Source organism: Miscanthus floridulus, chromosome 5, assembly GCF_019320115.1.
Source record: "Miscanthus floridulus cultivar M001 chromosome 5, ASM1932011v1, whole genome shotgun sequence".
Classification (NCBI taxonomy): Eukaryota; Viridiplantae; Streptophyta; class Magnoliopsida; order Poales; family Poaceae; genus Miscanthus; species Miscanthus floridulus.
This window is the reverse complement of record NC_089584.1, coordinates 125,793,689-125,865,777: the sequence shown is the minus strand read 5'-3', so window position 1 is coordinate 125,865,777 and position 72,089 is coordinate 125,793,689. Positions and strand designations below refer to the sequence as shown.

Below are 72,089 nucleotides of genomic sequence, written 5' to 3'. Positions count from 1 at the left end.
GAAAGGAAATACATCATATATATCACACACATAGCACTCATCACAAAGATTTCTTAAGTCCACAAGCCACTAATATAAATAAAGATCATGTCTCATGAGATAATGAAAGGAAATACATCATATATATCACACACATAGCACTCATCACAAAGATTTCTCAAGTCCACAAGCCACTAATATAAATAAAGATCATGTCTCATGAGATACATAGATAAAGCTCAAAGTCTCAACTCTCAACTCTCACAAGATATAATCTATCTCAAACTCAAGATACATCAATGAATCTCAAAAACTATAGCTGCAGTACATATCTCCAGGTACAAAGATAAGCAAATGAAACAAACATCCTAAAGCTTTAATCAGTCTCTCTCCCCCTTTGTCATCTATCACCACAAAGGTCCAACAATGACATACTAAGCACAAAGGGGCTGCAAGCTGTCTTTGAAAGCTATGATCACTCATCACCATCTTCATCTTCGCCATCATCCTCATCATCTAAGCGTAGAGCACTAGGTGGGCGAGAAGAGCTCTGTCCTAGGGCACCAAGACCTCCGTAGAACCCATGACCACCAAAGCCATAGTCACTGGTAGAATACCTAGGGCCACTACCAAAGAGATCTTGCTAGAACACAGAACCCATCTCCTCTCCGGCACTAGGATGTGGCTGTAGCTATGCCTACTCCTGAGGCTGCTGCAGAGCCTGCTGACACTGAAAGAACTTAGCAAACTGCCTATCGTACCTGGCCTGCTGCTGCTCCTCAGTCTCTGGCTCACTAGCAGCTGAGGCTATATCGTCTGATAGTGGAGATCTAGGAGGCTCAAGCTCAAGCCTAGTAGCTATCTGCTTTAGAGTCCTGGTGTCCTTCCTCCTAGCCTCTCTCTCCTTCCTCTACCTAGACTGAATGTCCCGCTGCCTAACCTAAATTTCCCTACACATCCCAAAGATGGAACTGATAGGCGAGGGAGGACTGCCACGACATGAAGAAGAACATGAGTGAGAACAATGTGGTGGAGGGGAAGCTCCCTTGCTGGTGCACCACCTGTAGGTGCATCTGCCTCTACTGCTGTTGCTGCTCCCCCTGGTCCTGCTAGAGGTACCCCAATTTTAGGCAAGTTTGCAACAATCTTCAGGGCCTTGTGAATCTTGTCATAGTCAAATGTATGCCCTGTCACCTGCTCAATCATATACATGATATACGGAGCAAATCCATAGCCCTTGAGGGGCCTCTCTCCGACACTCCTGATCTCGCACCATATGAAGTCAAAGATGCTGAAAGGTCGTGCATCGGGTGCCATCCTATGGGGTAGGTTCCTAGAGTAATCTGCAATGTTTCCCTTATCTCCACCCTTGCAATCAATGGTCTTTCTGAACATCTTGTCCAGGTATCTATAAGTAGGGTGAAGACCTAGAACCTTCCCCACTACTCCTCTCTCACCCCCTGGTGGGTACATGTAGGCCAGCTGCTCTGGAGGGAGTACCTGCTTTGTATGGATTCTGTCTCTCTAAAGATCCTCCTCTAAAAAACCAAGCAGGGCGACGAAAGCATCATAGTCAACACTGTACCACTGTTCCTCAAGCATCCAGTGCATGCGCTTCTCATCCTCCTCAACATACAGGGTGACGTAGAACTAAGCTACCACCTCTATGTTCTAGTCATGCTGGAACTCCATGATCTCATATAAATCTATGTAATAGACAAACTATCTAAATGTGCAACTACGATTTTACTAGTGTATTGCTATCTCTACCGCAAAAGGAGTAATACAATCAATGTAAATGCAAAAGCTAAAGAGTAAGGTAGAGATATGCAAACTCCTGTCGACGACTCTGGTATTTTTACCAAGATATCGAGAAGCGCGCAGGCTTCTCCCTAGTCCTCGTTGGAGCCCCTCACAAGGAATCCCTCGCAAGGGCCAAACTCCCGGTCGGGTAACTCCGTGGATAGCCTCGGGCCTTCCCCACGCGCAAGTGGGTCTCTGACGTGCCTTTCGGCAAGCCTCTCTAGGATGCTCCTCGCCGTCTTCACTATCAAGCTTCTGGCCGAAACGCCGCGAGCCTTGTTCCCTCCGGTACACGGTGGCGGCCACACCACAAACTCAGTTGGTGTGATCTCGCAAGACTACAAGCCCCTCCGATGTACAACAATGGTGCGCGCAAGCACCGAGTGGTAAGAGGTATGCAAACCTCACTAAATACTAGGCCTAAACCTAGAGGCAAGCGCATAAGCGGTGGTCTAATCAACCTAAGCACTTCACAAAGCACCTACGCTAATCACCTAATGAATCACTAAGCACTATGCAAGTGAAGATCACTAAAATAGTGTATCAACATCCTTGATATGTTTCCTCAGCTCCACTCACCTCAAATGGCCGGTTGGGGGGTTTATTTATAAGCCCCACTGAGAAAGTAGCCGTTGGGGATGAAATCCCACTTTTCTGCTACTGACCGGACGCTGAGGTCGTCCTGATCGGACACGTCCGGTTGTCCCGACCGTTGGAGCCGCGATCCACTGATCGAACATTGCCAGCGTCCGGTCACATGCCACCGGATGCGTCCGGTCGCATTTTCGTCGCTCTAGAACCTCTCTGTACTCGACCGGACTCTGCTGTCCTACGTCCGATCGATCTGTCGCCAGCGTCCGGTCCAGCGTCCGGTCACTGCTGTCGCCGAGCCTCTTGATTGGGCGTCCGGTCACTGTGCTACCAGCGTCCGGTCACTATTGTGAGCTCGTTTCTTCGCGATCTTGCGTATGGCTTGGTTCCTATCTTCATGCTTGGACTTTGCTTGATATCTTGGGTCTTCTCTTGTGCTTTCTAAGGTCTTGCTTATGGTGTTGATCATTGGATCATCACGTCGCCTTTGTCCAAGCCATGTCTTGCACCCTATTGAACTACAAAACAATCACTTGCAAGTCCATTAGTCCAATTTGATTGTATTGGTCATCAAACACCAAAATTCAAAGTAAATGGGCCTAGGGTCCATTTTTCTTACAACGGGTTACTATGTCTAGAACTGGAAATTTGCATAAAACACTTTTAGATATACAGTTCCATTTTTTAGTAACCTAGCAAAAGCCTAGAATGAGGATAACTGAGTCAAGAAATTGCACATAATTTTAAAACAAGGATATAAGTTTCAGGGTTCTCTAATTTGAAATGACGATTTATATATTTTTACAGTAGCGCAAAACTCATACATCATATCATGCTATATATTAATATATAAAAGCAACAAAGAAAGAAAAATAAATCAATCTTTCTCTAGGGGCAGCCAAAATGACCACCGTATCTGAGAAAAAAAATCAAGATAAGTCTCTAAAATCATTTTTGTAGTAGTGATGATTGTCTACATATTTGTAGGGGCGACTTGTGTGCATGTTTGTAGGGGTGAGTTGCTTGCCTGTATGTGAGTATCTATGTTCTTTATTGTGTGTTTTTTTGAAACTTTTTTTACTTTGATTTGATACAATTCTTTAACTTAATAGATAATTTGCAAAAATAATATGCATGGTTTTCTTTTTGGAATGAGATGTTTCAATTTCTCATATTACTATTAATAAATAGGCCATTAATTTCTAAATATGTGAGTGTTAATTTGTTGCTCTTTTGAATGTTTAGTGGTAGCACTGTAGCATGTGTGCTAAAAACTTTGCTATATAAACAGTAAATGTTTTATCCACCCACTCAAATCTTCTAATAATAAGGCCTTTTTGTATAGCTCTAACTAAAAAATGGATTTTTTTGGAGCTAGTACGTATATGTAGCTCTAAAAAATATTGAGTTTGAAGCTGGGGTACGTCAATAGTATTTAGATGAATAATTTTGTGTATAATTGAGAGTATAAATATAAATATTTAGATTACTTTAATTTTGTTTACAAACTACAAATCCATCATGGGTCTAAAATCTGTAATTGTGCCAAACAGACTCTAAATCCACATGATAGTGCATGGTAGGTTGAGTAAGGAACATGCCGATATTTCCAAAAACCCATGGTGCTCATTTTTTGTTGGATTGAACAAGGAAACATTCTAGTGCACTTTTTCAACTAAAAAAATAGTCAAATGTTCATATAGATGGTACACTTTTTTTCTTCAAGAATATACTCTAGTGCTTAAGCCAATCAAATGTTCATATATATTAGCAGAGATAGAAACAATAGGGTAAGGAAGGGTAGAGTGGGGAAGGTTAAAATACTAACTTTTTAGATGGGCATATACACATCCATGTCGACACGCATATAAATTTCTATGAGATACTGGCTAACGAGTCTATATCTCCTATAAATCAAACCCACTAACTTTTGAATCTCTGTATTAAGCTATCCATGTCACCCCCTATGGCTACTAAATTCCACGTCATCCTTCACTAAGCCTAATTAATATTTTCAATCTATCAACGTAGGTATATCCACGTCGTACTTTTTTGCTTGGCCGTCACATCTACTATAATTCGATCTAATATTCCATTAGTTTTTTTTATTACATTCTTTCATTAGTTTGCCTGGTTTTAACAACCTATCTTATACATGCAACAACTTTATTTTAAAAAACTACCATTGTAACACGCAGAGTATTCTTCTCTCTCTCTCATATGTAGGGTGAGACTAGAATAATTTATTCTATTATCACCTCAACCTGCTAAAATGTTTACATACTTACGACACATGTGTTACAATAACTCATGATGATATTTGCCATAACGAAGTACCATTGCAACACATGGGGTATTCTTCTCTTTCTTTCTCTCTCTCACACTGGTATAGAACGTGGTATCAATCCCGGTTAGAAAAGGCCTTTAGTCCCGGTTTTTCAATTGGGATTAGGAACCCGGGACTAAAAGCTGTAACACACATAGTGTTACGAGCTTGCTTAACACTGAGATTTAGGTCCGAGAGGGATTAGCCAAATAAGTTTTCGAGTTTTAAAAATTTATAACGCACGTGAAATGATAAGTGAATCCTATGTAACTCACTTTTGTGGACTCAAATAAATATCCAAGTTAACTTATTTGGTGCGTAAAAGTGCTAATAGAAAATCCTAACGAGAAAAATAGGATAAGTCGTTTTAATTGTTTGGCACGAAAAATAATTTATATAAACGAAAATACAATATAACTTGTGTGTAGTACTTAAGTAAAGATGATAAGCAAGTGGTGTAGTTGAAGATACAACTTTAATTTGTGAAAACAAATGTTGTTAACTAGTGTTTTTGAGAGCTCAAAAATTGAATCTGAAACTAAAAATCAGCATCTTCGTTGAATCGACAAGAATTTGAACTTATGTTTAAAATGCCATTTTTGACGAATTATATTCAGTAAAATAGTAAAATAGTGCTTAAGTATTTTGTTCCTATGGTTTAGTGTAAAGTATGGGCTATCACACGTAGTAATTTTTTATTGAAGTTAATAAGGTATATACCTCTTAAAAATTGTGGCAACAAGTGTTCATGGATGTTAAGTCCAATTGAACCCTTGTCTTTTCTAAGTCAGAAAGAGTGTGGACAATGTCATTTGGCATTTAATTTCTAACTAAAATGTTTTAACGCTAGCTTTATATTTTTGCATTGTTGGTTGCTTCTAAATAAGCTCTTTGGCATGGGGTAGGTCGTAGTTGTGTTGGGTGTCGTGTTGCTCCCTGAAAAATTCCCCAAACTTCATTGGAACACACTGTAACCATGTTGTCGGTGCTCTGTTCGTGAACCGACACTCCAGCGATGAGCCCATGTTGGCATCCTTTTATCTCCCTCTATGGTTGCTCTATGGTCGTGACGATTGCTTTGCTAGATGGCTAGCAGTGTTGGCTATGGGTCAGCGAAATTGGTTGAGTTTCAATCGAGGTAACCAGCCGTCTTTGCTTTGCTTTAAAATGCGTGCACAGCACCGAGCGCAGCCGCTTGGCCTAAGTCCGCGGTCACCGCACGCACAGACGTTGTGGGCGTCGGTCTCACGCCGTGGCCAGATCACGGCCGTGGGCCAGCTCGTGTGCACGGATGGTGCCAGGCAGCGCCTCACCCTAGCGTTGGCCGGCCCTGGCTGGCCACGGTCTAGCTCCCGCTGTGCCGTGCGCTTGGCCGAACCGAGGCTACGGCTACCATCACTCGGTCGACTTGGTGTCCACCCCACCCTTCTATTCACCTACCGCGTTGTGTCCTTGGCGTATGCCACTGCCGCCATGTCTGGTCGTTGGCCTCAGTCACAATGGCGATGGGATGCCTCCCTACCTCACTTACCCTCACTAGCCGACGCGGGGGAGCCCTGCTCGGGTCTGGCCATGCCATTTCGAGCGCTTCGTGCCCAGCCTCGAGGTCTCATTGTCCGTACGCATAGGCTCGTACTGCTGCCACCATTGAGCAAAGCCACCCATCTTAACTTGCTTGGGTTCGCTCGTGTGCCCTCTCTATGACCGCATGGTGTGCTGAGCCACCGCTCCTCCTTTCCTCCTAGCGCTAGTGGCTTCGCCGTACAATTCCTCGCTCTAGCGGGTAGCTTAGGAAGTAGGCTAGCCGTCTCTTTCCCCTTAAGCTCGGTCATGCCCTATCGACCGGCAATTTGGCCTTTTGCTCGTCGCCACCGCAGGTTGCCGCCGACGTGGAGAAGTCGCCCTACTTTGTCTCCGGTCTCTGAATCGCTGCCTATTGTTGCGCGTTGGCCTATAGGTGAGCATCGGTCCTCTAGATGGGTCGAGGGAGTCCCTAGTTGGCCGGCGTAGCAGCCCAGTGCCAGTCAATGCTGCGTCGGCGAGCGCGGAGGCATCAGGGACCTCCCCGATGCGAAGACAGGTTAATACGAGGGCTTTCTTGCATAGACGATGATTGTAGAAATAGTGCGCATAGTCATCATGTTAATAGAGGATAGCGCAGGGGTGTTTCTGCAAAAGCACCAGCGCGCGCGGGTTTATCCGCCGTGGGCCAACCTCGCGTGGGACGCACCGCGGGCCACCACGCACTCGCACACGCTGCGTCGCGTGGGCCGCGCGTGTGGGCTGCTTGGGAGAATTCATTTTTCTTTTTCATAAGGAATTAGAAATAGTTTTCTAATTTAATTTCTGAGCTGATCTTTGGCAATTAATATAAAATCATGTAGGTGTCCAAAAATTGTGAAACAAATTTTGTTAGGTTCATAAAATTGTGCATTTAGTTCATATCCATACATGTTGATACCAGGAGCTATTAAATCGTTTGAAAGTGCTTCATATTATTAAAATGAATCATTGTAGGAATTTTCATGATAAATTGGTGATAGCTTTAGTTCTAAAAATTTTATGGTAGCTTCATTATATTATTATGTGCTCATAGTAAATTTTATAGCCTTAGAATAGACTAACATTAGGGTAGTTAAATGCTCTTTGTTTCAATATACATTAAATCATTAGTAGAAATAAAGATATATCCTTCATTTGTAAAGCTAGCTGTTTATTAGTTGAACTCAACACTTTGCTTGATAAAGATGATAGTTAGCTTAGTACCTTAGTCATTAGAGCTAGCTTAGTAGCTTAGTATGTGTATTCTTAGTCTAAGAGTTGCTGTTGCCTAAATGCTAAGTGTTGTATCATCATCGCATGCATATAGAGAATGAGTTGGCGGAGATCGTGACCACTAGCGATCATGAGTTCAAGGAGATAGTCGAGGAGTACGAGGAGGAGATTCTCGTGCAGGAGGAGGTCCTAGAGCCGCCACTGACTGACTCAGCTGACACTGCACCTACCTAAGGCAAGCCCTGGTGCATAACCCTTATTTTTTATAATCATTGAATATATATATGTGATGTGCATTTATGTTACAGGAATTTTTATGAAAACCATGTGCATAGATATATCTGTCCTATGAGTCTTACTAGTGCATGTTCGAGTAGATGCTATGCTTAGGTCATTGGTAGCGTGAGTAACCTGTCGTTGCTCACAATAGTGGATTATTATTACTCTCGTAATAAAATAATGAAAGAAAAAATGGAGACAGGGTAGGGATATGGTATGGGTATTGGTGGGTGTAACAGGTTGTGTCTCGTGGCCAATAGGGCTTAGCTTGGTTACACTGTTTTTCCTGTTCATGTCGATTAAGGACCGTCCGTTGCTGTGGATGGTAGTCAGGTCATAGACTTATTATCCTGAGCACATACTTTCTTATGAGAGCGGGAAGGCTTATTATGCTCTTGTTGTGGTTCTGGCTCTTTCCGGATCGACTGATTGGAGGCGGGGAAAGGTGGAGGTCTAAGCACCATGCGGAGAACAGGTCTCAAGTGTAGGGGCTTAGAGTCCAAGTTTGGACGGGGACCTAGACCCCTTGATAGGAGTGAAATGGGTTGGTCTTGTTTGTGCCTGGGGTACAAACGGGCCATGTGTTTTGGGGTACCCAACTGGGATACATTAATTTGCGAATCGTTGTTTCTGTGAGACGGTACGACTTGGCTATGGTCTAGCACCGTAGTAAGAACTGGAACTTGAAATATGATAAAATGGTTCTGATTGCTTACCATCTGCTTGAAAGTAGCATAGGTGCTTATATAGAATGGTTAGTTAATGAACTAATGATGACTGCTATAAAATTGAATATAAGGACGCACGTTTAGTAATGCTTCCGTGGATGCAATAACCCATAAGCCAAATAAGTCTTGAATATCCTTGGAGTCTTTTAATTTTTTCCTATCAGGTAAGTCTTGCTGAGTACAATCGAGTACTCAGGGTTTTATTCCCCCTTGTTGCAGGTGATTGGAGGATACATAGAGCTGACTTTTGTATGTGGAACTCCTAGTGGGCTCAGAGAGGATTCCTTTCACGCTACGACCATAGTGTTTATTTATAACCCTCACTAAAGTTTTTTATAAAAAAAGATGTAAAATATGCTAGTAGCTCTTGTATATAAATGTCCAATATGTTAATGCTCCACCATGTCATTAAATTAATCATTGCTTCCTCTGTAACTCTGATAATATTGTTATATTCCGCTGTTATAATCAATTGAGGTAATATTCTACTACTATAATAAAGTGACGTAAGAAATGACTTAAGAATGTTATAAGCTTTATTCTCTTATTTATGATCCTGATAAAAAATATGGATTTTTGAGTTCTCCCTTAGGGTGTGCTCGACGGAACTACGTAGTTTAGCGTCCTCTCTTGAGTACTTAGTGTCTAATGGAAGACAAGTACTTCTAGAAGGCATTAGATTAGGCGATTCTACCACAAAAGCCTATCCCTTTAGTCCAGTTGACTTGAACCGAGACTAACTAAAAGCCTATCCCTTTAGTCTCGGTTGACTTGAACCGAGACTAAAGGCCCTCTGAGGCTAAAAAAAATAATGCCTCTCACCCCTATGCCTCATGGGATTCGAATCAAAGACCTCATGCATTGCCTCACGTGTACCTTTCCTTCTGAAAGCTCTAGTTTGATTTTAGTTAATTGATGAAACCCTAAGTGCTAACCTAGTTTATCAAGTGATCATGAGATAGGTAGCACATTCCAAGTAATGAAGCAAATGAAGACCATGACATGATGATGGTGATGCCATGGTGATGATCAAGTGCTTTGACTTGAAAAGAATAAAGAGAAAAACAAAAGGCTCAAGGCAAAGGTATAAATGATAGGAGCCATTTTATTTTGGTGATCGAGACACTTATGAGTGTGATCACATTTAGGATCGATAGCCGTACTATTAAGAGTGGTGAAACTCATATCAAAATACGGTTATCAAAGTGCCACTAGATGCTCTAACTCATTGCATATGCATTTAGGATCTAGTGGAGTGTTAACACCCTTGAAAACATTTGTGAAAATATGCTAACACATGTGCTTGGTGGTTGGCACATTTGAGCAAGGGTAAGAAACTTCACCGGCGGAGTGTTCGCCCGTAGAGTGTGGATAGTCCGACGGTGCCACTAGCGTCCTATACAGAAAAGACGAAGGTCACTGTAAGTGATCGGACGCTGGTCTCGGTAGGACCGGCGCGTTCGGTCAGTAGAAGCAGTGAAGACGCTGGCATCGGTCTCTGACCGGACGCTAGGTCACTTAGTGATCGGTCGCTGGAGGGGTGCGTCTGGTCCTGCTGACGTGGCAGCACACAGAGGAGACGCCAAGTGACCAGACGCTGGGTGTGTTCGGTCGAGCATGACTGGACACGTCCGGTCGAGAAAAATCGTTTCTAGATGCTTACTGGAAACGACCGGACGCTGAGGTCCAGCATCCGGTCACTTCACAGCAGCGCGCCCGGTCATCACTTGACCGTTGGGATCAGGTGCTCAGTATTGGAAGATAGGGGACATGTGGCATGCATCGCACGACCGGAGCGTCCGGCCACCCCGTGTTGTGCCCAGTGAAGGGGGTACAATGACTCTATTTCATGGGGGCTTTTATTTAAGCCCCATGGCCGGCTCAAGCTCACCCACTTGGCCATTTGCATTGACATATCAACCTTGTGAGCTTAGCCAAAGGCCTCCCACTCATCTCCATTATCGATTCATCATCTTTATGAGATTGGGAGATAATCCAAGTGCATTGCTTGAGTGTTTGCATCTAGAGGCACTTGCTGTTCGTGTTTCGCTGCGGGATTCGCTTGTTACTCTTGGTGGTTGCCGCCACTTAGACGGCTTGGAGCAGCGAGGATCATCGAGTGGAGGTTGGTGATTGTCTCTGGCTCCGATCGTGGTGATTGTGATGGGTTCTTGACTTTCCCCGACGGAGAGTCAAAAGGTATTCTAGTGAATTGCTCGTGGCTTGTGTGATCCTCATCTTGTGTTGGTTGTGCGGCATCCTATTGAGGGTTTGGCGTGTGATACCAATTAGCGCGTGAACCTCCAAGTGAGTGAATCACCACAACGAGGACTAGCTTGCCGGTAAGCAAGTGAACCTCGATAAAAAATCATTGTGTCATCATTTGATTTTGAGGTGATTGGTCTTTATTGTTATTCATTCTTGTGATTGATTGGCTCTTTCCTCGACATAGCGGTATAACCATCTTGCTCACTCTCTTTATATTACCGTGAACTAGTTGTCAAGCTCTTTAGTGTAGCTAGTTGTGAGAGCTTGTTAGTTTGGTTAGTGTGACTCATTAGTTAGCTTTTGAGAGCACACTAACTTAGTGTAGTGTCATAGCTATTGTGTGGATAGAAATTATATAAACTAGAATTGTGGTAGATGACTTGCTATTTTAGTAGGCTAGCACAACACTTGATTCGCCTCATAATTGTCTAACCGGTTTATTAAGTGTTGTTATAGAATTTTTTAATAGGTTATTCACCCTCCTCTAGCTATTAGGACCTTACACCATCCCACCTACACAACACATGTGACCTTAGATGGGATGCTTTCCCTTTGAACTAACCCATCAAATGACCTTTAGCCTGGGTTGGTAACACCAACCGAAACTAAAATGACCTTTAGTCCGGATTGGAGTTACCAATCGAGACTAAAAATCAAGGCTTTTTAGTCTGGGTTAGTAATACCAATCGGGATTAATGCAGACCCTTTAGTCCGGGTTGGAGTTACCAACCAGGACTAAAGGTCCTTTGCAGCCTAGGAAACTTGGACCCGGGACTATTGCTCACATTAGTCCTGAGTCCAAGATTAGCCGAGGCTAATGTCCTGAACCAAAAGTCAGTTCTCTACTAGTGTCATATATAGGGTAAGACTAATATGTGGTTGACCATAGAATAACTTATTCTTTTACCACCTCAACTATGAAGTTTGTACTCATTTATGAGAAAATGAATACATACTCACGATATACGTGTTACAATAACTCATGATGATATTTGCCATAATGTATAATAAAATCACTTAAGAGACGTTGCAGTAATCTTCCAAGCTAGTATAATCGTTATGATAAACTCAAAATATATGACCATAGAATAAGTTATTTATGACCGGCCATGAACTCAAAATGATCATAGAATAAGTTATTTTATGACTGGCTATGAAGTACTCCATACCACAAACACATGTATATGTATAGGAAGGATCTTACCTGATGGAGACCGAGGCACACACGGTCGTGATAAATAAGAAGAAATCTTGTATGTATGTAAGAGTATATAAGAAGGCTCTTATATATTTATCATTTACCAACCAATCTCATTATTATGTTGATGATATATAACGTCTGATTAAAGAATGAAGTAAGGGTATATGGAGAATATAAAAGACACTTATACCCTTATTTTATTTTTAATCAAACGTTATCATCAGTGTGGTTAATGAAGATTAGTTGATAATGACAACATTTATGATACTATCTAATGCAAAACTATCTCTTGTCCCCTAAATTTCTTGTATTTATATAAATTTTTTAATGTTACGTCTTCGCATGCACTACGTATAATACGTGCTGTAGGTACATGCAGATTCTTTGGGCACTGGGAGGGGGCCACCCAGGTGAATGGGTCTTGTAGGCGTAGCTCCCATCAGCCTCACCCGCGGGTCACCCCTCCCTCCGCTCACAACACCTCACCAGTGACATTCATCCCCCTTCCTCCCCGTTCCCGGTTCCCCGTCGCTCTCCGACTCCGCTCCCCCGCTCCCCTCTCTTTCCGACGTCACATCTCGATCCACCCCGTCGCGGCCCCCAGATCTCTCTCTGCCTTAGCGCACCCCGCGCCCCGGTGCGCGTCCACTCATCGCGATCGCCTGCTCGATTGATAGCTCAATGAGCTGCTAGTTTAGCTCGCAGTTGCGCTTTCTCCTCCTTGTTCACTCAGTCAGTCGCGCGCCAGCTCTTCCCCACTTGCATGGATCCCTCCGGGCCTGGCCCGTCGTCGGTCATGGGGGCAGCAGGCGGCGAGGCACCGGCCGTGGCGCCGCAGCGTCCGGCGCAGCAGCTGAGTAGGTACGAGTCGCAGAAGCGGAGGGACTGGAACACGTTCCTACAGTACCTGCGGAACCACCGGCCGCCGCTGACGCTGGCGCGGTGCAGCGGCGCGCACGTGATCGAGTTCCTCAGGTACCTGGACCAGTTCGGCAAGACCAAGGTGCACGCCGCCGTGTGCGCCTACTACGGCCAGCCGGCCCCGCCGGGGCCCTGCCCGTGCCCGCTGCGCCAGGCGTGGGGCTCCCTCGACGCGCTCATCGGCCGCCTGCGCGCGGCGTACGAGGAGAGCGGCGGCACGCCCGAGTCCAACCCCTTCGCCGCGCGCGCCGTGCGGATCTACCTCCGCGAGGTGCGCGACTCGCAGGCCAAGGCGCGCGGCATCCCCTACGAGAAGAAGAAGCGCAAGCGCGCGCAGCAGGCCGCCGCGGAGTCTTCGACGAGTTCGTCCGCTGCTGCCGGCGGGAGCGGGAGCGGCAGGGCTGCTGCAGCAGCTGCTGCTGCGTCCACCGCTCAGGCCGGAGGGAGTAGCGCTGCACCGAGCACTACTTGAGAGTACAGTACAGTAGACCTGCAGATCTTGTTTAATTATCGTCTCCGCATCGCTAGATTTGAGCTTCATCGTTCTACTTTTGCTCCACATATGCTTCTTGCTTCTTTCTTTCTGTCGGCGGTTTCATCCTTTTTTGTAGCTTGTTTTCGGATCTTTCTTCTTCCTGATCTATTAGCTAGGTCAGTAGTATATATATATGGCTATAATTTGGAGTAGCCGAAGGGGGAAATGGGCTGATTGATCGGTATGTACATATATATATTATCCTTGGTAAGCAAGGACGATTTGAGGCCATGTTAATGGCTTCCTAGCTTGCTAATAATAACATTTCAGCTCAAACAAAATCTTCCAAGCATATATGGTTCCTCGCATCGCATCGTATGATATATACTTGGTTCTAGTTTTTAACAGCACAGTTTGCATTCTGGATCTATATGCTATGATGCACTCGTGGAACTCAAACCACATTCATCGTAGTATGCTGCTGTCTATCATTTCGCAAGCATTTCTTGTGTGTTCGTTTTCTCTTGCGAATTTTGCCGCACGGGATCGATGAGTGTGGCTCATCATGCGATTCATTTCTGTTGGATGAACTGAACTGTTCAAATGGGGAGGCATACAGTCACTCGAAGCCGGCATTGATGGCGGTGCTCCCTCCCTCCAGGCACACATGGCGCACGCCTCTGACGGCCGCTACAGTTCCCGGCTGCCCTCAGTCTGTTCGCTTGTGTAAAAGGATCGTAAATTTTTTTTTTGTTAGAATAGTATTTTTCTTTCGTATAATTAAGTCAACAATAATAATCTATGATTATATACGTATGGATAACAGCCGAACAGGATGTCTATCTCCGTGACCCAGTCGTCCGGCCTATCCTCCCTGACGACCTGAGTAGTGAAGTACCTGGTCACCAGCTCACATTATACCATGTATGTATAGGAGGGAGGGGGCGTGCGTGTGTTGTCAGCTAGTACCTCTCTTGTGGTTTGTAAGACTGTCTCCAATGATGAGATACGGACGCAAAACTACGTCGTGCACAGTGTTTTGACTCAAAAAATCAGCCTCCAACGGAAGACGTAAACACGCTACTTATTTTGCATACCAGGCCAACGAGTAGGCAAATAAGGGTCTTCTCTCTCCACCGACGCAAATCGCTGGCGCTGCTGCTCCGGCCGACGCGAGTCGCCGGTGGCTGTCTCCCACCGTGGAGGGGTCCGGCGGCTGGCACCAGCGTCGGCTGCCGGCGAAGCTGGACCGGACGAGCAGGCTCAGGCACACGGCGAACCCCGAGATCCCGTCCCCGCTGGCGCTGGCGCCAGCGCCGCCATGCCGGCGCCGGTGCTGCTGTTGTCTGGCCGGCGACGGCGAGGGGAACCACCAGCTGCTGCTGGTGCCTCCGGGGGACTCAGGCTCCTCGTCCCCACTGCTGCTGCTGCTCCCACAGCCCTCGTCGGTGGCCTGGGTGCGCTCGGCGGCGAGCGCGAGGAGGCGGTCGCGGAGGCAGGGCACGGGGTCGAGGATGGGAGCGACCGAGGCCGGGTGCCCAAGGCGGCGGGCTCGCCTGAGATTGGGATGGGGGCGAGCTCCATGGAGGATTACGTCCGCTGTTGGAAACTAAAAGTTTTGGGTCACACGTCTTTGTGCTATTCGTGACCCAAACCAGCTATGCGACCGGCGACGGGAAGGGAGGGGTGCGAGGGAATAGTCGGTCGGCTAGGCATGCACCATGCGGGAGGGGTTTGAGTGCTTGACCTTTAAATAAAAAGGACGCGGACGCGGGGGAGGAGGAGAAGATCTCTGCGCTGGTCCCGGACGGCGGATGGGACTGTAGACTGCGGATGCAGCACGGAGGGGAGATCAGTCACCAGACGGAGCCACGGAGGTCCATGGCACGGCATGCAGGCGCTCTGAAACTATGGCCACACGTGCACTCCGCCCACTCACTCACTGTCACACTGACTGCCGCCATCTCTTTCTCACGCGCCGCTTGATCCGCCGTGCACTGCGTCCTCTCTGGTCTCTGCCGGCTCTCCCAGTCCCAGAGATCGACGCACGCATCTGCCCGTTGCCAGTGCGCGTGGTCCTTTTGCGGATTTGCATGCCAATTGCGAAGCCTCCTCTCAAAACTCAATCTCTCTCTCTCTCTCTGTCTGGTAACCTCGCTAGCTCTACATAATAATTGAACGGTAGGTCGATCAGTCATTTATCTCTCTCCTTTAATTTGTCTAATTACACATTTTTTTAAAATATTTTTCTCAAGTTTTAGTTTAGTACCCACTTCCAGAGATAAGGATAAATATATAATAACTCTATAGAGCCTAATTTATGATCCAGTACAGTCTCAGCTGTTGCCCAATTGGTCCAGTTTAGTTCCCTTCCAAAATGCTAAAATTTTCAAGATTTCCTATCACATCGAATCTTTGGACGCATGCATTAAGCATTAAATATAAATAAAAAATAAAACTAATTACACAGTTTAGACGAAATTCACGAGACGAATCTTTTAAGCATAATTAGACTATGATTGGACACTAATTACCAAATAACAACGAAAAGCGCTACAGTGTCATTTTGCAAAAATTTTCACCATCTAAACAGGCCCTTGATCTGATGAGCATTTCTTGTTTTCCATATGACCTCCCTGACCGAGTGCTTGTATTGCTTTCAGATCTATACATATAAGAGATCGAAGACGAAGATGAACAGTGGTTAGTGGTCTCTCTCTTAGGTCTCGTTTAGTTGGCGAAATTTTTTGGGAAATGGTACTGTAATACTTTCGTTGTTATTTGGTAATTAATGTCCAATCATAGTCTAATTAGGCTTAAAAGATTCGTCTCGTGAATTTCGTCTAAACTGTGTAATTAGTTTTATTTTTTATTTTATATTTAATGCTTCATGCATACGTCCAAAGATTCGATGTGACGGAGAATCTTGAAAAATTTTGCAAAATTTTGGGAACTAAACAGGCACTTGGCCAGGCTATCTCCAACAACACCCAAAATACAAGACACATTCATCCTTTGGGTAGCGCTAGAGGCAAAAGGTTCACTACATATTCGACATCTTCTTCAACAACCAGATCTAAAAGAGAATCCTTTCTGCGGATGGGTTTCCAAGAGATAGGATGCTCATATTTGGATTTGTGTGTATAAGTACTCTGTTGAAAGCTGATTTTAGATCTCTTACTACTCATTTTAAGTTTGGGTGCCTACATGAATTTATTGTTGGAGACTATCTTCGGCTTTATTTCTCCCTCACTTTGTCAACGAAGGGCTCTCTCGATCTGTGTGGGTCAAGCAAACGCTTAGCCATGTCCACACTTTGGCCTGCAGCCTGGGAGGGGAGGAATCAGGAAAAGCCGACGAGCCGCTGCTCACCCTCGCGTGCCCTGTACGTATGGGATCCCTCCATGTTCCTGTGTGTCCAGCCCCAGCGGCATCACCCGGTGCGCGGGCCTCTCCGCGCTCGTGCCGCCACTGTATCGCGCTGTGTGGGTATGCATACCGTACCAGGCCGCAACTTGGCTGCCTGCCCGCCTGCCTGCTGCTTGCCAGCGTCTCTTTTTTTTTTCTCCTTTTCTCTTTCCGCGTCGGTGCCATGCGTCGCCGTTGCTCCGCCGCGCGCGTCCCGGCCCCACCGTGCAATTGCACTGTGCAGGCGGCCACACCACCGGCGAGGCGCAGCGACCTCCTCCGATCCTACTCGATCTTCCTGGGTCCTGCAGCTGGTCGATCACAGGCGGCCCGTGCCGTGTTCTTGCCGGACGGAATTGCTGCCTTGGAATATCATATATATATTATTATTGTCAGGTCTTGTCTGAAATTATTTGCATATAGACGGCTACTAGTATGCCTGCTATATATATAGCCTCCCCTGGCTTGCACCATACGGAGTATTGTGCAAGACAAAGGCTTAACTACTGCTAGTAGTGCAGGAATCTTGAATTTCTTGCAATTTTCTGTGCCTGTCTAGTACTACAGTACCACATGCAATCATGTAGCACAGTAGCAGGTTCCCATTGTCATCAGCTCGTCAGTGTTTGGTATCATCGATCGATCTTCCAGCTACTAGTCTAATCTAAAAAAAATGGGGAACAGGTGTGCTTCATTAATATATGTTAACCTTTTTGTTTCAAAAAATATATGCTAACCTTTTTTCAGTTATATATATATATATATATATATATATATATATATATATATATATATATATATATATATATATATATAAGGAATGATAGACATCACTGGATTCTTCATCGACGATGATCATGATGCCATTTTAAATCATGTTTGTGTGGTTAGGCGACAGCATGCAGGTGGTAGACTGTACTACGCTGTGGTGCATATATAGAGCCACCATCATCAACATCGCCGCCTTGTTCTTTATGGTGGACATCGGATAGTAGCTAGTACAGTAACTGTTTTGATTGGATCCCCAGATACTGTTTGTTAGTACTTGATTGCATGAACAGAGCACACTGAATTTATGACTTCGTTTTCTCTACTGTTATGATGCTTCTGTGGTAACAGCAAGTATCATCCACTGCCTTCTCCTTATAAGCATACATTGGATGCTCCTTTTGTCCCAACTTTTATTTATATATTTAATTTATACTCTCTCCGTTCCAAATTATAAGACGTTTTGACTTTTTTAAATCCATTACTTTAATTATGTATCCAGATATAGTGTATATCTAAAGTGTATAGCAAAAATTATATATATAGAAAAACCAAAATATCTTATAATTTATAATAGAGGGAGTATAATATGCAATTCATGAATCTATAATTTGCTGTGCACTAACGTGTGGCTGCTTACAAAGAGGGTGGCCACATCAGTACTTTCCCTTATGATTCCCTATTCCGTTGTTGTCCTATCTCAGACTTGAGTTAACTGACGCTGCTTGAATTAATCAAGTATTAACCAGGTAGTTAGCAATGTCCACTATCGTTTGTATGAGCAGCACGTAGGAGAGATGCTGGTGATGATATATAGATGCAAACAGAAGCTTGCAGCTTTTGCACAAGAATAATTTATACTGATGTGCCCAATCGATGAGGAAAGCACAGGCATTTTTCCTGTTCCTAAAGTTGAGGAAGACAATAAGACCCCACATCTATCACGTGGTTCCTTGCCTACGCTACAAATTTAGTATGTCTATCATAAAACAATATTTTTCTTTCATAATATTTTAACATAAATACTAACCTAAGCTAAATTTAAGCATAAACGAACAGACATACACTGCTAGCACCGCTTTCTGCTATAGACATAGCGTCCACTTCTATAGCGTCCACCGCTTTCTGCTATAGACATAGCGTCCACTTCTCAATTTCTTTACTAGATGGTTAGCACCGCTGCGTCCACTTCTCAATTTCTTTACTAGATTGCTAGCACCACTTTCTGCTATAGACATAGTGTAACACCCTCGGTGTTATACCGTAAATCATTTATTAAAATATGTTAAAAGGATCAAGATGTCCAAGAGAGGGATGAATTGGGCTAATTCTAAATTTCTTTGCAATAATTAAACTCTACGGTTAGCCCACTTCACCCCTTGTGCCTAGAAAGTGTTTCTAATGTTCTACTGCACAAAAAGTCTTGCAACCTAAGTTCCAAACCTACTCTAGCATGTCAACTCTATGAATGTAAAAACAAGAATTGAATTGCTCAAAGTAAATGCTCAAAGTAAAGAGAGAAGGAGGAACGCGACGATGTTTTGTCGAGGTATCGGAGAGTCGCCACTCCCCACTAGTCCTCGTTGGAACACCCATGTAAGGGTGTAGCTCCTCCTTGATCCGTGCAAGGATCAAATGCTCTCTACGGGTTAATTCTTTGACACTCCGTCGCGGTGAATCACCCACAACCGCTCACAACTTGAGTTGGGTCATCCACAAGCTCCGCCGGATGATCATCAATCTCTTAATCATCACCAAACCGTCTAGATGATGGCGATCACTAAGAGTAACAAGCACGAACTCTCACTTAACCACGACAAGCCTAATGCGAAGAGTGGATGCACACTTTGCTACTCTTGCTTTCACTAATGAGGGCTCTCTTTTGGATTCTCAAATCTCAATCACCTCATTAGGACCTTGCTCTTCTTGGCACTCTCAAGGGTGTTTTTCAGCTGTTGGAATGAGCAAAAGTGATCCCTTGAGTGAATAGAGGAAGTATTTATAACCCCTCATTCAAAACAAACCGTTATGTGCCTCTGCGGGGTAACCGGACGCTCCGGTCAAAGTGACCGGACGCTCCGATCAAAGTGACCGGACGCTTTGATCAATTCACCTGTCTCTGTGCAGTTTAAGTTGTGACCGGACACTGGCCAGCGTCCGGTCACAAAACTGCCCTCTAGAACCTTACTGATGTTGACCGGACTCTAGACCCTCAACGTCCGATCACTTTGCTGCTCAGCGTCCGGTCAGTAGCCAGAACCTGACCAGCGTCCGGTCAGCACTGACCGGACGCGTCCAATTAGGATTCTCCCTCTCTAGGACCTTACTGGAGTTGATTGGACTCTAGCACCCATCATTCGGTCACTCACCTCTCAGCGTCCGGTCACTTCAGACGACTTCACCTTGATCAAATGAACTGACCGGACTCTGCGCCAGCGTCCAGTCACATTGGAACTAGCGTTCGGTCAGCATTTGACCCTTCATTCACTTCCAACTTGCAATCATATATGAATGAAGTTTGCTCCAATTGATCTAAGGGCTTTTTAGGAGCAACATATTGCTAGATTTAACAAGTGTGCACCACACCTAACTTACTAGACTCACCTAGGTCAAGCTACCCATCCATACCCCCCTTAATAGTATGGCCAAAGGAAAAACAAAGTCCTAAACTACTCTAAGTGTCTCCTCAACACCAAACGACACTTAGAACTAGTCCATCCTTAACTTTGTCGTCCATCCTTTGAAAACTGAAACGATTTCCATCGTAGGGGCATGACAACCATGATTGCTCAATCAATTGCCATTACCGTGACCTAACTTAATTGCATCTGCAAACACACGTTAGTCACAGTAATCACGTATTATCATTAATCACCAAAACTCAACTAGGGGCCTAGATGCTTTCAATCTCCCCCTTTTGGTGATTGATGACAATACAACCTTGAGTATGTAAAAGAGATGATGTTTTTAACATGCTTGATTCATATAAGCTTTTGACAATAAGAACAAAAGAGTTAGGCTAGCTTATATGACCCAAGCCAACACAATGTACTCCAAAGATATGAAATAAGCATGAGTACAAGTAATAAAGCTCATTTGCATCGGAGTAAAACACAGAAGCAAAGCAAATGAGCATAACACAAGTGATATGACATATAAATAATTCAAAGTAGAGAGCACACATGTCAAATATCATGATCATGTAGATATCACTATCACATAAATATAGTTTGATGCATGAAAGTAAACACACGAATGCATAATAGTGCATCACACATAAAAAACCAAATATAATAGATAAACTAAGCTCCCCTAGATAAGTCGCTCCCCCTAAGTCTAACATACTCGATCCCTCTCCTCCTTTGGCGTCAAACACCAAAACCTAAGGGTCGGTCGGTGGGGCTACAGCGGACGAGTCGGGCGTTGAGGTACGAGGAGCGAGCTAGAACTGTGTGCCATCATCATCTGATCCTAAGCTTTGAGCTGTCTGACCCTCTATAGTTGGAAGCGATGCTGAAGCGATCTAGGTTGGATCAGGGACTGGTGCGGCCTGAGACTCTGTAGGTATGACTGAAGCAGGCGGCTCTAATGATGCAACTAAGGAAGGGAGCGTCTATGTAGTCCCAATAATAGATGCAGCTGTGGAAGGACCTGGGACATGTAGATATGGCAGAGTAGGCTGCCCTGTCAACTCACTAAATGTAGCACCAAGGCTCCTAGAGACTATAGTTTCTGGCACAAGCAGCGAGGAAGTCTGAGTCGGTGTGAAGCCCATCTGAAAAGGTGTGAACTGCGGGGCTAGCACTGGCGAGGCAAAACACTAGGACACCTACTCTGTAGGAGAAGGAAACTGTGCTGATGGCTGTCCCTGACTCTGAAGCCCACTAGGCTATAAAGCTAGAGTCATAGAAGTGGTGGTAGGCTGGCCGATCTAGGGTGAAGGCTGTGGCGGTGGAGCCCTAATAGCTGTCATAACATGCTGCATAAATCCAAGGAGCTGCTGCTGCATGAGAAGCTGCTGGTGATGCATGGCCTGCTGCTGCTGCTGTATAGCCTACTACTGTTGCTAGAACTCATCCTACCTAGTCTAGAACTGTGCAAATGTAGCAGCGGTCTCCTGGGCCTAGCGAGCCTGATCTTGCCTCATCCGCTCAAGTATAGCAAGGAGAGCGGGGTCTATCTATGGTGTAGGTGGAGCTAAACTAGAGCTACCGACCTCATGGTCATGTCATCGTGGAGGCATCTGATGGATAGCCTGGTAGTTATCATCAGAGCTATCACTAGGGTCGCTCTCGATCATCCCCTCCTGCTGAGCATCTAACTGCTCCTCCTCTATAGCTGCTATACCCTTGATGGTCTCATCCTACTAGGCTACAGTCTCTGGCACCTCTAGATGACGGCACGGCTGGCTAGGTGTCCTCCCTATACTATGGTGGAGCATCTAAGTCATGTTGTATGTAGGGAACTCTGTAGTAGCACCATTGTACTCTGCGAGCATCTCAAGTGGCCTCACTGTAACTGCTCTATGAATCAAGAATGTAATCTAGTAAGCATATGGCAGCTGCCGATGACCTCTAAATCCATCTACAATAGTATCCTCCATCTCTGAAAATAAGGGATCCCAGACATCAAATACAGTCTGCTGCATTAGGGCATTCAGTAGCCACAACTAAATGCGAGTCAACCCCTCGCGATATCCTATCCTTGGAAGGAGGGTCCTCCTTATGATAGCATCGAGCACTCTAGCTATAGGAGTAAGGTCACTGGGTGTCATGCTCGACCCTTCGCCGAATGGCTTTGTGAAGCAATGGCGGACCAAATCTATAGGAGGCACCATACCACCATGAGGGCATCTGGGAGGCATTGTCTATTCATAGCAAACCTTATATAGCCAGACGGGCTGCTCCTGAAGCCTGAGAATCTCCCTAACCCTAAAGCTCATCAGCCTGTAATCTCTACCTCTGAATGCAAAGTGTATAAATCTATGCTATGGGTCAATCCAAAGTGTAGCATAGAACTCCCAGTCCTAAGATGGAACATATAAGCCTATCTGTCCGAGTAAGTCTGTCAGCCCTAGCAAGTAAGATAGGTAAGGACGAATATGCTCTCCAGCTGCTGCTACAATGGACTCAATGTTGCACACCCTCTATGATCTAAATGCAGACCCACTATTAATATATGCATGATAAAAATCCTCCTACAGTGATGTGTAGAAGCTCTCTGATGCACGCTCATCCCACCTCAGCGGAAACCACTCCTCAAACTGCACGAACCTAAGCTACTGCACCTGCTTGGCCGTGGCGGCCCTCAAATCTAGATGAGTCACTGGAGGTGGACCCTATAGTCTAGGAGGCAGACGAGAACCCCTCTGCTATGTCTCTGCCCTCGGTGTCACCTAGGTACGGGTACGATTAGAGCAGCGAAGCTGTGGTGCCGGCTCTATCTCCTCTACCTGCTCTCCCTCTTAAGCCTGCTCTATCTATTGTGCCTACTGCTTTGACTCCCCCTGAGGCTAACTCTCATCAATAGCGACTCGCCGTCCTCCAACCATGGCTGTCACAGCTGGACCACCATGATGACGCTCAACCTCCTGGACAGCGGCCCTCTGAACTGGTGAAAGCTGATCTGCAATGACTACACCACTCCTAGCACCTCCTACCTCTACACGCTCTGCGGCGGCTGTAACTGTGGCTGCTCTAGCTGTATCAGCATCTGGATACTTGCGCTTCTTCATTGCAAGCTTCTTCATTGCCTTGCCTTTTGACTCAGAAGGCAGGCAAGGCGGGGGCCTTGGATCCTCATCACTGGGACCACCTCTGACATTCTTGACTTGAGCCATCTGATGGAGCTAAAAAGAACAACTGCACTGACAAAAATCAACTACCAACTATCACTTCCAAGGCTTGGCCTCAATCCATACTCGCGAGCTTGGCCCCGAGTTAACTGACAACTGCCAATGTGACCTTAGAAACACTGACTCACTGCACGTTAGAATAGATCGCATATAAATAATTATAATATATCTAGAGATATGAAACCCTAAGAAAGCAAGCAATAGATACGAAATTGGAAATGAGGGCTTGCTACCTGACGAACTGGCGAATCAACCAGAAGAGGAACGGATTGGGGAACCATCGGATCGGCAATGCGAGGCTAGGGTTGCAATGCATTGAGGATTGGTAGTGCAATGCGGTGAGTCAGCCGTGGAGAGGAGATGTGGGCACTGGCGCGCGCTGGTGTGGTGAGGCTCGGTGGTTCTTGGGCACGGTGGCGCTAGAGCAGGGCATGGCGGTGGTGCTGGCATAGGGCATGGCGACGCTGGAGCAGGGCACGGCGGCGGTGCTGGCACAAGACTTGGCGACACGGGGAATGCGCGGGCGTGGATGGCGCGGGCACGAGCACGAGGCGAGGTCACGGCGGCGCGAGCGTGAGAGCAAGGCGGCGTGGCGAGCTGTGGAGACGTGGCTAGGGTTTGCTCAGTGATGTCGACGTGGGCAAGCGGTGGATAGGGCCTTAGGTCGACCGACGATTCGATTTTATGGTGGCCCCCGACGGAATAGAAAAGAAAACGGATGAGAGTTTGAATCCCGCATGATTTCTATTGATCGGACGCTCCGATGGCAATGACCGGACGCTGCCACCCAGTGTCCAGTCGATTCCAGAGAGGTCCAAAACCCCTAGAATCACGACCGGACACATCCGATCACCATTGACCGGATGCAGCCAGAGTTTGATCTAGCTTGTCTCCTTCGTCTTCGCTCGATCGGACGCAGGAATGCCTTGTGACCGGACGCTGGATAGTAGAGTCCGGTCACTCCTTCGCAGCAAGGTTCACCTCCTGTGAACTGACCGAACACTGAACTTCAGAGTCCGGTGCAGAGTTTGGTCACTCTTTTCCAACAAATCTTCAAAGTTCCTTCACGCTGCATGTTCTCAATTAAGTCTCAACTTCAATAAGACCCAAATAAACACCAATTGGTACTGATATGAGTGACCTCTCTCAAACCCTCAAAATTTTCAAAATATTTTGCCTTAGGCTATAATTCTTTTTAAGAAAATAGGCAATAAAAGGGTGGTTGAAGAGAAACGACAAAGTAACATCCATGCATATGCAATGCAATACTTGAAAGTAATTCTAGTTGCTTGTTAAGTTTGATCCAAGGTTAAGCTTCTTCACACGCTTTCCGATAGTTATCTTAACCATGTTAGACAAGCCCTAAATGCATTACCAAGAATTAAACATGTTGTATATTACAATGCAATGCAAGAGACAACATAAGCTCATTTTCTAGTGAAGTTGCTAAAATCAAGAACATTGAGCTCATTCTGTAATCGACAAAAAGTCGCCTTATCTAGCGGTTTAGTGAAGATATCCGCCAATTGATCCTCGGTCCTTACAACTTCTAATAAAATATCATTCTTTGCAACATGATCTATAAGAAAGTGATGGCGGATATCTATGTGCTTGGTGCGAGAGTGTTGAACCGAATTATTTGCAAGTTTTACCACACTTTCATTGTCGCACAAAAGAGGTACTTTTTCTAGAACTACACCATAGTCTAGTAAAGTTTGTTTCATATAAAGAATTTGTGCACAACAAGCACCCGTGGCAATGTATTCTGCTTTGGCGGTGGACAAAGCCACACTATTTTGTTTCTTGGAGGACCAAGACACAAGTGATCTACCAAGCAAATGGCACCCTCCGGATGTGCTTTTTCTATCAACTTTGCAACCGGCATAATCTGAATCAGAATAGCCAACTAATTCAAATATAGCTCCTTTGGGATACCAAAGGCCAATGCTTGGTGTGTGCTTAAGATACCTAAGGATTCTTTTAACGACAATCAAATGGTTTTCCTTAGGATTAGCTTGAAAACTAGACATCTAGCACACACACACACACTAAACATGATGTCAGGCCTAGATGTGGTTAAATATAACAAGCTACCAATCATAGAGCGGTAGAGAGTTTGATCAATCATGTTACCTCCCTCATCCAGGTCGAGATGTCCATTAGTTAGCATTGGTGTCTTGATTGGCTTATATTCATCCATCTTGAATCTCTTGAGAAGATCATTTGTATATTTCTCTTGAGAGATGAAAATCCCTTCTCTCATTTGTTTGACTTGAAAACCAAGAAAGAATGTAAGCTCCCCAATCATTGACATATCGAACTCCTTTGACATCAATTCACCAAACTCTTTGCAAGAATCTTCATTTGATGATCCAAAAATGATATTATCAACATACACTTGACAAATGAAGATATATCCATCAAGCTTCTTGGTGAATAGTGTAGTGTCGACCTTCCTAATGGTGAAGCCCTTCTCAATGAGGAAATCCCAAAGACGCTCATACCAAGCTCTTGGGGCTTGCTTAAGCCCATATAGTGCCTTGAACAACCTATAAACATGATTAGGATATCTAGGGTCTTCAAACCTAGGAGGTTGATCAACATAGACTAGTTTATTAATAAAGCCATTTAAAAATACACTTTTCACATCTATTTGATATAGTTTCATTTCATAATGTGATGCATATGCAAGGAGGATACGAATGGCTTCTAGTCTTGCAACCGATGCAAAGGTCTCTCTAAAATCCAACCCTTCAACTTAAGAGAACCCCTTTGCAACTAGTCTTGCCTTGTTCCTCACAACAACGCCTTGATCATCTTGCTTGTTGTGGAACACCCACTTTGTTCCAATGACTCTTGCGTCTTGTGGTTGCTCTTTAAGAGTCCAAACTTCATTGCGGGTGAAGTTGTTCAACTCTTTATGCATGGCATTTATCCAATTCGGATCTTGAAGAACTTCTTCTATCTTAGTAGGCTCAAAGCAAGAGATAAAAGAGTGATGTTCAATAAACAAAGCAAGCTTTTGAGAGCGAGTCATTACTCCCTTTGATGGACTCCCTATGATAAGATCTTATGGATGAGCTTATAGTAGAGGTGAATTTTTTCTATCAACCACTTGAGGGGGAGGTTGTGGAGCATCAACATCATGTGCTTGTGTCACCATTTGCTCATGGGAGACATGAGTGTCTTCATTTTCTACTCTCCCATCTTTTTCACCATCTTGTGGCACACTTAATGAAGAAGGAGGATTGATGATTTGTACATCATCTTCATCATCATTTGGCTTGATGTCTCCAACTAGAATGTTCTTCATAGCCTCCCTCAATGGTTCATCACCTACATCATCAAGATTCTCATGTGCTCCTTAGGAGCTGTTAGATTCACCAAATTCTATATCATATGTTTCTTCAACAAAGCCGGTAGCATGATTAAATACTCTATATGCTTTGAACTTTGATGAGTAACCAACAAGAAAACCAATATCACAATGTCTTTGAAACTTCCCTAGGTGTTGCCGCTTCTTGTAGATGTAGCATTTGCAACCAAACACCCTAAAAAAGGAGACGTCCGACTTTTTCCTATTGAGCAACTCATAAGGTGTCTTGCCAAGAAACTTTTGAAGAAATAGGCGGTTGGATGCATAGCAAGCGGTGTTGATAGCTTTCGCCCATAGAGCTTTGGGAGTGTTGTACTCATCAAGCATTGTTCCTGCAAGAGTGATCAATGTCTGGTTCTTTCTCTCAACTACACCATTTTATTGAGGAGTATATATTGTGGAGACCTCATGCTTGATTCCAACTTCATCACAATAGGCTTCTATGTTTATGTTGCCAAATTCTTTACCGTTGTCACTTCTAATCTTCTTGAGCTTCACTTCAAACTCATTTTGTGCACTCTTAGCAAACTTCTTGAAGCATGATGCAACATTGGTTTGTCATGAGGGAAGAACACCCATGTATATCTTAAGTAGTCATCAACAATCACAAGACAATAAATATTTCCTCTCAAACTCTTATATGTTGTTGGTCCAAATAAGTCCATGTGAAGGAGTTCTAGCACTCTTGTGGTTGATATGAAAGCTTTTGTAGGATGAGTATTTGCAACCTGCTTGCCGACTTGACATGCACTACAAAGCTTGTCCTTCTTAAACTTCACATCCTTCAACCATCTCACCAAATCATTCTTCATTAGCTTCTTGAGTGAGCTCATCCCAACATAAGCAAGTCTTCTATGCCATAGCCACCCAAGTGTTGTTTTGGTGAATAGGCAAGTCTTCAAGTTAGCATCATCGGATGTGAAATCCACTAGATATAGGTTGTTGTATCTAAATCCTTTGAAATCACTTGATCATCATCCTTCTTAGATACAACAACTTCCTTCTCGGTAAATAAGCATTGGAAGCTAAGATCACACAATTATCCAACGGATAGCAAGTTAAAACTCAATGAAGCAACATATAGCACATTTAAGATTGAATGATCATTTGATATTGCCACTTTACCCAATCCTTTAACCTTGCCCTTTGAATTATCTCCAAATGTGATTCTTTCTTGTCCATCTACTTCTTCATCTAGTGAGGTGAACATACGAGGATCACCGGTCATATGTTGTGTGCAACCACTATCAATTACCCAATAACTTCCATAGGTCTTGTAGTTCACCTACACACAAGAGATCAAGCTTTAGGAACCCAAACTTGTTGAGGGCCCTTCACCTTCTCAACAAGTGACTTTGCTACCTAAAATTTCTTAGGCCTATTCTTGTTGGGAGGTCCTCTGAACATGACTTTCATCTTTCCACTAGAATCCTTTCTAAGCATGTAATGAGCATTGAAAGCAAAATGTCTAGCATGCTTTGGTAAGGGTTGTGGTGGTGGAGTTTGGCACTCATGGGCAAAGTGGCCTTCTTGTCCACACTCAAAACACTTCTTTGGCTTTGGCTTTTGTTGTTGTTGTAGTTGTTGAGCTTGAGCCTTCTTCTCTTTATTTGCCATGTACCCAATGCCACTTCTATCCATCTTCATGATGGTGTTCATTAGTAGCCCACTTTGAAGATGCTTGCCTCTTGTGAACTTGCTCAATCCAATCTTGAGATGCTCTTTCTCTAACTTGAGCTTCTTGTTCTCTTCCTTGAGTGCATCATTATTTTTCTCTTCCTTGAGCTTCTTTGAGCTTCTCATTCTTAAGAATCAAATCACCATCATGATCAAGTGTTTCTAGCACTATAGTGTTGGTGGTTTTGAGCTCTTCAAAATCTTTCTTGAGCTTTTTATTTTCATTCTTGAGCTTGACATACTCATCATAATTGTCGGTCTCAACCACTTGCTTGCCCTTGCTACTAGAACTTTGCTCAATGCTCTCAATGATCAAATCATCACATGATGTAGCTATATCAATCTTAACAACATCATTAGTAGCTCATTGGATAAAAATTCTTGAGCAATGACAAGATTATCATGATTAATCTTAAGATTGGTATATTCATCTTTTAGCATATTATGGCTAGTGATAAGCTCATTATGTATCCTCTCAAGTTTATCATGTTTATCTTTAAGCTCTTTCTTAGAAGATTTGAGCTCCTTGAGTTTGGACGACATAGCATCATTTGCTTCTCTAAGCTCAACACTAGGCTTTTCCGCTACATCACATTTAGCTAAAAGAGAATCATTCTTAGCTTCTAGCTTGTCATTCTTAGCTCTAGTTTTTCTAATGATCTTTGTATATTGATTTAACAATTTAACAAGATCATCATATGAAGGTGATTCATATTCATCATCATCGCTATCGCTATCACTATCATCATTATTAGCATGATCATCACCACTACTATCATCATTATTTGATACCTTGCATTCACCTTTGTCCATAAGGCATATGTATGTAGAGGATGATGGCAGTGGTGTCGGTGAAGATGATGAAGAGTCAATTACAATGGCGGCCACCTTCTTATTATCACTATTATCATCGGATGAGCAACTTAATGAATCAATGTCCGTGAGCCAATCACCAACGATGTATGCCTTGCCATTCTTCTTTTTCTTGTGGAAGTCCTTCTTGCCATTCTTCTTCTTGTATGGCTTGTTTTTCTTCTTCTTATTTTCTTCTTCATTACTTGAGTCATCTTTCTTGCCCTTGTACTTGTTCTTGTACTTATCTTTCTTGGGCTTTGTGCATTGGTGTGCTAGATGACCAAGTTCTCCACAATTGTAGTAATCCATCTCCGAGATTGGCTTTCTTCTAGAGCTAGTGAAGAACTTCTTTTTCTTGCCATCAAACTTGATGCCACTCTTGTTAAGATTCTTTAGCATCTTGGTGGTTCTTCTCACCATGAGAGCAAGACTTGCATCATTAATTTCATCATCACTTGAGCTCTTATACTCAAGCCTTGCTTTGCCCTTCTCTTGGCTAGCTTTGAATGCTAAGTCTTTTTTCTTTCTTCTTAGTAGAGGATGAGCCATCTTGTGGTGTGATGTGCATGTACATCTCATGAGTATTGATCTTTCCTAAGATTTATGTTGGTGTAGCGGTGGAAAGATCACCTTGATGAAGCACGGTCACAATATGCCCATATTTATTAATGGGGAGGACACTCAAGATTTTTCTTACAACATCGGATGGTTGCATTTGAGTGAGTCCAAGCCCATTAACTTCCTCTACAAGAACATTCAAGCGTGAGTACATTTCATTAGCACTCTCTTTAGGAAGCATCTCAAATGAATTTAGCTTTTTCATGACAAGATGATAGCGTTCCTCACGCTCACTCTTTGTTCCCTCATGGAGTGCACAAATATCCGACCATAATGCATGTGCGTCTTTGTGGTTCCTCACCCGATTAAACACATCTTTACAAAGGCCTCTAAAGATGGTGTTTCTAGCATTTGCATTCCATTTTACGTAATTGACCTCATCGCCTTGTAGGTGCATGGGATCCTGAGGTTTTGGGAATCCTTGTGAGACGGCTCTAAGTATACCAACATCTAGAGCTTCTAAATACGTCTCCATGTAGATTTTCCAATAGGGAAAATTATCCCCCTCAAAGATAGAAGGAGGTCCATCCCCGTGAGACATCTTTCTCTAGACGGTTAAGTCTAATTTCGTGAGTACGAGGCTCTGATATTAATTGAAAGGATCAAGATGCCCAAGAGGGGGGGGGGGGGTGAATTGGGCTAATTCTAAATTTCTTTACAATAATTAAACCCTATGGTTAGCCCACTTCACCCCTTGTGCCTAGAAAGTATTTCTAATGTTCTACCGCACAAAAAGTCTTGCAACCTAAGTTCCAAACCTACTCTAGCATGACAATTCTATGAATATAAAGACAAGAATTGAATTGCTCAAAGTAAATGCTCAAAGTAAAGAGAGAAGGAGGAACGCGGTGATATTTTACCGAGGTATCGGAGAGTCGCCACTCCCCACTAGTCCTCGTTGGAGCACCCACACAAGCATGTAGCTCCCCCTTGATCTGCGCAAGGATCAAGTGCTCTCTATGAGTTGATTCTTTGACACTCCGTCGTAGTGAATCACCCATAACCGTCACAACTTGAGTTGGGTCATCCCCAAGCTTCGCCGGATGATCACCAATCTCTCAATCACCACCAAGCCGTCTAGGTGATGGTGATCACCAAGAGTAACAAGCATGAACTCTCACTTGACCATGACAAGCCTAATGAGAAGGGTGGATGCACACTTGGCTACTCTTACTTTCACTAATGAGGGCTCTCTTTTGGATTCTCAAATCTCAATCACCTCACTAGGACCTTGCTCTTCTTGGCACTCTCAAGGGTGTTTCTCAGTTGTTGGAATGAGCAAAAGTGATCCCTTGAGTGAATAGAGGAAGTATTTATAACCCCTCATTCAAAATGAACCGTTATGTGCCTCTGCGGGGTGATCGGATGCTCCGGTCAAAGTGACTGGATGCTCCAATCAGTTCACCCGCCTTTGTGTAGTTTAAGTTGTGACCGGACACTAGCCAGCGTCCGGTAACGAAAACTGCCCTCTGGAACTTTACTGATGTTGACCAGACTCTAGACCCCCAGCGTCCGATCACTTTGCTGCTCAGCGTCTAGTCAGTAGTCGGAACCTGACCAGCGTCCGGTCAGCACTAACCGAATGCGTCCAATCAGGACTCTCCCTCTCTAGGACCTTACTAGAGTTGACCGAACTCTGGCACCCAGCGTATGGTCAGTCACCTCTCAGCGTCCGGTCACTTCTAGACGACTTCACCTTGATCAAATGAACTGACCGGACTCTGCGCCAGCATCCGGTCACACCGGAACTAGCGTCCGGTTAGCATTTGACCCTCCATTCACTTCCAACTCGCAATCATATGTGAATAAAGTTTGCTCCAATTGATCTAAGGTCTTTTTAGGAGCTACCTAGTGCTAGATTTAACAAGTGTGCACCACACCTAACTCACTAGACTCACCTAGGTCAAGCTACCCGTCCATACCCCCCTTAATAGTACGACCAAAGGAAAAAAAACAAAGTCCTAAACTACTCTAAGTGTCTCCTCAACACCAAACGACACTTAGAACTAGTCCATTCTTAACCTTGTTGTCCATCCTTTGAAAACCAAAACGATTTCCATCGTAGGGGCATGACAACCATGATTGCCTAATCAATTGCCATTACCGTAACCTAACTTAATTGCATCTGCAAAACACACGTTAGTCACAGTAATCACGTATTGTCATTAATCACCAAAACCCAACTAGGGGCCTAGATGCTTTCACATGTCATGAGCATCATGTTTATATGTTAATGCATGTGATAAAGTGTGTAGATCAATTTCTGTAACTCGAAACGATCAACTAAATGGCAAAACAAAAGTTGATTCGATAGTCATGTTATATCAATTAGGGTTTAAAACCAATTTTTATTAAGCAAAAATGCTATAGAACATATATGGGTCACCTTAATAAAGTTGGAAGTACAAACTTTGTAGATGACAGTGAAATACTTGTGGTCAAAAAATGATATTACTAGCTAATATTTCCACTAGCTTAGAAATCACAAATGGAAATCAATTTTAGCTCAAAAACTTAGAATTTTTCAAGTCTGTCAACAGCTAGACATTGCTATGTTTAGCAATTTATTGTGAGAGATTGGATAAAAGGGTGGTCTAGTGTTATAGCTCAATTTGGTAGTGTCATGTGCCATCTTGAGCATGGTGAAGACGGTTTAGGTTTAGGAGCAACCGTTTGGTCGTGTTGAGTGCTTTAAAATTCATGCGCGTACTTGTCTTGGGCTGGTTGGCCGCGTGGCCGCGATCACCGCGCTCAGGCACTCGGCGTCGTGCGTTGGTTGCTCATGTGCGTGCTGCCACGCATGTCCGGCCGTGGCCGCCTCTGGCCTGGCCATGCTCGGCTACCGCTGGCTCGCCATGTGGAGCCGCTGCTGCTGCCACCTGCCCCGTCCCGCGCTGCGCTGCCATCGCATCCACCACTGCTCCTCGCATCGCGATGCTGCCACTGTCGTCACATTGATGAAAGGTGATCCCTATGCATGTCGTCTTTGCCACGCGCACGTGGGCGAGCCGCCATCACCATGCCATTTATGGCACTATGGCATGCGGGCCATGTCGGTCGGATGTGGGCACACGTTGCCCATAGTGCCGGCGTGTGGGCGTCTCGAGCTCACCACTCGTGTCCCACCAAGGCAAGTACAAGCCAAGCCCACTGCCACGCTCTATTTCTCTATTTCTCTATTTCTCTCTGCTCTCTCTGCTTTCCGCCGCCGCCGAGTCCCGTCATGGCGAGTCAGAGAGCGAGCAGCTCTCATCAATTCCTCATGCTCGCGCCTTCGCCTTCACGCCCCTCTCTAGCCGACCCTACCCCACCTTGACTTGCGTCACACCGAGCTCCATTTTTGGAGCTTTGCCTGCCGCCGTGCTGTTAAGGCCCATCATCGCCCGCGCCGTGGCCAACCTCCACCACTTCACCCCACGCTAATACCTCTGCACCACTAGCTTGCCTTGGCTCCATCTCCACTATGCGCACGCCAGTGGGAGCGCTACCGCCTCCCCACTACCGCGGATGCAGCCGTGTCTGCTGCGGCTTGTCGTCGTGCTCGCCACGCACACATGGCTAGCACTGCTCAAGTTGTCGCCGATCAAACCACCACTTCGGCCTAGTTCACGGTGTGCCCTTGGTGCTTATCCTCTATCTCTACCATCATGTTAGCGCTGTGGCCCACCGAAACGCGGCTGCCACCGTTGCAGGTCGCCCGCCAGCTGGGGAGAGCCCGCTCTGCTTCACCCCTGTTCAGTGCCACCACCGCCCATCGCTTCGCGTTGAACTCTAGGTGAGCGTCGGTCTCGTAGATAGGTCAAGCGTGGGTTCCGTGAGGACCAGCGCAAGCGCCAGTGCCACCTGCTCGTCGCGCCAGAGCACGCGGGGAAGGCCGGGGGCCTTGCCGTTGTAAAGAGGAGAAAGATCCGAGGGTTCCGTTGCAAAGTCGCTTGTCTATATAAATAATACGTGTAGTGTTCCGCTTATTTTCTGATAACACAAGGGTGTTTTTGCTAATGTACCAGCCCGCGCGGGCTTCCTCACCACGGGCCGCCTCGCGTGCGTGGGCCGGTGCCACGTGGGCCACGCGTGTAGGCTGCGTTGGGCCAAAATCAGTTTAGCTTTTTCGTGGAGAATAGAAATAGCTTTTCATTTTAATTCTGAGCTAAACTTTGGTAATTAATATAAAATCATGTAGATATCCAAAAATTAGTGAAACCAATTTTGTTAAGTTTCTAAAATTGTGCTCTATGGGTTAGTGTATTTAGTTCATATATATACTTGTTGATACCAGGAGCTATTAAATCATTTGAGAGTGCTTAATATTACTCGGTTAAATATTGTAGGATTTTTTGTGGCAAAATGGTGTTAGCTTTATCTTTGAAAATTTTATAGTAGCTTCGTGGTGTGCTCACTGTAATTTTTGTAGCTTTAGAATAGACTTAACATAAGGGTAATTAAATGCTCTTTGTTTCAAATATACATTAAATCATTAGTAGAAATAGAGATATATCCTTTATTTGTAAAGCTAGGTGTTTGTTAGTTGAACCCAACACTTTACTTGATGAAGATGATAGTTAGCCTAGTATCTTAGTCATTAGAGCTAGCTTAGTAGTTTACCATGTGTATTCTTATTTTAAGAGTTGCTATTGTCGAAATGCTAAGTGTTGCATCATCATCGCATGCATGTAGAGAACGAGTTGGCGGAGATCGTGACCATCGGAGATCACGAGTTCATAGAGGTGATCGAGGAGTATGAGGAGGAGATCCTCATGCAGGAGGAGGTCTCGGAGCCACCACTAACTAACTGAGCTGACACCGCGTCTGCCCAAGGCAAGCCCCGGTGCATAACCCTTATTTTAAATAATCACTAAATAAATAAATATATATATATATATATATATATGTGTGTGTGTGTGTGTGTGTGTGTGATGTGCATTTACGTTACAGGCATTTTATGAAAACCACCTGCATAAATATATCTGTCCTATGAGCCCTACTAGTACAGATGCGAGTAGCTGCTATGCTTAGGTTTTTCGGTAGCATGAGTAACCTGCCGTTACTCGCAATAGATGATTATTAATATTACTCTCATGATAAAATGGTGAAAGGAAATGGAGATCGGGCAGGGATATGGTACATGTATTGGTGGGTGTAAGAGATTATGCCCCGCGGCCAACGGGGCATAGCTTGGTTACACTGTTTTTCCTGTTCATGACGGTTAAGGATCGGCTGTTGCATTAGATTCTAGTCAGGTCATAGACTTATTATCCTGAGCACATACTTGCTTATGGGAGCGGGAAGGCTCCTTGCTCTCTTATCATGGGTTCTGGCTCTTTCCGGACCGACTGATTGGAGGGGGATGGTGGAGGTCTAAGCACCACACTGAGTCTAGGACTCAGATGACTTGAAGTCCAAGTTTGGACGGTGACCTAGACCCCTTGATGGGAGAGTGGTGGGTTGGTCCTGCTCGGGGCGTGTGTTTCGAGATACCTAGCTGGGCTACATTGGTTCACGAATCGTCGTGTAATACAATACGACTTGTCTACGATCTAGCACCGTAGTAAGAAGTGGCAGATGAAAGGGAATGAATGGATCTGATTGCTCAACTCTTGCTTAAAAGTAGAACATATGCTTACCTAGAATGGTTAGCTAATGAATTAATCATGACTGCTAATAAAATACATACATAAGGATTCACTACTAGTAATGCTTTTTGCAAAGAGGGAACCCAGCAAACCATAAAGCTTATCATATCATTTGGAGTCGGAAAATTATTTCTACTAGTCGGGTAAGTCTTGCGAGTACATTGTGTACTTAGGTTTTATTTACGCCTGTTGCAGGTGCAGCTTGAGGAATTGTTGTTGTGTGGAGGATTCTTCTGGTGGGCACATACGGATCCTTGTATCTTACCGTTAGATGTTTATTGTAATTCCGCTGTTTAAATTCCGCACTCTGAACTTGGTATTATAATTATGTATTTCTAAGAACTCTTGTTGTATGAAATGGACTAAGTATTGTAAACTCGTTCTCATTATTAGATCCTGAATAAAAAACGTGGATTGTTCGAGTTCTCTCTTGGGGAGTGCTCGACGGAACCGTTCGATGTAGCTTACTTTCGGGGTGCTTAGTGTCTGGTGAAAGACGAGCGTCTCTAAAAACGTGCTAATTCGGACGGTGCCACACATAGCGGCTGCTGTGGTCTGCATGCAGACGGTTGGCTGAATATATCGATGGCTTGTTTTTATTTGAACATATCGATGGTTTGTTTATAGTGTTTAATTTAATGAATCATACACTCCACCCATTTCAATATGAATCAACAAGTACTTATGAAAATATAGTTCATGGTGTGATATTAATTTGATGTCATGTACATGATACTTAGAACGAGGTTTTCTATATATTCAGTCAAACTATAAATAGTTCCGGAGTGTACACAACGCGCTCGGCCTACCAGCGCTTCTTTGGTGGCAGTGCCCTGTTTGAACTGTGCAAGAGGGTGTGGAAGTCGTGGGCTCTATTAAAGTGCAAGATGTTCGTGTGGCTCGCCTCACATAACAGACGTTGGACAACGGACCGCCTCGCATGTTGGGGGCTGCAGCACCCACCCAAGTGCTTGTTGTGCGACCAGGAGGAGGAGACCGTCGAGCACCTTCTCACATCATGCGTCTTTGCCCAGCAAGTCTAGGACTCGGCGCTAGGTAGAGCGGGTTTGCAGAACCTGGTCCCCTTCCAGAAGTGGTGGTGACGAACATCGTGACGCACTCCAAAATGCAAGCTAAAGGGTCTCAACTCACTGGTGATCTTAACCGCCTGGACAATCTAGAAGCATAGGAACCGCTGCGTGTCTGAGGGTTGTAGCCTAGATGCCCGGGTGGTGCTACAGGAGATTGTCGAGCAAGCAGTGCTCTGGGTGATGACTGCAGCAAAGGCTCTAGGGCAGGCTTTGGGTTAGACACTGGACACGCTGTTTAGATCCTCAAAGGGCATGTATAAATAATCCATGCCGTTGATTCGGCTTGTAATCGGATCGCTTGTTCTATCTTAATATATGCGCAGTTCTCATGCCGTGTTCAAGAAACAAAACTATAAATAGTTTGACCTAGGAGAATTCTATAAGTTGATTTATTTGGGACGAAGTACAACATAACTAATAATGCGTGTTAATAATTTTTTATGAATACTCTTCAATTAATTTCTCTATTTTGGGAAGATTTTTGTTCTAATTTTATCCAAAGTTAAACATTTCTATATTTGGCCACCATGCTGTTAAATATATAAATTTATAGAGATTGAATGTCAGAGATAAAAATGTTTGAGTTAGAATAAAGTTAACTACAATATGTGAACGGAGGGAGTAGAAGAGAAAGAGGTGGTTAGCTTTAGATTTTCTACACCTTTAATGACAGTGTCACCCGACTCAGAAATAATCACAAGTTAGGTGTGTACTTGTACCTGATTTTGCAAGCAACCTTATTTTATGTTCGGTCTTATTTGCCACTAATCAGCAAGCACATCCATCTTGTTTTGGCCAAAAGATTCATTTAAGAGATAATTATTACATATATATACAAGCTGCGGTTAATATTACAGAACAAATATGGTCATAAATATGGTCTTTTTTTCTGAGAACGTGACTGTATGATCCTATAATAATGCACAGTTGGGACGGTATGATGTTAGATATGAACAGCTATCCTCTCTCTTCAAACACTTCCTTATTTCTGCAGCCTTATGAGTTCAACACATTTACAATTTATACAGCCTTTTTCTTTATATGAGGTAAAGAGGCACACCTCTACTTCATGTTTATGTAAACTTCTATTCCATTTGGTCCACTGAAAAGACATTATTGCATTCAATTACACATAGAAATCTGTTTGATAAATTTTGGTGTGTTTCTTGTTCACCCCTCCGTCAGTTTAATGGGTGGGGACAACTAATCTGTTTGACAATTTTGTTTACTGTTTGTTAACAAATGCAGTCACTACCACTAATCCAGAATTCCCTTGGTGGCAAAAACCAACAAGGAAAATCCCTGAGCTGCCAAGGAAATAGTCTTTGGCAGTCAACTGTCAAGTAAATATCCGCTAAGATTAGAATAAAGCACAAGGAAAATTCAATTACCTTAGTGGTCGATCCTCAAGAATTATTCCGTGTGTCCATTCAATTAGTTTGTACGTAATTCTCAACAAATGGCCATTTCAATTATTTTATAATTTTCAAAGTAAAGTTTTTGTCCTGATAGGCTTATGTCCACGGGCGTGTTCGCTGGTTTTACCAGCCGGCTGAACACCCTCACAGAACACTATTCATCAACCAGCCGCTACAGTGTTTCTCTCTCACAAAACCAGCCAGTTTCAGCCAAGTTTCAGACCAGCGAACGGGGCCCACGTGACAAAATTACTCCTATTGTTTGAAAAACTCTCTGCTAGTAATAGTGCAATTTATATACTTGACGTGCAATGGCTGTGTACTAAGTGAAAGATGAATTTGTATTAAAACACAAGCGCACCGGTCGCGTGTTTTGCACCTTCTCTCCAACCCTACATACTCATCCCACTGATGCGACCTGGAGTGCCTCCTAGTTAGCTAGCCTTCCAATATTTGAATATAGCCTTCCAATATTTGAAAAATAAAAGTAGCACCGACAGGCAGAGCCTGGTATCCCATTGTATTTTTGTGCCATTCAGATAAATTCGAGCAGTGTTGGAAGAACCTCGTCAGAGTGTTGAAATCTTTTCCTGCCGATAACCCATTAGTACAAAATAAAGTGCGATCAAACTTAGTGATTAGGTAGAATGATGCTTCCTTCAGCGCAGAGCGCACCACGCAATGGGTCCTCACTATCTGAAGAATAAAAGTGGGGCAGGTTGTTGAGATATGTTCGATCTCTCACTATTTTACTCATATATTGTGTGGCTGTTTCACAGCATAGGCATGTACGGACCACTTTAAGCCGACAGAACTAGACGAATTTATATCTGTGTTTGCAGACAAATGGTTCATATAGAAAAGATGTAAGCATCAGAAAAGGAGCACAAAGCGCGTAGGGAATAGGTTTTGCTCTTAAAAAAATAGAGTTTTGTTGAAGCACGCATCATCATCGTATCCACTTCTTTCCTAGCTCGCGCGCGTTACACGCATGCCAACTTCAAATAATTTCCAAGGCAATGTGAACAGGCTTCTTATATTATGCTATTTCAATCAACTTAATTTAGTGTTGCTTTTCAACACTCGTGATAGATCAGTTATGAAATGTTATCTTATTTCTTATAACCAGAAGCATACCCCACGCGTTGCTGCAGGAATCAGAGGTGAATTTTAGTGAATGATGATCAAATAATTACATGTTAGCCGATGATGTGACATGATGATGTGGATTGTTTGCATAAATAAACAAAGTGTCATAATAGTATGCGCTAGTGGGCTACTAATGTGGATGTTTTACATCTCGAGATAGAATTGTAGTGCGATTTAGGATTAAAAGATACTAGACAGTAGGTACTCTATATGTTGGAGGAGCCCATATGTAATATGGGCCAAGTCCCCCTAGAAGAGGCCTAACTAGTGTCCTCGGAGTGGCATGTAAAACCCATCCGACCAAAGGGGCACATGTAAATTACCGTTGCCTATATATAATGCTAAGAGCATGAGGGCAAAAGGCTCTCTATCCTTTTCCACTCATTTTAGCAAACCCTAATGTGTCCTCTCTTCGGCCTTTCACCCCGGGCCTTTGCCCGGGGACCTTCGTCGAGGGACCTCTACACGAGACGTTGGTCAGAGGACCCTGCACAAAACCTTCACCGAGTGGACTTCTCCAGCTAGCCTCCACCGAAAAAGCCTTCTATCCTCAACCCCGTTCGGGACCCTTGTCCCAACACTATGGAAAGGAAAGACCGCACACCCTATCTCAACCGTTAATTGTCCCCTCCCTCCCACGGAGGCCCGAGAGCGAAATGGGTGGCCGAACTAGCCCTGGGGCCACAAGGGCATCAGTTGGCATCGGAGATATGCACGCATAGTAGATGTACGACCTTCAGCCTGAGAAAGGAGTAGATAGAGGGTATAAGCTAGTAGGGCCTCCTTTGGAACAAAGGAAACTTTCCCGTTTCCTGTGTTTTTCCTACCGATTCATGTGAAAATCCTGTGAATCATGCGTTCCAAATGAGCCCTAGATGTACGTCTAGGTGCAGTACATTAGCATTGCTCATTTGAACGCGCCTACACGAATGGTATGGTAGTATGGTACACCGCCGGTGCAAAAACCTAGACGACGACCCGACCGGCTAGGCCTGATCACTAGTGGTTTATCGGGCTGCTAGGGCCCTGTGGAAATCAGGGCCAAATTAAGGGCACCAGTTGTGTGCAGCCTTCCGCTTTCACCAGGAACAGGAAGCAGCTCGTGAATGGCAAGGGCAAGCACCGACAACGACATGGACGCAACAGTCGTCGTGTGCAAGCCACTTCATCAGGTGCAGTCGTGCAGATGCAGGTGCAAGGGCGCTTCCGAGGGGCGACTCAATTAGACAAGCACTCAAGCTGACTCCATTAGGTGCAGGCCGATTTCCACCTGATTTCTACAACGCATGCGTGCATTCGCTTGCCGGCAGCGAGGGATAATTTACAGGAAAGAGCGTCGATGGGAGTCCGGACGTTGACCTGCGGACAGGGGTGGATTTAGAGCAACTCGAAGCCTATACTCCATATTTATTTAAGTCCTCATCCTATTTTTAAGGTTTCTTAAGGGCAGAGGAGCAAAATCATTACTCTACCTCGATTTTGTTTCTATGATATGTCTCTCCTCTCCCCCTCCCTCTTGACCAAGCCTCGGTCCTTGAGAGCCTCATTTACCTTCTCCCTCAACGGGCGCGCTCCATTAGGAATGCCACCGCGGCCGCTCGCTTCTACTCCATCCCCTCCAAATCCAGCCATTGGCGACCGATCCACCTTTCTTTTTCCTAGAATCATACTTCACCACCGTTCACACTCCATGGTCATTTTCCAAGCCAAATATGGTGCTCTAAACGGACCCGCCTCCCGCTCATCATTTGCTACCCATCTTCTCCACATCTGATCGCCACCGGCCATTCCCCTATAGCCTCGCCACAAGGAATCTGCCCCTGATCCCTATCCATCCCCTCCCTCCGAGCATTTTCCCCACCAGATTCAGCAGCCCGACAAAAATCTAGGGTGAGAGGCGGGCCTAAGCTATCATGGTTGGCCGAGCTTGGCTTGCCAACCATTGTGCGCCCTCCTTGACCCATGTGCACCCCTCTGACTGCTCGACCCTGGTTTCATACTCCTCAAACAACCCTACCATGACTGCACACCCCTAAATGCTCGAGCTTCGGCAATCCGTCTTGCCTTTTTCCGCTACAGGACTTCAACCACCGAGCTCGGCTCATTCTTCGTCTACCCTGAGCACTAGCTCCAACTCTCGTCGTTGCAACTCGCCTCTCATCTAGAAGAGGAAAAAGTGGAAGAAAAATAAAATAAATACCAATGCAATTCACTAATGTGTGGATCCTACCTATCATAAGAAGCTAGGGCATTTGCTGAAGTTGAGTAAAAAACAAACCCTCAAGAGTAGTGGAGGCTCTTAAATCAAAAGTAAAGGCCTAGTTTGAGAGACCTTGCTGGACTTGTCTGGAGTTGTTCTTAAGAATGGTGTCATGTGAACCAAATGCCTTCTGACGACCATAGAGAAATTAGTGTTCAAGCACATATATACCTACTCTTGTAAAGATAAACCCTACTAGATGTTTTCTCTCTTCATGCAAGGTGTCCACATCATTTTCCATTAAGTGTCCCACTTTTGCAATCTTTTCATGAAAGCTATCCATGTCATCCCTTATTAATTTCAAAAAATGTTCACATCATCTCTATTATGTGCAATACTTTTAATCTCTAATCTATTAATGTAAAGTCATCTACATATGCTATTTGTTTCATCATCTATTCATCTATAAAGTGATCAAATATTCTATTGGTTTTTCTTCTATTAGCTTACTGATTTTTACCAGATCCAATACAATAAAATAACATGCAAGTCAAAATTCATATATATATATATACAGTATACAAACACTATATAGTAATGCTATATATAAAATAGATATGTTTGTAAAAAATCCAGCGGCAACACGTGGGACATGCTCTAGTTTTAATGACCCCAATGCCTCTAACGTGGCCATAGTGAACGGGATCCATCGGGCCGTCGGGGTGCATAGGTCGGCCACAGCCGACAGCGAGATGCTATGCCCTATCAGCTGTTATCTATCAAAGCCTGTTCTCCACACATCAGTTCGTTGCCAATTTTGTGGCAAGTCTCCAGCTTGTGAAGCCGCAAGGGAAGGTGGGGCATGAAGCACAACAAAGCCCGGTTCAGTGGATCCCCCTACCAAGCGGACTGATGAAGATAAATGTAGACGCTGCTTTGGCCAAGAATTCAGCAAAGGTCGCTGCAGCGGCCGTTGCTCATGATTTCAATGGGAAATTCCTAGGTGCCTCAGCTATGGTTCTAGATGGCAGAATGGAACCAGACACGATAGAGGCCATCGCGTGCAAATAAGGTCTTGCGCTTGCTAGTGATTTGGTTCTGCGTGATTTCATACTAGCGTGTGACAATGCTGGAGTTATCAAGAGCATCCAGGAAGGGAGCATGGGCTCATATGGACATGTAGTCCAGGAGATCAGAGCTAGATCACGCTAGTTTCATTTTGTTGATTTTGTCTATGAAGGGAGGCAATCAAATGTCGATGCCCATAATTTAGCTGGAACTAGTATTTGTGCTGATTATGGTAGACATGTTTGGTTTATTTCTCCGCCTGATGGCATTTGTACTTCTTATGAAGATTAATAAAGGTCCACTTCTGCTAAAAAAGCTCTTGGGGGTGTAGAAAATGGCTAATCACATCGGCGCACCGTGAGTATCCTCACCGAGAGCATCTATCTCGTTCTTGGCTAGCCATGGGCGGATTTGGGCATAGGGCCAGTAGGGCCATGGCCCTAGGTGTAGCCCAAAAAATCTCTTGTAGTATATGTACTTTTCTGGCCTAGCCCTACGAGTTGGGCCAAATGTCTACAGCTCTAACCGGCCCAACACTCCAGCATAAAGAAGAGAGACAACGCGCAACTGGGACTAGCGATCGCGATGGCACGAGCGCGGCGCTCGTCCCTGTTCGACTGTTCCTCTTCCTTGCTTCCTCTCTAGACTCCGCCTTCTGAGTCTGCCAAGTGCCCTAGCGCCGGCTGCCATCCTCTGCCAAGCGTCTGTCCACCTTCGGCCCTCCCGTGGTCTCGCCGGGCTCGTTCCTCCACGCACCACTCCACCCTGCTCCGGCAGTCCGGCGCCACTGCTCCCGCCGCCCAATGCAGTGGCATCCACCCCCGCCCCCCTGTGCTCCAGCAATGGTAATGTGTTGTGCCTGCTCTTGTCTCTCAAGTATAAATGTCCATGCAGCCCGAGACACGATAGCTCGGCCCGAAGCATGGCATTTTAGCCCGACACGAGCACGTCACGGCCCGATACACAGGACTTTGGCACATATTAGATGAACAATTATAATACAAGCTATGTGTCGTGCTCCTAAACAATTTAAAATCATGTAGGTTTACTCCAAGGGTTAAGAATGAAACCGAGCAAGCCTACCATAAGATATACCTAGTGTATGCATGACAAAAGATATAAGCATGCAAATGCAAACATGGGCATGAAAGATAACTAGATGCTTAAAGATACCAATTTGTAAGAAATACCACTTGTAGGAAATACAAATTGATACTACTTGAAGGAAATTGAATCTAGTTATCTAACATGGGAAGGGGAATTTGGGTTCATAGTATTCACTAACCCACTTGGCAATGATTTTGTCCATCATGATGCACCCCATGAAATGCACCCATACTTTGCCAAGTCTATAAATTCCCCAAAGTCCATCGGACTTCTCACTTCCCTTTCGGGATCCAAACCTTCTTGGTGCTCTTCATGTTGTAAATGATTTCCTTTGGCACCCAAAAACGTTTGACCCCATTGTTGGCTTGCTTGTTCACCTTGATGGCCACCACCTTGTCATTTTTCTTCTTCTTTAACAAGTATGGTGTGGAGGCCTTCTTGTCCACCTTGTTGGTGTAGGTGTTGGAGAGCTTGCTTGTTTGCTTCTTCTCTTTCTTCTTTGCTCCTCCCCAATTCTTCACCTTGCACTCATAGGACTTTGTGACCTTCCTTGTGGCATACGTAGCAAATCACGGTTTGTCCTTCATCAAGCTTCTTCACTCCCTTGATGGTGTTATCTTGATGAAGTTGAGCTTGCTTCGTCTTGCCTTTCACTTAAGTCAAGTCCTTGGTGAGGCGAGCTACTTCTTGCTTGAGTTGCTCATTCTCCTTTGCAACCTCTTGTGTGCATGTATCTACAACAACTTTCTCAACACAAACTTGATTGCACAAAGATGAGTCTAAACATAAATCATTACAAGAAATAGAGGCATCCTTTTTGGACATGTTAAAGATAGAACTTTTCTTTTTAGATGCCTTGGTGGGGGTTATACTAACGGCTTCAAGATTAGCAACTTTATTAGTTAGCTCATCACAATGTTTGCACATGGTTTCCATTTTAGCAAGCAAACTTTTATAAGCATCATGTGAGCTGGCTAACTTTTCTTTTAATCTTTCATTTTTTTACAAGTTGCTCATCATTGATTGTGCATGCATTTGTTGTTGCACTAGCCTTAAGTTGCTCAATTTTAGTAGATAGTTCAACATTGAGATTAGCAAAGTTCTCATATTATTCAAGCAAAGTTGTGTATACTTCTTGTGAACAATTTAGCTTTTCTTTTAATTTTCGAGCTTCTTTTGTTGACTAGTGCAAACTTTAGCATAATTAAGATTTTGTTGCACAATTTCATCATAAAAAGGTATTTCGTCATCACTATCACTCTCACTAGAGGATGAGCTTTCATTACCTCGTGCCATAAGGCACACACAAGAAGAGCTTGATGATGAGTGCTTGTGGCCTCACCTCTTGTGATGGTGTTCTTCTTCACTTGAAGAATCATCCCATGACCTTATTGATGTGAGGGCTTGGTTCTTGCACACCTTTTTCTTTATCTTGGGTGTGGGCTTGTTTGGACAAACTTTCACAAAGTGCCCCAACTCACCGCATCCATAGCATCCTCTCTTTGCTCATTTCTTTGATTGGTGAAAATGAGATCTTGAATTTAGATGGGCACACCCTTGACATTGAGCCTTTGGATCATCTTCTCTACCTTGTTGATTAGTTTGATTGATTCTTCATCAAGGTCAGAGGTGGAGGAGGAAGATTCATCATCTTCACTTGAATCTTCATCATTATCATCATCATCCTCATTTTCTTCATCATCTTCACTTGAGGATCTTGAGCTTGAGCTTGTCTCAACTTGCTTGCCCTTCATCTTCTTTTTCTTGCTACATGCGAGAGCTTTGCCTTTGCTCGATGAAGAAGCTTCGCCTTGACCCATCTTACGTGACATTTCAAATGCCACTATCTTGCCAATGACTATGCCCGGGGTCATGGTGCTCAAGTTCTCCATGTTGTGAAGGATGGTGATGATGCTTGCATATTTCTTTTGTGGTAGCATGGAGATGATCTTTCTCATGATGTCCGCATCATCAAGCTTTGTTAATCCTATTGAATGGAGCTCATTGATAATTAGATTCAAACGAGAATACATATCACGAACGAGCTCATCATCATTCATTATAAAGGAGTCATAATTTTGTTTAGCTAGACAATGATTTTGCTCACGGACATTACTTGTGTTGTTATGGAGCTCTTGAAGTTTTAACCAAATTTCATGTGTCATATTTAAAGTGAACACTTGGTTAAACACATCCATGCTAAAAGATTCAAACAAGCAATTCTTAGCTCTAGCATTAAAATGAATTTCCTTTTCTTCAATCTTTGTGGGTTTGTCGGGATTCTTAATAGGTTTTATCCCGTCACGAGTGACTCTCCAAACTCCCAAATCAATCGCCTCAAGATAGCAAGCCATTCTAGCTTTATAATAGGGGAAGTTAGTGCCGTCAAAGTGTGGAGGCCTAGAGGTATCCATCTCAACCACTCTAAATAGCGTCAGCTCAACGGCGGTTAAGCCAAAGGTCCAAATTGAGCCAATAGACTCCGATACCAATTGAAGGGGCCATGATGCCTAAGAGGGGGGGGGGGGGGTAAATTAGGCAACTTAAAATTCTAACTCTAAACTATGACCACTTTTTCTAACTTAAGCAAAACATATGCAAAAGATAAACTATCTAAATGTGCAACTACGGTTTTGCTAGTGTGTTGCTATCTCTACCGCAAAAGGAGTAATACAATCAATGTAAATGCGGAAGCTAAAAGAGCAAGGTAGAGATATATAAACTCCCGTCGACGACTCTGGTATTTTTACCGAGGTATCAAGAAGCGCGCAAGCTTCTCCCTAGTCCTCGTTGGAGCCCCTCGCAAGGAATCCCTCGCAAGGGCCAAGCTCCCGGTCGGGTAACTCCGTGGATAGCCTTGGGCCTTCCCCACGTGCAAGTGGGTCTCTGACGTACCTTCCAGCAAGCCTCTCCTAGATGCTCCCCGCCGTCTTCACTATCAAGCTTCCGGCCGAAACGCCGTGGGCCTTGTTCCCTCCGATACACGATGGCGGCCACACCACAGACGCGGTTGGTGTGATCTCGCAAGACTACAAGCCCCTCCGATATACAACAATGGTGCGCGCAAGCACCGAGTGGTAAGAGGTATGCAAACCTTACTAAACATTAGGCCTAAACCTAGAGCAAGCGCATAAGCGGTGGTCTAATCAATCTAAGCACTTCGCAAAGCACCTATGCTAATCACCTAATAAAACACTAAGCACTATGCAAGTGAAGATCACTAAAATAGTGTATCAACACCCTTGGTATGTTTCTTCAGCTCCACCCCACTCATTTGGCCGGTTGGGGATTGTATTTATAAGTCCCACTGAGAAAGTATCCGTTGGGGACGAAATCCCGCTTTTCTGCTACTGACCGGACGCTGATCACGTCCTGACCGCACGCGTCCGGTCGTCCCGACCGTTGGAGCCGCGAACAACTGATCGGACGCTGCCAGCGTCCGGTCACATGCCACCGGGCGCGTCCGGTCGCATTTTTGCCGCTCTAGAACCTCTCTGTACTCGACCAAACTCTGTTGTCCTGCGTCCGGTTGATCTGCCGCCAGCGTCCGGTCCAGCATCCGGTCAGTGCTGCTGACGCCTGTTGCCGAGCCTTTTGATCGAAGCGTCCGGTCACCTCTGTGAGCTCGTTTCTTCGCGATCTTACGTACGGCTTGGTTCCTATCTTCGTGCTTAGACTTTGCTTGATATCTTGGGTCTCCTAGCGTCTTGCTTATGGTGTTGATCATCGGATCATCACGTCGCCTTCGTCTAAGTCACGTCTTGCACCCTATTGAACTACAAAACAACCACTTGCAAATTCATTAGTCTAATTTGGTTGTGTTGGTCATCAAACACCAAAATCCAAAGTAAATGGGCCTAGGGTCCATTTTCCTTACATAAGTGATGTGTTTTTATTATGGTCCCAAGCGAGCGCCACTAGGAACTACTACCTACTGTAATTGTAGTAGAACATCTCCAGGCAAGTGCTCAAATGTTTTTTAGAACTTTATAAGTTAAATTGTTTTTAGCTTGTTTGGCATACACAAAATTAACGGCACTGCTAGCGCCCGGACGAATGCCTACGATCGTTTTCCCGCGTCCATGCATGGGCCCGCGCCAGCCGGGCATTGCTCGCCCGCACCTATGTCTCGTCGCCGAACGTCGCTTGCGCCGCGCGCCCGCAGCAACCGCTTGCTTCCCCTCCAGCTCCCCACGCGTATCCCATGTGCAACACATGACCTACTTTTAAAATATTCTGATGCAACACATGCAACATACAAAGAAAAAAGACAGATGAAACACTTGAAACATACGTTTGAAACACTTGAAAAATATTTAAAAACCATTGCAAAACATACACAACATCCAGATAAAGCACTTGCAAACATACGTGTACAACCATTATAACATATGCAACATCCTGATCTACTTTTACTACATCCATATGAAATGCTTGCAACATACCTCTAAAACATCTGAAATATTTGAAATATGATCTTGCAACACGCATCATATCCCAGTGCGGCCTCCTCCGCCGTCTGCATCGGGGCGCCGCAACCATAGTAACAGGCGAGGCCAGACGCTGGCAGCGCCAGTCGGTGTCGTCAGGCCGGGCAGGTGGCGGAGCAGGCGCAGCGGACGCAGGAGGCGGAGTAGCGGCAAAAGCAGCGAGATAGTCGCATGGAGCAGGAGTAGTGGCAAGAGCAGTGGGGCGGGCACACGGAGCAGCGGAGGAGCAAGAGCAGCGTGGGACGAGCGGCAGGAGCAACGGAAGGGGGCGCAAGCGGTGGAGTAGAAACATGAGCGGTGTGAGCCGAGCAATGGAAGAGGACGGACATGAGGTTTATTGGGCCGGCTGGTACACTGGCCCAGGCGTGCGGCGTCGCATCCTATCATTTCCGATAAATTAATTGGTGATATGCACTGACTACGCCTAAAAAATTCAGTTTCTGCAGTTTCGGTGCTCCCCTGTATTTAGGCTGCTACTTTTTTAAACAATTTAATTATTTTCATTCTGATTACAACAACTAGATGTAGAATGGCCTTTTAATCGGTGTGCTGTGTTTTTCATGTTACATTTCATTTGGAAAAAAACTACGCAGCTGCTTATGAGGAGAGACTTGGGCAGCTCTAGGCTCGGTCCTGTCAATTTATAGGCCTAGAGGGAAGTTAGAGAGATGGGCCCTTCATTATAATTATAATGATATGCAATATGCATACAAATTATATCTATTTTTTTTTCTATTTTCACTTCTAAATGCATGTTTTTTTGGCAACATGAGGACACTCAGAAATTTAGAAATTAGTGAGTACCATTGTACTAGATTCAGTTCAACATTAAAATAATCCGTGTGTTCGTAAATTGCCAAGTTTTTTTTTGCGAGAGTTGCCAAGTTGAAATCAGAGATAATAATTATTCACTGGCCTCGCTGCACCGTTAGTTATTCCCCAATCCCAAATTAGAATCTTAGAGGAGTTTATATTCTAAAGAATAATGACGGGACAAAAGTAATTAGGCAAATTAAACATTGATTAAACAATCAACAAAGGGACTTAGGGAACCAGGGCAATTGGGCACGGCACTTCACATGAACACATATGGGCACGAGCAAGCAGAGGCCAATCGTCGACGGCGACGTGCGAGGTGCGACCGCGACGTCGGATGCGAAGGCGCAGCGATGGAGCCACGAAGGAGAGCAGTTGCGGCAGAAGGGAAATCGCCGGACTCTTCCTCATGCGTACAACGCTCCTGGTATTTATATGGGGCCATATACATATTTCTTATTGGACCAGAGTATACCAGCTATAGCTTATAGTATACGTATGCAGACCCCTCGAGGGCCCTGTGGAAATTTTCAGCGCATGTGATGCCCACAGGCACGGAACACCGGTTTTTTACAACCTTGTTCTGCTACTACCAGTTTAGTGTCTTTTTCATGAATTAAATCTAGCTTTACAACCAAGCAGTCTAATTGATTTAAGACATGAATGATAAGAAATTGCTCCCAAGAAGTGACAGCATCTTTAAATCATCCATTCAAATTGACTTGATTCAAGATAACATTGCAACTCACACACAATATTGTTGTATCATTTCTTTTTAGTTATCCATTGCATTTTGGATCGTTGAGATATCTAGCGACAAATAACGAACTAAAACTTACACCGGCCCTTACGCAGCCGACAGAGAGCAAGTAGGTGATGCTATGCCCTATCAGCTCTGGGGGGGTGCAGAAAATGGCTAATCACATCAGCGCACCGTGAGTATCCTCACCGAGTCACCGAGCATCTATCTCCCTCTTGGCTAACCCTGACGGCCATGCCGATCCTCGCAATTGGGCTGGCTGCTGCCAAGACTTCCGCGCATCTATCTGACTATATCTCCCTCCCGACTAGCCACGGTCATGCCGTTCCACGGATCCTCGCAATTGGGTCTGGCCACGGCAATGGCTGTTGCCTGTTGGGGCTTGAAAAATGCAGGACACAAACAGCGCCGTAGAGGACAACATGCTGCCAAAATCTTTGCAGTGCCAAACGATGCACTGTGTGGCTTCCATGCACTCGCCTACGATGGCTACAATGGTGCAAGCATCTGGGCACGGAAGCGGCTGGCAAAGAAACCCTCGGTGGCTACCTGTAACAGAAATGCTCCCAGCACCCAGAAGCAGGTTTATTTTTTCCTCTTAAGGGTACATGCCCTCCTGATGTGCATCACTATGATATGTGCACTTCTATTCTCTCGCCTGATGTGCACGTATCTTGAAGCACATCCAGTTGTGTACATCTCTACTGATGTACACGCATCATCCTGATGTGCACGTCAAGAGAGCACGTGCCCTTAGGCCTTAGGGACAGAATGTACTATCCCCAAGACCCCAATCTGGATCCAGATGAACCCTTCTCTTCCTTGATCCGTGGCGTCACTCACACGCAACTTAACAAGCTAGCCTAGTTTCGAAAAAAATCACTACTGGTCTACAAACCAAAAAAATTCACCAAAATGCCCACAAGGGGCATAAGCCTATTTCGAAAGAGGGGGGGCGGGGCGGGGCGGGGGGCATAAGCCTAGATGGTGCTGGTGCGGCTCATGGCAAAAACATAAGGGGGGGGGGGGGGGGGGGCATAAGCCTAGATGGTGCTGGTGCGGCTCATGGCAAAAACATAAAGAAGGCCTTGAGGCTTGGGGATTAGTAGATGAATTAACAGCAGGAATGGGATGGTTATTCTGAGTTTCCCAACTGCTATCTTAAATTTCACTGAAGAGATCAGACCCATTGTAAGTATATTCTACTACCTCCGTCCAATAATATAAGGAACTCCGAGTTTGTACTAAGTCCACTATCCCTAAGTTTGACCAAATTTATAGAGAGAAATATTAACATCTAGCACATCAAAGAAGCAACTTGTGAAAATATATTTCATATATAATAGGTCTAGATCTAATTATGCTCATTTGATGTTGTAAAAATTATTATTCTTTTCGACAAACTTGGTGTAACTTAGAATAGTTGACTTTGGATAAACTCAGGATCCCTTATATTATGGGATGGAGGAAGTATAAAATTGAGTAACAAAGAAATAATTCAATGTCATACTTTTTCTTTTGCAAGAAGGCAAGTGTTTCATGGCTAAATATACAATATTGATGACAAACTGTTGAAGTTTATAGTTAAATATATATTAAAAAATTATACAATTCACCTAACAGACTTGTTAGCACTAACCTATTGATTTAACCTGTTTGCAATACCAAACAGAAATTTGCATGGCCAAGGCCAAAACATTTTTAAAAAATAGTAAAACAAAGCGGGGAAAATTGGAACTTGAAACTCACCTAGCTATGGGGCTTCAATGAAGCATCTAATCATCTATGCTATGAGAAGAATCAACGTAAAAAGAATAAGAAGAATCAACACAATGAGTCCATGGCACCAATACCATTTTGCATGGAAGCCAGAATCATCATGACTTAGAACCTGTACTGCCAGGACGCCAGAAACCCTTGGTGGCAACAATAAATTGATGTTTGACAATCGTAGTCTTGTAATGCAAAGACCTGAGAACAGGGTCCATCTTTCTTATCACGTCTATAGTGTCTTGCAGCACAAACCATCTACCAGGTCTAAGTATTCTGTCAATTTCAGCTGCAACTTCAATGATGTGGCACCTAAGATAAAAACAAAACCGAAAAAGCTTGCTTGCTATAAAGTTGTGATACAAGAGAATGTCAGAATACACACAGTAAGAGTTCTTCAACAATTAAAAAACAAGCTCATTTACCTTTTCGTAAGGGGCCCTAAGAGATAACTCATGTGAAGAAGATCATAAGTCCGTGGGTATGTATTAAAAGATTCACACCAGTCATGATATACCCCAATCAGACCTCTGTTGAAAATGATGTGCAATGTATCTGGCTGATCAACAGGTACAACATTCATAACCCACAACGGTCGATCAATAATTGATGCTGCAAATCTGATTTAAGGAAAGCATCATGATCAATGTCTCGCCACAGATGAAGGACATAGTTTATGACTACGTTTAGGAAAAGAAGAATTTCTGTAAATAAAATTTGAAACTAAGTGTAATATCAAATATAAACCATAAGAATCATGCAAGCACGTCATATGTCCTCTGAATAAAGTTAAATACTTTATCTTAATGAAGTATGGTTACCCTCCAAGCTAGCAATACAGGACTATGAATGAAAAGCACTGAAAAGCCAACTGGCAGCTTCTAAAACTATGTACAGTATGCTCCGTTTAACATTAGAAAAGTTGAAGCCAAGGACTGCGAAGTCAATTGTTGAAAAATACAGCATATTCATCCCTTCAACAAGAAAAAACTATGCCAGAAAAAAAGGTGAAAACCATATGTCAATAGATTTACAAATTAGCAATTCTCATTGTCTGACACATCTGAATTAAGTGTCAAACAAGATACAGGCAGAGAAGTGAAAGTTAGACATCTCAAAAGGCATATCGTTGTAACAGCTGATACAGTCAATTAATCTAATTAATTTTGCATAAAGATCTCAAACCAGTTTTTGCTTACCCTCCAAAACCCGCATTCATGTCCATAACATTGCGAACACTAGACCAATTAACTGCAAATTCATTGAGATATACTTCTGAAACAAGGTCCTTCCAGTAATTTGTATCAGAATCAATTTTTTCTTGAGCAAACTGAATGGAAGAATTGTTAGATGTAGTTGAGTGCTTCATATTAAGTCTTTCAGGCCACGAGATGGGCCAACTATTTCCTCCACCAGAACTTGGAACTGCGGGAAAGAGGCAACTATCGAGAGGTTTATACCTGAAGGGGGGGAATACAAGATGATTAATATATATGGTAGGAATAAAGATCATAGCATAAATCCCCTTTGAGTAACCAAGACCCAAGATGGCACAAATCATAATTGCCTTGACTCTTGACCACTGATGCAACTACTGGTTAAGACAGTTCAAGAAAATGTACCAAGGGAAACGTAATCGATCACTCTCAGAGCACAGAGGCGGTTCATTATTTTTTCTCTCAAGGTAGCATGAATTTGATGTCGGCTTTTGGTATATAACAACTCCGATCTTATTGCTATCTCGAGACTTTACCACTGTCCTCCAGCAGATCGATTTGGTCAGAGCAACCACCGCTGCCAGCCATTGAACACAAATCAAATCAGCAACTAGAGATTATTCTCTGCTCAATCATATGATAGGTTGCAAAAGAAAAAGGATTTGCAGGCCTAAGGACAAACAGATAAGGTACGATGCAAATATATTTTATTAACCAAAGTGTGAAACATTTCAATTTTAAGTATGACCATTTAACGCTGTCATATATTATATGCTAGTAAAAACAAGGCAATAACTACAAATTCCTAATGACTAACTAATGAGTTCCATCTACTGGCATATAGCTGCTGCTTTTCTTGTATTTTTATTAGATTGTTCTTAACTGTTATGCTAACATTGACATGGATATGGACTGAAGCTAGAAATTCACTTAAAAAAATATATTCAACGTATGGAGCTAATACATGTGGATGAAACCTAGATGATACTTGTATTACCTCAAAGGTGCATAATTTGATTGAGATACTAATGATATGCTGGACGGTTCGTATTAATGAGAAACATATGAGGCGAAAGATAGTGGTCACAAACCATTCCAATCATCTATATCTCTTGGGTCTTTGCGATAGACAGGTGTTGCAGACCAAATGTAATATCCTCCAGGCCTGAGTACTCTATTGAGCTCCAACAATGGTTTTCCACCTGCATACCCCAAGTAGAGTAGCTTTAACCAAAAAAAAATGTATGCATATCACACACATCACATTAAAACAGTGTATAAAATAAGTGAACAATGCTGTATTTAGGGCATGTTTGGTTCTCCCCCTGCTAAAGTTTAGCTACCAAAACCAATGACTAAACTTTAGTCACCCATGTTTGGTTCTAGTGACTAAAAGTGACTAAGGCCATTAAAACGGTTCAACAAAGGACCAAACTATCCCTAATGAATGCCCAAATCAGGGTGGGGGGACCAGCAATAATGAGGGGCAGCCCTTGTCCTACTGGGCACTTTAGCCCACTTTTAGCTACTCTTGGGTGACTAATGTGACTAAACTACTTTAGTCCCTTTTTAGTCAGTTTGTTTGGTAGTTTAGTAGCTAATGTGACTAAAGTTTAGTAGCTAAACTTTAGTAGGGGGGAACCAAACAGGCCCTTAATAAAATGAAGAGAAGAACTACATGAGAATATAACAGTGTTCCAAAGTACTTGCCATCAGCATACCAGTGGACCCTACACCTTGCACAGTGGATGACATCAAATGAATTATCAGGGAAAGGAAGCTTTTGTGTTCCAATCACTGCCAAAAACGCTGGAATCCCACGCTCCAGTGCAAACTGAATCTGAGCTTCATGCTCATCTTTGGGTGCAAAGGACATGGTAATAACATTCCTGTCAAGCAAGTATCCACCAAAGCTAGCAACACCACATCCAACATCCAGGACAGTTCTTGTATGGATTCCCCATTGAATGTTTGGTAAAATCTATAAAAACAATAACCGCAAGCCATGAGTTATTACAGACAAAGACAAGGGTGAACATTATATTTGTCATGTTTAAGTGAGTAAATTTTCCAATTTGTGATGATTATCCAAGGAATGCAAGTATGACTTTTCTTTTGACACACTGGGTCTTCAATGAAGATACTACAAAAATACCAGTGATATACTGAACTTCTATCAGAAAGCAGCATCACATGCAAGCATATATGATTGGACATAGCTGGAATTACATAAAGAGCATAAGTAATAGCTACCTGTTCAATGAATCGAATGTATGCGGTCACGCCATTTTTGAATTGAGTCCCACCTCCAGGGAAAACAAAATAGTTACCAGACTTCCTGACCCAGTTCTGGTCCTTCTTGTATTCCACTAACTTTGGGTGAGGAACATTGTTATACCAAATCTGAAATTAGCAAGCAGAATGTAATATTGCGAGGTGGTCAGCGATTACATACTTTACTGAATGTTGAACCAAAGTTATAAAGCATAAACTAGGTACATTCCAAATTTGAGCATTAGAGATATGTGATAAAGTCTGCATTTAAAGAAAAGGGAAACTCAATATCCATGCATTGAATTTTCATCTGATAGGCAGTATTCATACAGCATAGCCATGTTCCCAAGGGTCATTCGCGGGAATGACTAAAAAAAGTTTGCATCAGTACATGTTACCACTAACCACATGGATGGCAAAATTCCCAACCTGGAAGCACGCTTTATGTAACAGCACTACAGCTCAATAAGATGGGCATGGCATATTAGATCACAAACTTGTAAGGCTGCATCCAAGATCTATGACAGAGCTCTACTACCCTTTCCAGGCATGTGTCTGCTATTCAGTTTCGAGAATGTTAAAACTGTGTGCTCAACTGGATCTCACAATCAAGGCGCTGGCAGGCCACATACTACAAAACTGCATCCTAATCAAAGTATAGGAGCGCAGATTAGCATATTAAATTACTACAACCACTAATCATCCATTGGGGAATAAACAAAGAGAAGTGGAAACATCTTCCTCGCTTACCGAAGCAAGCAAGCGGGCGTCCTCACCATGTCACGGCTGCGCGGCCACGGCACCGGACGCCGGTACCTCTCGGGCAGCGGCACGAGACACCTCGGTCTCGGCTCCGTCGGGCAGTGCCTCTCCCGATGCTCCATGTGCCGCCGCGACTTGAGTGCCTTGATCGCCTCCACGTTGTCGAGGCAGGGGATGTAGTCTGCGGCCTCCACCCCCTTCCCCACCTTGCACAGCTCCCACGACGGCAGTTCCACCGGCTCCTCCACGGCTCCGCCGCCGCCTTGCCCCTCCTCATCTCGCTCGCTCGAGACTCCCGCGGCTGTCTCACCGTTGCCTGCCGATCCACTCGCTTCAGTGGCAGCAGGGGGCATGCCGTGATCTGGTTGGGGCACGTCAGCCTCCGCGTCACCAGCACCGGCTGCGGCGGTGGCGTCTGGCCGAGGCGGGTCAGCGGTGCTGTTGCCGACCGCATCAGACGCGATGGCGGTTCCGGTTCCGGGCGGAAATGCGTCAGCGGAGACGCGATCAGCAGAAGTGCTGCTGCTGCCCCCGTTGGAGGCAACAGAGGTTGGGGTTTCGGGTGAAGATGCGTTAGAGGAGACGGGAATTGAGACTTGAGAGGAGAGGTGGGAGGATGAGGAGGAGAAAAACGGGAGCGCCGACGGTCCGGGGCTGAAGAAGAGGAAGAGAGAGAATAGGAAAATGAAGAGGGTGACGGCGACGACGACGACGATTGGGCGCTTGCGAACGGAGAGGAAGGAGGAGATGGCCATTCCTCCTCTGTTTCGCAGATGGTGAACGGGAATGCGGGATGGGGAAAGCGAGGAAGCTCGAAGGCGGCGGCCGGGAAGGAAGCGCACGGGCACGGCCGGCCGTGTGCGGTGGGGTGCCGGTTCCCGTGTGGGCTGCTCTGCCTCTCTGCACGTTGTAGTTAAACGGGGTGTTCGGCTCGAATTGTCAGTTTCAGATTAGTCTCTCTGTCACAGAATATTACTGAATCAGCTAAAATCAACCCGAACCAGCCGGTACAGTAAACACCCCAACTGAACACCCCAACGGGGACCGATCCTGATTCCCCGCGCAAGGCCCAGGTAAGCCCGTTAGCCCCAAAGTATATGTACACGCTAACCCTCACTCACTCCTACCCTGCCCCTCCACGTCTCCACCCCTATGCATCCAGCCCCAGCCTCCGGCGGCGCGAGCGGCGACGCGACCGTGCGAGCGTGACTGCACACGGCGGCCAGCAGTTGTAGGCCTGCAGCTCGGTGCCTCGGTGGATCCACCCTCCGGCCTCCGTCCAGGTCTCCAGGCATCGACGTTCCACCCTCCAGCCTCCATCGTCCGTCTCCGTCGGCCTAGGAGATTCTGCCGTCCGCGCGCGGCCGTCGCAGGTCGGCCTCGTCGGAGCCTTGGATCCTCACCGTCGTAGCTCGCAGGTGACATGGATACACCTGGATCTGAATCGCCCATGAGCTCCGATGGAGAAGAAAGGTCAGAAACTCAGAAGTCAAATCTCAGAACAATGTACATTCATAGTTTTGTTCGTACATGTACTGCTATTGCTATTTCAGGTTCCGTGATACATGTATTGCTAGTTTTGTTCATATGTGATACATGTATATTCGTCACCGCAGTATTGCTAGTTTAGTTCATTGTTTACTTTTGTTCGTGGCTGTGTTTTCAAATATTGACTAACCCACGTCTGGCGGTCCTCAAAGGGACGCCGCTCGGTTTTGGACCGGCCACCAAACGCCATGAGCTCTGGCAGTGTTGCTCCTGCTCCTGCAGCTGCACCCGCTAATGCATCCGCTATCATGCCGTGCGTTGCACTTGTGCCGGCATCTGGTGCCGCAAACCGAACGACACTCTGCCAGGCCCCAACGCCAAGGCCGAAAAAGGCGTTCACTAAAAGTCATCTTGCGGTTGAAGGAGCTCTACGTGCTCCGCCTACTCCAGAAGCTTCATCCTCCGGCAGCGGTCTCCAACCGTTGAAATCACTAGGGTTCGGTTTCAAGCATGCTACCCCTTTTATGCTTTTTTATTTCATATTTTCCAACTGTGAACATGTACTGTTTTTTTTTATATTACAAGTTGCTCTCTGTAGCTATGCATGTATATTTAAGTGATTTATATATGTACTGATTTAAATATGTACGCAGTCCACTAACAGTCATTATTTACAAATTTTATATATGTACTAATTTATATATGTACTGATTTATATATGTACTGATTTATATATGTACTGATTACTGATATGCCAATTGTCTTTTAGGTTCACAACAAATTCAAATCCTGGTGCTGGGAGTAGCAGCCCTCAAGAATCACAAGCTCAACCTGAGTCTGTCAATGATTCTTAGCCAATACAAATTGATGATGATGATCCTGAACCTGAAGATACTGACTTTGGCACAAAAAAGAAATTGACTTCAGTTGTCTGAAAGGATTTCAAGAAAGTCAAGGTCCTAGGTGTTGTGAGGGCTCAATGCCTTCACTGTGACAAGCAGCTAGGGGGAATAGCAGGAATGGTACAGCCCATCTCCATGACCATTTAAAAATCTGCACACTGAAGAAAAGCAAGATGATGGGACAGGAGTCTTGCACAATCTGCTTTGAGGTTCAGTTCTGAGGAGGGAGGGAAAATATCTATGGGGAATTACACATTTGATCCAGAAGTAACTAGGAGAGAGCTTGCTGTCATGATTATACTACATGAGTATCCCTTATCTATGGTTGATCATACTGGTTTTCGAAGGTTTGTGAGTGCACTTCAGCCATTCAAGATGGTGACACGAAACACTATTAGGTAATACTAGTTTTATATCTGTTTTTTGTGGTTTTACATGGTAATATTTCAGCCGATTAACGTTTAAATGGTTTTAGGAAGGACATAATGGATGCATATAAGGAACAAAGGAAGAAGGCCATAGAATACATGGCTGGATCTAAGTCAAGGGTGGCTATTACTACAAATATGTGGACATCTGACAACCAAAGGAGGGGGTACATGACAATCATAGCACATTCCATTGATGATTCATGGACACTTAGAAACATAATCATGAGGTACCTTGCTGCTATCATTTAAATTTGATTATTACTGTTGTCATTTATATTTACATCATGTTGTTGTTATGTGTATTTAGACCTTGCTGCTGTCATTTAAATTTGATTATTGCTGCTGCTATGTAGGTTCATATATGTGCCCGCTCCACACATGGCTGAAGTTATATGTGAAGAGCTCTATGAAGCATTGGTGGAGTGGAATTTGGATGAAAAGATCTCAACTTTGACTTTGGATAATTGCAGCTCAAATGATAAGGTAATTCCTGAACTTGTCAAGAAGATAGACAAGTCAAAGCTGATGTTGGAGAGGAAACTATTGCATATGCGTTGTGCTGCCCATATTCTCAATTTGATTGTCAAGGATGGTTTAGAGGTTATAAAGAATTCAATTGCAAAAATTAGTGAAAGTGTTGCCTTTTGGACAGCCACACCTAAAAGAGTAGAGAAATTTGAAGAGATTGTTAAGCATGTTAAGGTCAAAACTGAACACAAATTAGGTCTTAACTGTAAAACTAAGTGAAATTCTTCCTACAAGATGCTTAGTATTGCTTTACCTTACAAGGCTGTTTTTAACCGTGCAACACTTGTTGAGAAGCTATTTGATTGTGCTCCTAGTGAAGAACGGGAATTTGCTAGGAAAGTGGCTGGTAGGCTCAAGTTGTTTAATGACATTATTGAAGTATTTTCTGGAACAAATTATGTGACTGCAAATATTCAACTCTTAAAAAATTGTGAGGCTAAAGAGCAGATTAGACAGTGGGCTATTTGTGGCAATCCTATTATAGAGCAATTGTCATTTTAAATGATAGAGAAATTTGATAAGTACTGGAAGGAGATTCAAGGACCAATGGGCTTGGCCACTATTCTTGATCCTCGGTTTAAGACTGATTTCTTGGTTGGGTTTCTTGAGACCCTTACTGGTCAGTCACATTTAGATTGTTTAGAGAAAATTAGTGAGGTGAAAATCTCTCTATATGAATTGATGAAGGATTATGAAGTGGAAGAGGATAAAGATAACACAGAATCAACGACTCCTTCACTTGTAAATTCAGGTGTTCTATCTACAATTAGTGCACGAGTTGCTAGTAGGAGACCAACAACAGTAAGATTCAAATATGAGCTAGATAGGTACTTGGATGATGAGCTGGTCCCAATCAGCACTGAAAACTTCAAGATTCTTGATTGGTGGAAGGTGGCTGGGACACGTTATCCTACATTGAGGAAGATTGCAAGAGATATTTATGCTATTCCAGTTACTACAGTTGCATCTGAATATGCTTTTAGCACAAGTGGAAGGGTCCTTAGTGAGCATCGCAACCGGCTCACTCTAGAGATATTGGAGGCCTTAATGTGTTCACAAGATTGGCTTCAAAACAAAAACAAAGGTTTATAAGTTGTTCTAATTATAAATCATTATCAACACATTTTTCTATTATCATGATTGCTAATTCATGTTTTGCAATTGTTTTTTTAGGTGACAATGAAGAAACAACCACCTTTTGGACTTGTCTTCAAGAGAAGATGGCATGGATGTATTATTTGAAAATTGTTAATCGACAATGCATTGTAACTCTCTTTGTTGCCACAAAATTGAGGATTTATATATCTATTGACTATTGTTGCTTGCTGTATACAGGGACTTACACTCCTATGAGTTTGGAGCTAGAGCTGTTCTTTTGGCAAGGCTGAACTTCATGATGGCCAACTAGAACTAGACTACTATGTTCTCTTTTGTGCTGCTATGCAGCCTATGCTTATCTTATATGCTAGACACCTGGACACATATGCTGTTGTGTGTATGTGCCTATGTGTATGCTTATGTGCTGGACACCTGGACCTAGATGCCTGGACACCTATGTTGGCGTGTGTCTTGCTGGAACTATGTTGCTAGATTGATTAGACTAATGAGTATCCCAGGATTTATGAATCTATGATCTTTTATGAATCTATGAACCTTGCTGCTAGATTTATGTAAGTGTGAATCTGTGAATCTTACAAGATTTATGCATGTGTGTGTTGCTGTATGCGGGGACGGGGATCCCCGCGGGGATGAAATCCCCGTCGGGGATTGGGGATGGTGGAGGAAGGCTGCCCGTGGTTGTTCGCGGGGACGGGGATGGTGGCTTATTCCTCGACGGGGAATTCTCTGTTGCCATCTTTAGTTGTAGTTGCAGGTCTGGCGCTGGGGAGGTTTGTTTCGGTGTAGCGAAGTACTAGTACCTTACGTGCTCCGCAGGAGTATCAGTTTAGTTGATTTGGACTTTTCTCGATATAGTATATTTTAAAAAACATATACTCTCCTTTTCAAAAGAAAGTCGTCTAGAGTTTTATGCATAACAAGCTTTCTTAAATTTAGTTAGGTTCATAAAAAATATTAACAATATTTGTACCTCCAAATAAGCTTAATATTAAAGTATATTTATAGTTAATTTAATGATATTTATTATACACCATAAATAAAATAATCTCTTGTATATAATTAGTCAAAGTTGAAAATGTTTAATTTCTCGAGAAATAAAAAAAATTTACAGGATGGAGTACCAGTTAGCTTCTAGATGATTCTATGCATAAAAATATAACCAGGGGTTTCTTTGACCGATTGAAAGGTCCTAATATGGCGAGAGAGGGATGAATAGCCTGTTTAAAATTCTACAAATGCACTAAAGCAAATTGATTAGTATGACAAATGGCCCAATATAATTTTGCTCTAACTCTACAAGGGTTGTAAGGCACTTATCCCAACAATTCTAGTTACTATGATCACTAGCACACATAAGGGTTAAGTCACTACTCACTAAGCTAGTGTATTCTCACGGACTAACTAAAGAGCCACACTAACCAAATTAACAAGCTCTCAAAGACTAACTACACTAAAGAGCTTTTGCAACTAGTTTGTGAGAAAGTAAAGGAGAGAGTAGGATGATTATACCGTCGTGTCAGGGGCTGAACCAATCACAAGATGAATACCAATCAATTACCGGGAGCAATTTACTAGAGCTACCTTGCGGCTCTTCATCAGGAAGGTGCAAGACCCCTCACAATCACCGGAGCTGGTCACGAACAATCACCAATACGTGCTGAAGCTCCTCTGCTGCTCCAAGCCATCTAGTTGGCGGCAACCACCAAGAGTAACAAGAAATCTATAGCCACAATGATCCCCAAGTGCCACTAGATACAATCACTCAAGCAAATACAGTTGAAATCACTCTCAATCTCATTATGATGATGAATCAATGATGAAGATGAGTAGGAGATGTTTGGTTAGGATCACAAGGATATTAAGTATGTCGAAGTGCCAAGAGAGTGAGCCCTAAGCCAGTATCTTCCTATTTATAGAGCCCCCAAAACTCAGAGAGACGTTGGGAGCTCGCAGACACGACCAGACTCACTGACCGGACACACCCTGACGCCCGGTCATCAGCGTCTGGTCAGCCGATGCTAGCCACATGTCCTTCTTTTAAATCCTGTGCGTTAGATCTCAATGGTCAAAAACAGTCAACGTGAGTCAAACCAACGGATTGAATGCACCAGAGCACGACCGGATGCACCAGCGTTGAGTCCGCTCACGCGCGTGCCCACGAGGCCAAGCCAATGACCCGACGTGTTGTTGGTGTAACTGGATGCTCCACCACGTGGAGTCCAGTTACTTCGAGTGAGCTTCCAGAGTGCAGTTTTAACGATCAGACTTGCCTGGTCAGAGATGACCTGACGCGCCCAGCGTCTGGTCCACCCTGCTTAGCTCTATGTGCGCCACCGAGACTTGACCTGACTCGGGAACAGTGATTTCCTGGTGTCCGATCCCACAGCGCCAACAGCGTCTGGTCAAGGACCAAGACCTACGCCCTCTCTGCACTGAGTGACCGAACGCGCCCGGGGTGAGTCTAGTCACCCTAGCGCCAGAGTCCAGTCACTACTATCTCCTCCTTTTTTTCTAACACCTCTCCCACTTCACCATTGCTTCCAACTTGCTAACGACAAAGTGTAGAACTTGTGTGCTTGTGTGTTAGCATTTTTCAAAGAATTTTACAAGGGTTAGAAGTTAGCACACTAGGTCCCAAAATGCAATGCATGAATCATGTCACCTAGTGGCACTCGATAAACCATTTATCCAAAGATTTCCCCTCTTTATAGTACGACTATCGATCCTAAATCACTCACACCCTCTATGGTGTCTTGAGTGCAAACCAAAAATGACCCCTATCATTATACCTTTGCCTTGAGCCTATTTTTGTTTTTCTCTTTCTTCTTTTCCAAATATGAAGCACTTGATCATCTCTTTTGTGACCATCACCTTCACCATGGCCATCATCTAGCTTCACCACTTGGGTTGGATCACCTTATTTAATTCACACACTTAGATCAAATGTTAGTCCTATGTTTCATCAATTAACCAAAACCAAATTAGGGCTTTCAATATCTCCTTTCTAGTAATTGATGACAACCCTTTCACAAAGATATTCAATAATTTGTTCTTGGATTCATGTTGCTTGCCCAAGCATATTACCATATGTAAAGGTTATGGACAAGTTTTATAAACCCAATTTGGTAGCATTAGCTTCCCCCTACACATGTGCTAAGAGTTTGGATTTGAAAGCTTGCACATATGCATAGATTAGAAAGTTTGGGAAAGTAATGTCTACCAAATGATGCTAAGGTGTAAAGAATGGACCTTTGAAGCGTGATAGCAATCGAAGTTGCCATTTGAACACTATCCTTGGCACCATGGTTTGTTAGATATCACTTGAAAACAAAACACACTAGATACCTCGTGAGATTAACATTAGAAACATGGCTCTAACACCACTTGTAAAACCAATTCAAGTGTCTATGCATGCTAGTTTTCATTACATCAATCATTTTCTATAATCTAGCATACACCACATAAGCATGGATATAGAATTTAAACTTGTGCCATGCAAGCAAACATATGCAATGCACATACAAATGCAACATATAGGTTTATGAGCTTGCTCCCCCTACTTAAATTTTAATTGATCCCTTTACAAAGTCATTTCATTTGTTTGCTCCCCCTATCTTACTATCTTTGTGAATTTCTCTCCCCCTTTGTCATCTATGACCACAAAAGGTGAGCTCAAATTTTAAATAGCTTGAGGTGAAACCATGTGAAGTGAGGATCATTTTTCCATATTTGGTTCAATCTAGATCACTTGCAAAACATATTTAACTCGGTTTGATCCAAGGACAAGCTTCTTCACACCTCCAAATAAGGGTTATCTTGTACCATGTTGAGTTAAACACTTATAGCTCATTTTCTAGATCTAACACTAGGTTCACAAGCCCACAAACATGTCATATGCTACCACTAGATCATTTCAAGCATACAAGCAATAGTGGTACCATACAAGCATCAAATTCATCTGATTTTCTTGAATGAGCCTAAGACATGATAGGAATGACTAAATGCACTAAACACGTCCTTAGCAATGGATGAATGATATGTCAATCAATTTTACCTTGCTTTGCTCAAAGGAGAGGCATGTCATATTATGGGGGTGCATCAACACATATTTGAGAAGTCAAGTATGCTCAATTCATTCCTTAGCTTGCAAAACCTCTTCTCATCAAGTGGCTTGGTGAATATATCGACAAGTTGATCATCGGTGCCCATACTCTCAATGCAAATGTCCCCTTTTTATTGGTGATCTCTTATAAAATGGTGGTGGACATCTATGTATGTGACATAACCGCCCAATTTATACAAGATCAAGTATGGCTGTCCCTGCTAACACGTTGACATGCGCATACTTTCACTTATATAAACCCGGTAGTCCACCGAGTGTCATGAAGGACCTCGATAAATCAACATCACAACTAAGATCACATGATTAAGCAAATACACATCACATACACAGAGTTGCAGTAGAAATAATATTGCAAATTGGTTCACAAATAATAGTATAAGTTTGGGTTTCAAAACCGATTAGTGAAAACAATATAGCTTTTAAATGATTACATTAATATAAGTTCCAAATACATTGCTAGCATAAGTGACATCCCTAGATAAAAGCATATAGATGAGAAATAAATATAGAGTCATCGAGCCCACCGGCGGTTAGCCATCATCCTCAGCAGGCCAAAACTTCACCTGCAACATGGTGGGATAAACCCTAAGTACTCGAATGTACTCAGCTAGACTTACCCGTCATAAACCAAAAATAAAATGGCTCAAAGGATCATGCAAGGCTTTATAGGTGGAGCTAGCTTGACAACATTTTGCATAAAACACGACTAATTTAGTTGTATAATTATACTTTGGTCATCAAATTAATTATAGCTATTCATCTCTAGATTAGCAACTATCCTGTGCTAAACATGTGGTATATCATTTAAGAGCATACAATAGTAACCATAGCCGGTGTAGTAATTCCATGTTTATCTGAACCATCACATTCCATAATACAATTACTACAATGTTGGGACTAGCCAAGTTTCTCACTATCTGGGAGAGACGGTGATTCGAATCGATTTCAACCAGCTGGGAATTTATTCCTAACACAAACCCAGACATACCTGCGCCAAGGTAGTCTTAGGTCACCTTTGGTACAACTCAGGTACACATTTCGTGGGTTCGCCCAGCGCCGCACAATCAGGGACAACCAACTGCCAGGATGTTCAGGCCTAGCCTACCCTTAGGCTCACGTCTAAATTCCCGCACATCCTTACTACCATCCAGAGTGCACACTCTTACAGAGCGGGGCCTAGCCTGAGTTGAGCTACTCGGCTTCACAGTCGGAACGAGTTATTCGGCCAACTAAGTGATAGGCATGTGTTTAATCTTGTTAGAAGCGCCAACAACGGTATGGTCCTTAATCGACCCAGACGAGGATAGATCCACACCTAAGACCTCCATGTCTTGTTGCTTCTCTATCGACATCCCGCCTGATCTCCATTTATATTACCCCATGGTTCTTTTCCATGATAGCAAATATAGCCAACTGTGCTTCGGTATCCACCTATATCTCACAGGTGACAGGAAATCACCCAACTTCTACTAGTCTAAGCATGGCTAAGCACAAGTTTGATCCTGGACCTACACAGGTGAAAGATCCTTGTTTAGTTTTGGTAATTGAGTGACAACCTAGGTGGACTAATTGTGTTTATGTGAGATACACAGGTGATTAGTCCATAGGTACATGTGTGTGAGCAACATATACCATGAAGGTGAAAATGGCTTGGAGATGTTGCAAAGCTCACACATGTGGTGATGAAGGAGCTCATTGCACATGAGACATGACATTGAGTCATGTGATCAAGGTGGAGAAGATCAAGACAAGACTTGGCTTGATGGACCGGTTGCAAGCGTGAAGGGCAAGTCGAAGGCTTTGGAGTGATGGACCGCGTGGCGGTGAAGCTTGAGCAAGACTTGGCGCCGATGGATGATGGCAACGGTGAAGAGCAAGTAAAGTCAAGATCGATGAACCAATATGATCATGTGATGATATGAAGTGGATCATATCATTGTTGATCGTGTTGGTGCATGTGTTGCATCGACGTTGGAGGAGATGGAATGGAATGCGCAAGGCAAAGGTATAACCTAGGGCATTTCATTTCACCGGTCATAGGTGTGTAGAGAAGTTTATGACTGGGTTTAGAATAGATGGCCGTACTATTAGGAGGAGCAAACTTGTTTGCATATCGGTCATCTAGTGCCACTCGAGTGATCTAACTTTGCATCATTGCTAGGATCGAGTGGCGTGGCAAGTTGAGTGGCTAACACCCTTGAAAATGTTTGTGAAAATATGCTAACACATGTGCACAAGGTGATACACTTGGTGGTTGGCATATTTGAGCAAGGGTGAAGAAGTTAGAGTCGAAGAGGAGTTAGTCGCGCTGGTCACAGAGTGACCGGACATGTCTGGTATTTGGTGACGTACTCAGCGATCGGACGCATCCGGTCGCCACACCAGACGCGTCCAGTGTGAATTAGAAAAGGCAGTGTTCAGTAGAGCAGTTGATCGGACGCTGGCTGTGTCTAGTCCGGGGTGACCGGACGCGTCTGGTGGTCCGAGGGTGCTTACTGTACTCGACCGGACGCTGAGGCTCAGCGTCAGGTCAGCGTCCGGTCAGTTTCTAACAGACGCGTTTGGTCGGCCCTGGAGGCTTACTAGACTCGACCAGACTCAGCGGCTGAGCGTCTGGTCATTTTGTGCTGAGCGTCCGGTCATCTTGTCAGAGAGCCATTGGAGGCAATGGTTGGACACGTGGCGGTTAGGCAGCTACCGGACACGTCCGGTATATCGACCGGACACGTCCGGTGCGTCCGGTGCAGCGTCCGGTTGACCCGAAAAATGCCCAGTGAAGGGGTAACGGCTCTATTTGTTCGTGGGGTTATAAATAGAAGCCATGGTCGGCCTTGGGCCGGTAGGAGAGCACACTAGAGCCTTGGTGGCTTGTGTAGTAGTGCTTGGGAGCCCTCCATCTCACACATACTTGATAGTGATCATCCGATTGTGTGAGTGAGCGATTCTAGTGCAATTGCATCGTGAGGTTGCATCGAGTGGCACTGGGTGATCGAGTTGCAATCCAGTGGTGCTTGTTACTCTTGGAGGTTGCCACCTCCTAGATGACTTGGTGGTGGTCTCCATCGAAGCCCGCAAGAAGCTTGTGCGGTGCTCCGGAGAAGAGCTTGTGAGGGGCATTGTGCTCGCCCCACGGGAGCTGCGAAGAGCAACTTTAGTAAAGCGTGTCATTGAGCTACCCTCACTTCCAGGGTAGGTTCTTGTGGCGCTCGACGTGCGGGCTTAGCGGGTGATGCTAATTAGCCACCGAACCACCAAGTGAGCGGTCGACACAACGGGGACTAGCGTGTTGGCAAACACGTGAACCTCGGGAGAAAAACCATCGTGTCAATCTTGTTCTTCCTATTGGTTTGCATCCCTGTTACACAAGCTTGCGATTACTTTCATATATATTGAGCTTGTGTTGTTGCTTTTGTAATTAGTTAGCTTGTGTAGCTTGCTAGTTACCTTCTTACTTGTGTAGCATAGAAGTAGCTCCCTTGCGTGGCTAATTTGGTTTGTGTAACCTTGTTAGTCACATTGCTTAGTTTGTGTAGCTAAGTAATTGCACTCTCTAATTTGGCATTGGTTGCCTTGTTATTGAGCATTGCTAGTGAGCTTAGTTGGCTTTGCTTTTGCTTACTAGCATGTGTAGGAGCTCCCTTGTTGCTTAAAGTACTAGTGGCATAGGTTTGTGTGACCTTGCTCCTAGAATTGGTTAGGAGAGCTCTAGCTAGCCCGACACCTTTATTGCTTGATTAGTATCCTTGCAAGGTGCTAGTGAACATAGATAGAGGGGTGTAGTCTTGGCTAGACCGATAGTTTTAATTCCGCACTTGTTTCGGTTAGCCGACGTGATTAAGTTTTAAAAAGGACTATTCACCCCCCTCTAGTCACCATCTCGACCCTTTTAACAGGGTTAAAGGTATATTTCTGGATAAGGAAATTTATATGCATCAAGTGGTTCCAATCAATTCTTATAACCTAATGCATCAAACATAAAGAACTCAAGTGATATTTGTAAAAACATAGGAGGCTTAGAATGCTCTGGGGCTTGCCTGTGATCCAACACTAGGTTAGTGTTTGTTAGACACTTAGACGACACTCGCTTGGTGAGCATCTTTTGTCCTAGCACTTGTCCAGTCCTTCCACCTTCGGGATAGGTCTACCATACACCGTCTTTGGGTTTGGTTCCAACATCACGTCCTTTCACGTGGTTCATATAGCGTACCTAGATGAGATGCAAGATGCAAGTGCATGAATATGAAGAATGGTAATATGAGATGCATCACATAAAAGCATTCAAGGCAAACACAAGATCATGCAAGACATAGGCACCTAGAGTTATTTAACTAAACATCACACAACCTATTATAAATGGATAGCAAGCATATTAAGTATAGCACACAAGTGAACTTAAATTCAGATATTGCACCCATGCATTGATCAAGAACTAACCAACGTGTTTAGCCAAAACAAGAGCAAGCTAAGGCAATCATCTAGCATATGTATAGAAATCTGGACAGCAGCACAGTAGTCAATTGTTTTATCCATAACTGGAGATCCAGACATCCAAAGAAGGTGATCCTAGACTTTATGGAAATCTAATGAAATTTCCTACCACATTGTTATTATCACCAGAAGCTTATTCCAAAGCTAACTAGGTCAAACATGCTAATGTTTCAGATCTGTATAGAACTAGGATAGAAAAGTAGTAGTAGATTCAAAATGACATAACTGGAGTTACAGACATCAAACAAGAATGAACATTAACTTTCTAGAAATTTTATTAAATTATCTAAAACATGTTTATTATCATCATAAGGTGATTCCACCATTAACAAGGTCAATCAAGCACAATTGAGCACCTCTATCCAGACTTGGACAGATTCTGCTATGCAACTTTGCAAGCTTATAACTGGAGATTTAGACCACCAAAAGGAGTGATCTTTAACAATTTGGAAAGCTCATGAAAATCACTACACTTATTCTATTATCTCCAAGACATGATTCAAATCTTAATGGGGTCAAACAACACAATCATTTAGATCTATACAGAGAGCATGCAAAATCTGACCATGAACTTGCAAAATCTATAGCTCCTAAATTATCAGGCCTATGGTCATGAAAATTTAACACAAGCTAGATTATGAAATTATCTACAACTTTAGTACTCACTCAACCACAGCAAATATCATTTACACCATGAAAATAGTTGCACAAGCAAAACTGCACATGCAGCCCAAACAGCAGTGGTACAGAAAACTGATAGGAACTTCAGAGAAGCACAACTAGAGTTCTAGACCTTCAACAAACATGAATCATAACTTTTTGAAAATATTAGGAAGTTACCTACAGCTTTATTATTCTCATCTTAAGATGATTCTACAGTTAGAAAGGTCAATTAATCCAATAATTGCATCTGTGTCCAAAACATAGACAGAAACTAGCATGCCACTTTAAACAGCTATAACTAGAGTTCAACATGTCCAATAAATATGGTTCTAGACTTTTTAGAAATCTTATCAAATTCTAAACAACTTTGTTATAAACACCTAAGGATAACTATACTATTAAAAAGGTCCCATAGTACCAACAAGGCAATCCTATCTGGGTTTATGCAGAAACAACCATAGAGATTTAAGCAACTATAACTCAAGATCTACTTAACCAAAAATCATGATATTTAGCTTTTTGAAAATATTACGAAAATTAATACAACTAATCTTTTATCATAAAGTCATGATTCATAACTTAACTAAGCCAATTAATTCAAACATAGAGGACTATTCAGAATAGGAGCAAAGCAACACATGGCATTTTTTATTTTTATAGATCTTAAACTATCAAGCCTAAAATCCTGAACTTTTTACTAGACATCAACCATCACATGAGTAACACTCCATCAAAATTTCACATTTATTTGAGCACCACAACTGCAGTTATGAAAAAGACAAGACATAACTAGTATTAAGAACCTAACTGCATAAATCTATTTTTACAGCAAAATATTTAAACTAAAACATGCCAGATTATAGATCTACTGAATATATAATTTCACAAGGATTCCAAAAAGTCCTCATTTACTATTTTTACGATTTTTCTACTAATTACTACGAATTTTCAAAGTGATCATTCAAATCTATAAAAACTAGAGAAAAGGAAATGTAAATCTTGCATCGGGGACCCTGCTGTTTTCACAAATTAAACCCAAACAAACAGATCCTTTACTGCACTATTTATTTGAGTCACTAGTTCTTCACTTAACCCCCTAGAGAATATCATATTCATGCGCTTGGTCCTCCTTCTTCTTCCTCACGACGGCAGCACAGGGAGTGGCCGGACTCGCGGCTCCGGCCGGCTGAGGCGGCGCTGGCGGCATGCTGCTGTAGGCTTCAGCTGAGGCAGATCTAGGCGCGCCTCCAAGTGACCGCAGCATGGCCAGAGGTGGCCTATGGCCTGCTGGCCGTGCGAGCAGGCGGGACGTCAGCGGCTACTCTAGCGGCGAAGGCACTACGACGGTCGTGGTGATGGGAAAAGGGGTGCAGGAGGGGTGGCACACGACGGCGAAGGTGATGTCACACTCAGTGAGACATGAGGGAGACCGGAGATAGTGGGGACATGGTGGCGGCGAGCTCGGGCCGCCGGCCATGGTGGACGCGGCCACGCACAGCGTCACAGAGGGGGAGAGCGAGGAGGGGCGAGTGAGGGAGAGCGCTGAGCGAGCGGGGAGGGCGCCGGGCTTCACCAAATGTGAGAGGGAGCGGTAGGGACATGTGGCACAGAGGTGGGATGTGCGGCAGCAATGGAGGGTGTGCTCTGCTGCATGGGCGACGCATCGACCTTCTACCGAACACCTGGCGTGCGTCAGTGTGGGCGAGGTGGGGAGCCGATTTGGGCTGCTTCCTGGCTGAATCAGGCCTTTGGCAAAAAATGAAGTTTGTTCACCTCGATCTGCTCTACATTTTTCATTAAGGCACTCTAGTCATTTGAGCAACATAATAGTGGGTAATTAATCTCCAAGATAATAGCGTCAGCGCATTGACAACGATGAACAAAAGCCCAAATTGATGGTAAAAACGAAGTCCAACGAGTGCCATCTTTATACATGCTCATCTCCATCATGTATACTCCAACTTTTATTTTGGGACCCGATCACATTTCTTAACAAAATTACGAGAACGTGAGATGCCAATGCCGACGATGAATTCCAGACTAAGAAAAATTCTAAGTACCAAAAACAGCTGCCGATTCTAAGTTTGAGCCTCGATTTGACTTAGTTTCGAGTTGATCTGGCTCTTAGTCCAAAAACAAAGTTTGTTCTACTCCACTCAATCTTCAACTTTGATTTAAGGTGCAACTCCATGCAAGCAATGTAAGTGATTGATCAACATAGGTCAAACTAGCATCATGGTAAAGCTTAAATGAAAGTTTTAGACCGATTGAGGCATTTTCTTGACCTTTGCTCAATATGAACCCATCATGACTTTTGTTGTAGAGTTCAATTAGAGTCATTTGGCGAAGGTAGCAAGGTTTGGTTTATGAACTATAATTCCATTCACTTAATAAAGAAATCCAAGAAAGATTATAACTTATCATTTCATGTAACTTCTTGATTCCAAACTTCATGAAACTTTTCAAATCATCCATGTGGGTGGAAAATTGATGTGAGGCACATGAAGGAAGCACCCTCAAAATTACTTAGGTGTATATCTGAAAAAGGGCCAATATGCAAGCAAAGGTGTGTTGCCCAAGTTTAAGTTGGAGCTCACTCTTGTAGATTTGATCTTGACACCTTCATCACCACTTAACATATCATGTTTGAGCTTAAACCCATTGCTTAACTGGTGACAAACACCTAGGGTGTT

The 72,089-nt window shown here is 43.9% G+C and overlaps 2 protein-coding genes and 1 long non-coding RNA gene across 3 annotated transcripts; 2 read left to right on the top strand and 1 right to left on the bottom strand.

Moving 5' to 3' along the window:
- The first annotated feature begins 12,444 nt into the window (after positions 1–12,444).
- LOC136453475 (protein G1-like7) lies at positions 12,445–13,712 on the top strand. Its single transcript, XM_066454042.1, has one exon. The coding sequence runs from the start codon at positions 12,714–12,716 to the stop codon at positions 13,341–13,343; it is 630 nt and encodes a 209-aa protein (XP_066310139.1). The 5' UTR covers positions 12,445–12,713; the 3' UTR covers positions 13,344–13,712.
- A 37,446-nt stretch (positions 13,713–51,158) lies between these two features.
- LOC136453474 (probable methyltransferase PMT23) lies at positions 51,159–56,522 on the bottom strand. Its single transcript, XM_066454041.1, has 8 exons — positions 55,669–56,522; positions 54,872–55,021; positions 54,329–54,599; positions 53,710–53,820; positions 53,024–53,195; positions 52,601–52,861; positions 51,827–52,021; positions 51,159–51,713 (listed from the first exon to the last, which is right to left on the bottom strand). Exons 1-8 carry the CDS (start codon positions 56,407–56,409, stop codon positions 51,509–51,511), a joined length of 2,106 nt encoding a protein of 701 aa, XP_066310138.1. The 5' UTR covers positions 56,410–56,522; the 3' UTR covers positions 51,159–51,508.
- Positions 56,523–56,823: 301 nt separating this feature from the next.
- LOC136453473 (uncharacterized) lies at positions 56,824–58,580 on the top strand. The gene is made up of 3 exons (XR_010759028.1): positions 56,824–57,127; positions 57,912–58,442; positions 58,520–58,580. It is a non-coding gene; the product is annotated as an uncharacterized lncRNA (long non-coding RNA).
- The last annotated feature ends 13,509 nt before the right edge of the window (positions 58,581–72,089 follow it).

Bases quoted from the DNA above. Each gene is read 5' to 3' on its own strand.
- LOC136453475 (XM_066454042.1), top strand. From the start codon at position 12,714: ATGGATCCCTCCGGGCCTGGCCCGTCGTCGGTCATGGGGGCAGCAGGC.
- LOC136453474 (XM_066454041.1), bottom strand. From the start codon at position 56,409: ATGGCCATCTCCTCCTTCCTCTCCGTTCGCAAGCGCCCAATCGTCGTC. The intron at 53,196-53,709 runs GTTTGTGACCAC...AATGGCTGGCAG, and splicing joins AGATATAGATGATTGGAATG to CGGTGGTTGCTCTGACCAAA. The intron at 51,714-51,826 runs GTAAATGAGCTT...TTTTTATCTTAG, and splicing joins TTAGGGCCCCTTACGAAAAG to GTGCCACATCATTGAAGTTG.